The sequence below is a fragment of the Arachis ipaensis genome, chromosome B1, assembly GCF_059453495.1.
Source record: "Arachis ipaensis isolate K30076 ecotype BB chromosome B1, ASM5945349v1, whole genome shotgun sequence".
In the NCBI taxonomy this organism is placed as follows: domain Eukaryota; kingdom Viridiplantae; phylum Streptophyta; class Magnoliopsida; order Fabales; family Fabaceae; genus Arachis; species Arachis ipaensis.
This window is the reverse complement of record NC_142436.1, coordinates 149183922-149253585: the sequence shown is the minus strand read 5'-3', so window position 1 is coordinate 149253585 and position 69664 is coordinate 149183922. Positions and strand designations below refer to the sequence as shown.

General features: G+C 34.6%; 9 protein-coding genes and 1 pseudogene across 15 annotated transcripts; 4 read left to right on the top strand and 6 right to left on the bottom strand.

Moving 5' to 3' along the window:
• Positions 1–7143: 7143 nt before the first annotated feature.
• TIP1 (Ankyrin repeat family protein with DHHC zinc finger domain-containing protein) lies at positions 7144–13062 on the bottom strand. The gene is made up of 13 exons (XM_088502198.1): positions 12374–13062; positions 11900–12040; positions 11020–11132; positions 10339–10418; positions 10078–10241; positions 9671–9809; positions 9471–9570; positions 9154–9211; positions 8869–8946; positions 8648–8746; positions 8071–8149; positions 7827–7975; positions 7144–7704 (listed from the first exon to the last, which is right to left on the bottom strand). The coding sequence occupies exons 1-13, from the start codon at positions 12632–12634 to the stop codon at positions 7249–7251; spliced, it is 1917 nt and encodes a 638-aa protein (XP_088358324.1). The 5' UTR covers positions 12635–13062; the 3' UTR covers positions 7144–7248.
• A 4652-nt stretch (positions 13063–17714) lies between these two features.
• On the top strand, positions 17715–23653 carry LOC107640628 (uncharacterized). 3 transcript variants are annotated; one of them, XM_016344141.3, is made up of 3 exons: positions 17715–18093; positions 19146–19195; positions 19279–19870. In XM_016344141.3, the coding sequence occupies exons 1-3, from the start codon at positions 17965–17967 to the stop codon at positions 19631–19633; spliced, it is 534 nt and encodes a 177-aa protein (XP_016199627.1). In that variant the 5' UTR covers positions 17715–17964; the 3' UTR covers positions 19634–19870. The 3 variants fall into 3 exon arrangements, with proteins under 3 accessions (XP_016199627.1, XP_088358323.1, XP_016199617.1); XM_088502197.1 differs by lacking the exons at positions 19146–19195; positions 19279–19870 and adding exons at positions 22988–23040; positions 23135–23617 and having other exon boundaries at positions 17817–18093; XM_016344131.2 differs by lacking the exons at positions 17715–18093; positions 19146–19195; positions 19279–19870 and adding exons at positions 22193–22557; positions 22988–23040; positions 23135–23653.
• Positions 20762–21880, bottom strand: LOC107640608 (adenylate cyclase). 3 transcript variants are annotated; one of them, XR_015902611.1, is made up of 3 exons: positions 21276–21880; positions 20915–21081; positions 20762–20856 (listed from the first exon to the last, which is right to left on the bottom strand). XR_015902611.1 is itself a non-coding variant. In XM_016344120.3 (2 exons), coding segments are annotated over exons 1-2 (606 nt in total). In that variant the 3' UTR covers positions 20762–21080. The 3 variants fall into 3 exon arrangements, 2 of the variants coding, with proteins under 2 accessions (XP_016199606.1, XP_016199607.1); XM_016344120.3 differs by having other exon boundaries at positions 20762–21081; XM_016344121.3 differs by lacking the exons at positions 20762–20856; positions 20915–21081 and having other exon boundaries at positions 21275–21880.
• Positions 23654–28344: 4691 nt separating the features above from the next.
• LOC107640604 (heparanase-like protein 3) lies at positions 28345–32021 on the top strand. The gene is made up of 10 exons (XM_016344117.3): positions 28345–28495; positions 28621–28961; positions 29272–29308; positions 29434–29617; positions 29729–29874; positions 30086–30316; positions 30415–30604; positions 30717–30842; positions 31309–31408; positions 31500–32021. Exons 2-10 carry the CDS (start codon positions 28707–28709, stop codon positions 31800–31802), a joined length of 1572 nt encoding a protein of 523 aa, XP_016199603.1. The 5' UTR covers positions 28345–28495; positions 28621–28706; the 3' UTR covers positions 31803–32021.
• A 201-nt stretch (positions 32022–32222) lies between these two features.
• PHT4;5 (phosphate transporter 4;5) lies at positions 32223–38194 on the bottom strand. Its single transcript, XM_016344103.3, has 15 exons — positions 37635–38194; positions 37289–37434; positions 36883–36982; positions 36482–36534; positions 35979–36053; positions 35818–35898; positions 35639–35700; positions 35453–35523; positions 34928–35043; positions 34459–34495; positions 33873–33968; positions 33285–33426; positions 33124–33176; positions 32694–32780; positions 32223–32602 (listed from the first exon to the last, which is right to left on the bottom strand). The coding sequence occupies exons 1-15, from the start codon at positions 38001–38003 to the stop codon at positions 32501–32503; spliced, it is 1590 nt and encodes a 529-aa protein (XP_016199589.1). The 5' UTR covers positions 38004–38194; the 3' UTR covers positions 32223–32500.
• Positions 38195–46007: 7813 nt separating this feature from the next.
• On the top strand, positions 46008–56110 carry LOC148578861 (uncharacterized). Of its 3 annotated transcripts, none has more exons than XM_088502195.1 (4): positions 46008–46305; positions 47438–47524; positions 48847–49023; positions 56057–56110. In XM_088502195.1, exons 1-3 carry the CDS (start codon positions 46143–46145, stop codon positions 48897–48899), a joined length of 303 nt encoding a protein of 100 aa, XP_088358321.1. In that variant the 5' UTR covers positions 46008–46142; the 3' UTR covers positions 48900–49023; positions 56057–56110. The 3 variants fall into 3 exon arrangements, 2 of the variants coding, with proteins under 2 accessions (XP_088358321.1, XP_088358320.1); XM_088502194.1 differs by lacking the exon at positions 56057–56110 and adding an exon at positions 49704–49839; XR_015902610.1 differs by lacking the exon at positions 56057–56110 and adding an exon at positions 47981–48094 and having other exon boundaries at positions 46171–46305; positions 47460–47524; positions 48847–48965.
• Positions 55764–57326, top strand: LOC107620282 (2-oxoglutarate (2OG) and Fe(II)-dependent oxygenase superfamily protein). The gene is given in 7 exon segments (XM_088502196.1): positions 55764–56109; positions 56226–56251; positions 56253–56465; positions 56547–56795; positions 56797–56866; positions 56938–56988; positions 56990–57326. Coding segments are annotated over 7 exon segments (1011 nt in total). The 5' UTR covers positions 55764–55896; the 3' UTR covers positions 57179–57326.
• A 1040-nt stretch (positions 57327–58366) lies between these two features.
• On the bottom strand, positions 58367–61407 carry LOC148578860 (arogenate dehydrogenase 1, chloroplastic-like). Its single transcript, XM_088502193.1, has 2 exons — positions 60340–61407; positions 58367–60133 (listed from the first exon to the last, which is right to left on the bottom strand). Exons 1-2 carry the CDS (start codon positions 60732–60734, stop codon positions 59260–59262), a joined length of 1269 nt encoding a protein of 422 aa, XP_088358319.1. The 5' UTR covers positions 60735–61407; the 3' UTR covers positions 58367–59259.
• LOC148578859 (arogenate dehydrogenase 2, chloroplastic pseudogene) lies at positions 60807–61457 on the bottom strand (annotated as a pseudogene).
• A 2640-nt stretch (positions 61458–64097) lies between these two features.
• Positions 64098–68536, bottom strand: LOC107640576 (pyrophosphate-energized vacuolar membrane proton pump). The gene is made up of 8 exons (XM_016344091.3): positions 68066–68536; positions 66482–67056; positions 66009–66388; positions 65837–65923; positions 65418–65748; positions 64917–65327; positions 64693–64752; positions 64098–64593 (listed from the first exon to the last, which is right to left on the bottom strand). Exons 1-8 carry the CDS (start codon positions 68313–68315, stop codon positions 64390–64392), a joined length of 2298 nt encoding a protein of 765 aa, XP_016199577.3. The 5' UTR covers positions 68316–68536; the 3' UTR covers positions 64098–64389.
• Between the last annotated feature and the right edge of the window lie 1128 nt (positions 68537–69664).

Below are 69664 nucleotides of genomic sequence, written 5' to 3'. Positions count from 1 at the left end.
GCGGGTAATACCCGTTTCTATCTGCTCCGCATATATATAATATATATAATTTTAATATATAATATATATAATATATGTAAAATAATTAGTAAATGATTAATAATATTGTATCATATTTAAATTTTTACTTTAATTTATGTTATGTATGTGACGATGGGTATATAAATTTTGAAATTTAATTTTATTTATTGAATTTTAATAATTATAGGAACAGGCAGGAGTGGGGCGGGTACCCGCAGGGAGGGATTAGGATTCAACGTTTTACTACCCGCGGATAGAAGCGGGACGATTCTATGCAAGTTGTAGTACAGCGAGGCGGAGTCGGGTAGAGTATAAATCCGCTCCTACCCGCCCCGTTGCCACCCTTAATTGAACATTTATGTAAATTTTTTTTGTTTCATTTAAAATGTGACCTATTTTTTAATTTATTTAAAATAAAATAATATATAAATGTAATTTTGATATATTAAGTTTAAAGAGTTTTATATATAATATGGTTTTTTTTTAAATGTAAATTTTTTTATGCTAAGCAATTAAGAATAGAAGTTTGATATAAATATCATTAACTTTGATTAGTAATTTGCTTCTTAGTATTTTTTTTTTTTGGTGACATTGATACACTATTAGATGATTTACTTTTAAAATTGAAGATGAAATAATGTATATGAAGATGAATAAAGATTGAAGTGCGTTATTGCTGAAAAATTTTAAAGTCATGCTAATTAAATTATTTAAACCAAGTCCTAATCAAATGAATGATTCCAAATCCACGCCCGACTTTGAATTTAGCTGACTGCGTAATCTACACTGCTAAGTGCAACAATGACTTCAACACTTAGAAATTTCAAACCCCTCGTTATGCTTTATTGCTTTTCTTTCTTTGGATGGTGAATGAGTTATGTTTACTCTTAAAAAAATATTTGTTATATTCGTGAATGGTTAGATTCCTTGTTTTTCTTGAATGTAATCATGTCGTTTTTTATATTCTCTTCAGCAAATCAATGGGTGGAAGACATTTTTTAAGTTGAAAAATAATCAAACATCATTAGGTCGCTTGTTGCACCACCAAATCTTTTATAACTTGTGGATCATTTTTTCTGAGTTGTATATCATTTGTTACTCACATAATTTCCTCTTTTCTGCCCTTTCTCTTTATCACAATTGTAGGAGAAATAAATAAAATAATTAATAAATATATCGTATTGTTGTAATTTGTAAACATTTGAAGCATTCTTTTAACTAAAACCAATTTTGATAAGAAAATATAAAATTTAATATCATAGAAGTGATAGCACATTATTTGTTTCGAAGGTTACCTGAAACGGGATCGTACATGAGGTGATTTCTGACTTAGCCACTCCGATGTCTAAATCAGGGGTGATGTTTAAATCAGCAAGGGTCTTAGTAGTCAGTAGATTTATAGAGTATTGAGACTTAAGTATACATGATGGTGTCAATGTATTTATAGGTGATGAGTCAATAACTACCGTTGGAGTTGTTCCACTTTTGATGGTGGATAACCGTCCCTTTACTTAAGGGTTGTTAAGATCTCTCTTCTAAAAGTGGATGAGGGATATTTGGGATTAGTTATAACTCCTCCAAAAAAAAGGATTAATCTCTATTTACAAGTGATTTTGCTATACAAGTCTTACAAGTCCTCTAATTGATATTACGCTCAAACGCGCTTGTTATGCACATATATTTCACGCGCCTCTAACAGATTTTTAATTTTTGAAAGGATTCCGTTTCCTTTTTTGAATTTCTTGCCTTCTCTTTCTCCTTCTTCATTTACGTGTTTTTCTCTCTTTTCGTAATTTTCGATTTCCATTGTTTTTTGACATCAAGCTCTGAAACTGTTTTTGAAGATAATGGATAATTCAACTTCAGATTATCAGATGAATCAGTGCGTAAACCTTGCCTGTGAAATTTGCTGTTAATTCTTCCTTGTTTGAATTGAATCTAATGTACTAATTCTGATTAGAATTAATATAATCTTGTCCATTTTTATCGGACGTTCGGGTGTAGATCAGGAATATTTGGGTATATTTTTATAAAAATTTGGGTGTATTTACAGTTTATGACTTTTTATCTGACTGAGGGTGAATTGTCTTATTCTTTTAGTTGAATTGTTATGGTGTATTTTGGGTGTATTTTGTAGCCCTTGCTGATTTTGGTGGCTGATTTTAGTGTACACATAACATAACTCATTTCTATATCTGCAGCAAATTTGAGTGTAAAAACGAGATATTTGGGTGTAATACGAAGTTATTTGGGTGTAAAACGAAGATATTTGGGTGTATTTTTATTCTGATGAGTTCTGTATAATTCAAAACTCTTCCTCTTCCTCCTTCTTATCTTCTCTTCTGCTGCTTCTTCTTCTTTATCTTCTTATTTCATATTCTCATAATTCTTTTTTGGAAGAAAAAATCAAACAAAGAAAAAAAAATACATAATATTACAAAATCAAAAGAAGAATGAGGAGAAACACGAAGATGAAGATGAAACACGCGAAGACAAAAGAAGAGAAACACAAAGAATGAGGAGAAGAAGAAGGAAGAAGAGGAGGAGGAAGAGAAACAAATTTGTTTTTCATCGAAGAAGAAGAAGAGTCGTTCATAATGGTGAGTAGCGCACTTTGAAAACAGGAAGTGGTTGACAGTAACGTATATTTACTCTTGAATATGAGAGTGTAATGCATGTATATTTTGTTGAGCTTGTGCCAACTTATAAAATTTGTAAACTAAAAAAATTTGTATGTGTAATATACCTGCAAAAAAAAAATTATCACCCTATAGTATTTTATCCGACCTCTTTAAGATTTTTATCACCTTCCAAAGATATTTATGTGATAAATGTCCTTTTAACTTTTATCTACTTTTAGATTTGACTTATCTTTTTGGATCAGATATGAACATATATAAATAAACATTTTGTCTTCCTGATATATAATTAGTCGTTTTTTAGTAAATACTTCATACAAGTTTATTAAATAAATTTTATTTATTATATCTATCTATTAATAAATATTGCTATCAAAATAAAGGTATAGCTACTATAAATAAAACACATGTCAATGCATCATTTAGCTTGAAACAATTTATTGGACCATAGTATGCAAATAACCCATCACAAACCTACACAAGCCCAAATAGGTTCAGCAGATTGATCTTCATCACTATCATTTATTCATGTATTTTTTCTTTTCAACAGTCTTCTAAAAGCCATGAGCCACCCTCACTTTTTTGCATTCGCATTGTTTTACATTCTGTTATTTTAGAATCTGTTAGAATTTAGAAATCTTCACAAAGATTTGATGAGCTGTCCATAATATTACTTGTATATAAGTGTCAATTATTTTAAATACCAAATAACACACAATTATTTTATTCTCTGTTCCATACCTTTTTATAATTTGCATCCAAACGAAAAAAAAAAAACAGACATTACTAAAATATAAAAGGATACATATTTCCCAAACTAATTCGCCCCTAATATTTATTTATTTTTTGTCGTCTGTAAATTGATAACAAAGAATAAATATGACTAAATAATTACATACAAATACTTAGTTAGATGTAAATATTAAGGTGAAAATTCAGGTGTAGTCGACTTCACATAAAGTGGATAATTAAGAGCCGTTAGATTATTTGACTGATTTAACTAATTTTTCATCTAACGACTCTCAACTATCAATTTCACGTGAAGTCGACTATACTTGAATTTTCACCATATATTAATTCATATAATATATCAAATATAAATCCTATAGGGACGTGCCAACTGCTAATAGCATCCAGCAAAAGCAAAACAGCGGCAATAATTTGAGGGAAAAAGACACAATCACACAACAAAACAAACACTCTCTTTATCGAACACTCAGACGTTTTGAGTTTATGTAAGTGTAGGTCCCAAATATTAAAAATATCTGTATTAGTTAATATAATTATAAAAATATCCTTGGTACATGTAATTGATTTTTTCTGCTACTTTGTCACTTTTTCTCTTGAATAATTAATAATAGAAATATAATTAGAAAAGAATGTATTAATGTATTAATTTTCCAATGGAAAGAAAAAACAATTTTCTTTTTAAATTAGACAATTATTTTTAATCGAAAATGGTCCATACCCCTATAAATAAGTAACTACTCATTATATCTCAAAAGAATCAGTCAAACGTTAAAATAATAGATTTGACTCTAACAAATGGATACTGTTCTGAGGTAAAGGTTAGCTTCAAATCAGCTCCAAAATAGTAGGTTGTGAAATGGGCTAGTCCAATCCATTTAGATTTGGTCCATTAAATTTGTGGGTTAAATAGGCTGGATCGTTTAAGTCTGTTTTATTCATGGACTATAATTTTTCAACTCGAACTATTTATGGTTAGCCCGTGAATTAAACGGGTTAGTCTGTTTATTCTTTTATTTTTTTAGTTGATGGGTCGGATCGAAAAAATATTGACTAAAAGTATTACTTTTTTTTTTAAAAATGTAAAACAAAAAAATAAACGGGCCACCCGTTTAGCCCGCGGGCTAGCCCGTTTAACCCGTCATTTTTTGCGGGTTAATCGAGCTCAGCCCGTTTAGTCCGAAATTTAAACGAGCTTAATTTTGGAGACAAAGCCCGTCCATTTAAATGAGTAAACAGGCTGGCCCAATAAATTTATCCCATTTTTACGGCCCTACAAAATAGTCGGTGAAAATACCTACAAAGAACTCCAATATTTAGCAAAAATAGTTAGCAAGAATTTAAATATGTTTTTAGTATAATAAAATTGAAAAATTCCTAAGATAAGATATTTATAAAAGTGGATGATGATTTAGTCATCACTTTTTTTATAGATAGAAGGTGGTTTCTTCCCTTATATAGTTATATTCTCACAAGAAACTATTGTTGAAGTAGTTAAGGAGTTGTGGATAACTAGGTAGCGTTTATTTTGAGGTACTGAGACAGAGATTGAGAAACTGAGACTCAGTATTATGTTTGTTGGTTCAGAGATTGATACTAAAATTTCTGTCTCTGTCCCTAAAATTTTAGTATTTCAGTACCTCCAAAAAGTAGGGATACAGGAACTAAAATTTTTGGAGATAAAAACTGAAACTTTAATAATATTTTATACTTAAAATATCCCCATTTCAATTAATTAATTCCAATTTTATCCTTTGTACAAATTAAATTAGAGTTTCATTCTTATTTCAATTTCTGTCTCCCACTTTGTACCAAACAAAATACTGAAATTTATTTCAATCTCTATCTCTTAATCTCTATCTCTCAGTTTCAATCTTTATATCTCTGTCTTTCTAACAAACGCTACCTAATAGTAGGATGACAAGTTACCCTTATAATCCTAGGACTGATTTCTTTGATCTGGACAGTTTTCACTGGATCCATTGAGAATGGATTGGCTCTTTTGAACCATGACTTTAATTATTTGGGCCATACTATGAATAGATACCTTTTCTCACGTCCACTAGTAAATTAGTAACCACAAATAAAAAATAACGAGTGAATACCTAACTCGACCTCTAACAATTATTTTGAAGGGATAATGAAGTCCTTAACAACAAAAAAAATATTTTTTTCGATTTCTGATCTTTATTTTTATAGGACTGATTAGTTCCTGTGCTAAAAAAAAACATTGATTTTTTTGACACAGGGGTTAATCAGTCCCATAAAAATAAAGATCAGGAGCCGAAAAGGATTTTTTTGTTAAGAGTTTCATTGTCTTTCAAGGTAATTGTCAATGGCCGTTTTAGAATTTTTTTTTCTAGTGATTAACTCACTAGTCTGCTTAAACAAGTGTCGGGGGTTCGAATCCCGCCTTATGCATGCAGTAACCTATTGACTAGCGACAAACCCTTAAATTGAACTCAGTATCGCGACGAATTAGTTTTTGGCCTGTCGAGTTGGAGAATACAGTGAAAAACAAAAAAAATGCAAAAGAGGACGAAAAGGAGCATCTATTACGTACATCATCTTTTACTCGTTTAGTAAGATTTGAATAAAAAACATTAATAATTTAAGGAGAATACTGACATAAAAATCATAATTGAAATTGTTAGATAATAATTTTATTAAATAAATTAAATTATTTGATAATTCTTAATAGGGGTGCACATGATCCGGCCTGGTCCGAAGGCCCGACTCAATTCCAAATACTTTAGGGGCTAACTTTGTGTAATTTCATCGGGTTTAGGGTTGAGTAAGGGTCTCAAAAATAGACCCGGTCATTATTTTGGGTTGGGTCCGGGCCATAGTTCGGGTCACCCGAAGTCGCCCGGTGGCCCGATCATCATACACAATTAATATTTTGTGTTATTAGTGATGGATCATGATTATTCATATGTGAAACTTAAGTATTGTAAACCTTAATATTTTGTGTTATTAGTCATTATAAGACTATAAGTTAATGTTTTATGTTTAGAATGCATAAGACTTTAGACCAATGCATAATATTGTGTTATTTGTATTGATTTAAATATTTGGTATTATTAGACTATTAGTATTAATTGTGGTTATGTTTTAGTATTGATTGTGGTTATGCTTTAATTTTGAAGAAGGGTTGGTTCTTGTTATATTTTTCTAAGTGAATTTTACCATGTTAAATAATGGTTGGAGTCTTGGAAATTTGGATATTTTTACATGCTAGCTTACAAGAAGGTATCAACGTAACGTAATGTTAACGGCCCGATTTTCACCCGGTATAATTATGGCCCAAAAGTGTATTGATTTCATTGGGTCTAGGGTCGGATTCGGGTCTAATAAATAGACCCGGTGTATATTTCGGGTCGAGTCTGAGTCACATCAAACCCGGCTTCACCCGACCCATATGCACCCCTAATTCTTAACTATTATCTTTGTATGAACAAACATCAGTATACCATTCATAAAACAACCGCGTTAACGAACGAGTAACATTAGCTAGGTTATCACTTATCAGTCATACGTAGTAGTAGCATCTTTTTATTTATTTATTTATTTTTCGGGTGAGCTACTAGCATCTTTTAACTTCGGTTTCAAGGCGAAACAAGTTCGTTATCGGCTATAAACGCAAATTGAATTACTTACAAAATGGAATATAAGAAAAATTAAAATGATGGGCAAGAGAAGAGAAGAGGGAAAACAGAGAATTGCACTCTGGTGATGGTAGAAAAGAGCCATAAAAAATTGAATATTAACGTAAAAACTAACATGGATGTGTGCCTATGATATACATCATTACAATTGGGTACAAGCGGACGTGTTAATATCATGAAGAGGGTGCAACTATGCTGTTCCGTCCAAGGCCAAGACCTAAGCCCAATGGGATGCTTTCATTTCTGGCTTTGCCATGGTTATTGTGACTACAATGTGCAGAATGAACATGGCCATTAACATGTCCATGACGGTGGCTGTGATTGGAACTACTGGAATTCACATTAATAACATGATGCCCATTTGTGCGTTCAGAATGAGAATGAGAACGAGAATGGGAGTCCCCGTTTGCGAAGTTCGAGCCCCTACCGATGTTCGTCATTCCAATACCCTCCTCTGAATCGCCTAATTCATCAATACTTATATCTTCATTGTACCCATTGATCAAGAAATCAGAACAGTTCTTCTTGCAACCATGATCATATGGGTTTCTGAATCTACCATTTGGACCTCTGAGGTAGCTATACCGCATTGCGTTTGCCATTTCATTTGTTGTAGTATTGCGCGAAATCTGGGTTACAGGAAAAAAGGAAAGGCATACTTTAGGTCAGATGAGAGAAAACATCTGCATCAGATCCAAATACATAGATGAAAGGAATTGAAAACAAAATGATGCTTCCAAGGCAATCATACCTGACTAGCCTGAACAAAAGTCAAAGCAAACACGCTAAAAAAGAGGAAAAAATCAGCAATTATAAATGATATTGCACCAACGTGTTCCTTGCCAACATACTGAAGCCATGTTCCAAATGAGGAAGGAGCCATTGGATCGGTTAACACCCCTGTATGTAGAAAATTAGTTTCCATCATCAGTCTGTATTTCAGAAAAAAGAGCATTGGTAACATTTAACTCATTATGTCTCAACAACAAACATACTTGAAAGAGTAACTCCACCGGTTATTATCATTGCTGAAACTTCAAGAACAAGAAAGACAAAGAAATCCCATTTGTTCTTCTGTAAACATAAATGAAACAAAATGAAGTCAATACATCTAAAAGAGACAAGAGGGGAAAAAAGAGAGGGGGGTGGGGTTTCAATTCAATGAGTTGGACAAAGCAAGTTGCATACTTAATCAAGGAAAGCATAATTATGTTAAAAGAATAAAAATGGCTCACTCTATTAACAAAGTGGGAAAGTAATGAAGGTCTATCCTAACTTATTCTACAAATGTATATGGCATATCTTAACAACAAAATAGAACAATCAATCATAAGAATGGTATAACACAAATTAAAAACTTGATAGTCACTAACATACCACAAAATCAACATAGACCTATTTAAATTGTCTGCACCATATAAATACCCAGAAGGAAACAGGAAAAAAATATCTGAGGCTTATTTTTCTACCTACACCCTTCTGTTCAATTGAATTCACTGACAAAATGAAAAAGCTTACTTTACTCGACTACCATTTAAATGACAGTCATGTACATTGATCAACCAGAAGTACCTTCCCAATGCAGTTGGAAACCCAAGGACAATGGTGGTCAAATTGTTCCACACAACGGTCGCAAGTAGAACAGTGTTTTGCACGAAGAGGCCTGACAATCTAAGGAAAAAAGTACTATGAAATTGTGTACAAAATCATTTAAAGCAAGGGTACACAAATTGAGCTAAGTAAAGAATGCATCCCAACAATAAGTCAGGTGAACAAAAGAAAGCATTGTTCACCTTGCATGTTGCACAGAGCTGGGACCAATTTCCAGCTAGCAAAGCAGGATTATTTATCTCAATCTTCAATAGAGGCTCCTGCAATACATCATTAAACCTTTCGATGTTAATGCCATATACACTTATATGTATTGAACATATCGAGGAGAATTGATGGGCTCACGAGATATTACAAAAAAGAAATCATCCAAGGTAGAAATGGAGTTTATACAATCTTGGGGATGAGAGGGTGTGGGCGAGAATCAAAGTATAGACAAGGATCACAAAGAACAGAACAAAACTCACATCATCTTTCATATTCTGTGTGTCACTCTTATTTAATCTGATGAAACCTGGATCCTTGCTGTAAAAAGGTTAAAAATAGAAAGATTAACAAAATAAGATAACAAAACAAATGACAACTATCTCAAGTAATATCTCAGGTATTTGAAAACAAGAACCATCCAAATATGGATAGAACAGCAACTCATAATATGCATCTATTTATGTGTCAGTTCACATGCCACATTGAAGCTATGTTTCTTTTACATATAGTAGCCTATAGCGTATTCATGAATCATGAGAAGCTATAAAGTCTAAACTCTAAAGTCCATATCACTTACCTGCTACACCTGTAAAACATAGCCAATCCAACAGTTGCAAGTAAAACTCCAAGCCATGCAAGAAGGCCAGTTGCAGCTGTCAGCTTTGGCAGATTTGTTGCTGCAGACGGGACAGAAACGTAGTAAGGAAACCATCAAATAGACATGTAACTGTTCACATGCACACAGCTTATTTCATGTGTAGAAGTCAAGATAGATACCCAATATGACGGAATGAATATATGTGACCAAGAGCAGAAAAATTATACACCAAAGTATGGGAGCAAGTCCTAATTTGGAAATCTTCCCAAGACGACTGTTCCCATCACAGCGTTTGTCAAGCAGCCTCCGGGCATTTCCCTACATAACAGATTCATCAAATTTAAAATAAAACAAAAAAGGCTTTGTATTTGCAACTGGTCAATACATGAACCAAATATAACAAAAATGCTAAGCAGATTTGGAATTATTCATCAAGATAAGTTGGCAAAATTTGCAAGGCATATATTTGGAATTAACAACCCATAGAAATGTGATTCTAGTTTGGATGCAAATATATTTTGAAAGGAGGGAGAGCAGATGACATTGTTCTAAACAACTGACAATATTTTGGTTATAAAACACGTACAAGGAAAAAAGCAACTTGTCTGTGATTCTTATCAGAAGCTAGTTGTGCTGGTGTAAGGCCTGTATTATCAGTCACAATCAGGTCTTCCTTCTTGCCAGCCTGTACCAAGACAGTACAAGCCTCCAAGTTACCCCTAATAGCAGCCCAATGAAGAGGAGTGCAACCTGAATAAACAAACAGAAATAGGAAAGGCTATAATGCTTTGAAAATTTGAGATCAAATCATCGCTAACAAAGTTGAGGTTAGAGCTATCTAGCATACCCTCTTTGTCTTGTCGTCCTCTATGTGCATCAAGAAATAATAGAAGACGTATACAATCAGCAAAACCTTTGTAAGCAGCCCTGAAATTCCAACCAGTAGAGAAGAAACAATTCAAGCATTTCATAGTGAAGAATTACACATTTTATTCAATGAAGTATGACCTTTTCAAACATCTTTCTAAATAGAAAATGGACACATGAAACCAAAAAGAATGGCACACAAAGTAAATGAAGACTGTAGTGTACCAAGAGAACTTACACGGCATATATTCCAAGCATCTCCATATTAGAATAATCGAATGTAATTGGAAAATGGAAACTTAATATTGTCAAAGGAAGATTAGGACTGGACCATATGATTTTAAAACCATTTCAAAATTTTCATTCTCAGCTTGGACAAATTTTGGATCTACTTCCCACATTATGATTCCACTTATATTCTTCCAATGAACTTCTAGGGTCAATTTCTGTTTTCGATAACCAAACCAACTACAGCAAAAGTTTGATTGGGGAGGATAACACGATGTCGTAACCAAGCAAATACATATCAGAGAGACTCATACTAAAAATGAACTTGTCACTTGTACGTGTATCAAGCTATCAGCTCCAATGAAGGGCCATGCTTGACTGCAGAGCAGTGAATCAAATAGAAAAAGAAGTCTGAATGCAAATTCTTGATTACCAATGCAAGGGGCTTCTTCCATCATTATCAAGAACATCGGGGTCAGCATTCCATTTTGAAACAATGTGGTAAATGAAAGCTGTCTGACCGTATTGAGAAGCAACATGAGTTGTCTGCATCATAATAAATAAAGTCAACAATTATACCTACACAGAGCCTTCAAGCAAAAGAAGAATTCATAACTACCAACTTAGTCCAAGTACCCACAGATACAGATGAACAATTGCAAGGGACAGATAACAAACATTGACAGCTAGAACAAATAATCTGTTTCTTTTAGATTTCTCTTGATTCAATTCATAATTACAGACAAATATAGAAGGGCTTCATTTTTTACTTTTATTCCATATTGAAATTGACAATAGCAGGACAAATTTGGATAGCTATAAATATGGTTGGTTTCTAGGGAAAGAGTACATAATAGCTCACTAATCGAGCGCACTTATGCCAAAGATGAACAAGGCTAAGCAATCTGCCAAAGCTATGGCATGTTAAAATGAATTGGTTGGGGAGCGCTAACTATGGATATGATAGCAGAAATAGACTGATTTTATATCAGTCTTCAATTCGAATTAGCAAAAGCAATGTCTCCTTGCATAATATGGATTCCAAACATTCATGATCTGGACTGGAGTGAATGTTAACTTTCATTAACAAATTTAATCAAGATATGCAATGATGACAACATTTTCATGGGTGTGAACATCCAATATTTATGAACCTCCAATAGAGTTGGCCAAAAGGACTAGCAGGCAACAACAGGAGGCTGGAGGCACATGGCATGTCACTCTAAAAGCTCACATTTCTAAATTCATGATTTTGATCCTTACCCCAGTGATATCCATATTCCTGAAAAAAGAAACAACCAAATCAATCTAACCTGATATCCCTTCATATCAGCAGCGTTCAGTCGGGCACCCTCTTGGAGTAAAAGCTCCGCAACCTGAATAGCACCTCGAACTGCACTCCAATGTAATGCTGTCTGGCCAGTATGATCCGTGGCATTCACATCTCCCCCATGCTGCCAATCAAAACAACAACAAATGATTAGTCATACTCAATTTCCATTTCCATCAACCACGCATGATCAACTACCTGTCTAGCTGAGCCAAGCTACCATACAAATTCTAAAACTAGAACCATCATCATCATCGATTTCTCTTATACAGCTCCAACAACAAAAAAGCATAAGCTCCTACAATGCAAGGGTAAACACTGACACAATCAACGCTTTCAGGGAATGCAGGACACAGCAGCGAATCGGGGAAAAAAGAGCTTCAAGAGCTCGAGCTAGAGCTTAGAAAAACGCAAAAATAAAAAATAAAAAATCAACAACAAACCAATGAAAAAGAACCTCAATGATGTACTGAGCTGCCGCAGTGTGGTTGTTGAGAGCCGCCCACTGGAGTGCATAGTAGCCCAGCCCATCAGGCTCCGACACGCTGCATCCCTCACGCTCCACCAGCCTCTGCAGCTTCTCTAGATCCCCGTACGCCGCGGCGGCGTACACGTCGTTGCGGAGACTCTCTTCCGGGACGTCGCTGGAAGCTGAGGGCGGCGATTGATTATGATTGGTGGATTGGACCTCCTCGACGACCTCGATCTCGGACGACATAGCTCCGCGGCTCGAAGAGTTGAGTGAAAGAGAAGAGGGGCGTGGAGATCGATAATTTGAAATTGGATTGGGATGGTTGACTTTGGAATTGCAGAATTTAGGGAAGAAAATGAGGAAATTTCTTATTATTAAATTTTAGGGTTTTTCTGGGAATATTAGAGAGAAATGAAGAGAGAGAAAGTGAGAGAGAGGGTTCGGGTCTTGGCCGACGGTGTTGACCGGAGCCCTCTGATGAGCAATGGAATCAAAAGAGGCCAACACACGCGAAGACACTCAGAAAGGGATAGAATACCGAAGATATAATTTCGACAACTCGGTGGTGCCACTTCCTATTTTTATATTCTTTTCATTTTTCTTTGCATTGTTGGGGAAAATTTTATATTCCGTATTTTGCTTTCAAAATATCGTCATAACAAAAAATAAATTTATATTTTAAGTTCAACTATTTATTGAATATATAGTTTATCATTTTATTTTTTAGATAAATATTAAATTTACACTTATATACACGCATGAATTGATTTACGATTATACATTTTATTACCTATTCCATCCTCATCATGAACGAGTTTTTTATAAAGGTATCTTATCCTAGCATAGACGAAATAAGTAAAGAAGGATTAGATGATTAGTAGTGTATTTAGGTCCAGTTTGGGTAAATAATTTAAATAAGTTCTTTTGGAAAAAAAACTTAAAGTATAAGGACTTTTATTAATTTCAGTTTATAAATAAGTTATTTTGTGTTTGGATTTTTAGTTATAAAAGTACTTATTTTAAAGTTGTAGTATTTAGAAAAATAACTCAAAAATTAATTTTTTTTACAGAAAAAAATGAATATTAAAATAATGATGATAACAAATACTTTCCAATATTAAATGTTAATTTTACATAATCTAATCACTAATATTGTGTATGATATGGTAGGTGAAAATAAAAAATAAATATAAAATGTGTGTCAATGTATATTTTGTTGCTGTTTTTTATTTTTTTTTTTACTCCTATTAAAACTCCCTTCTCCTTTATTGAAGTCAAGAACTTGCTATAATTAACTATGAAAATAATAGCAAGTTATAAAATCACATGTGAAAAAAATAAAATTAAAACTGAAATTTCATACCACAGTTAAATACAAATTTAATAATAAAAAATAGAGTGATAAAATGATAAAAAAAAAAACTTAGAATGAATATATGCAGTAGGTTGTTCAGATGCAATATTGTCTGAAAATGAAAATGGTGGTGGAGGAGCAATACTTCTATCACATGAATCATTACGTGAAAATGGTGAGGTTTGGAACATTGAGTGAGAATGATGGTGGAATGATGGTGGAAGGCCAGTGCTTCTAGCAGACCTTGCATGAAAATGGTGGTGAAGGGTCAGTATTTTTCACAGAGTCAATAAGAAAAGTAATTTTTTTTGTTTCGAAATTAATTTTTTTTAAGGAAGTGGTAAAATGACTTATCGAAAAGTAGAGAAGTCATATATTTTTACTTCTTAAAAAAAGCTGTCAATTAACTTTTCGGGAAGTTAAAAGCTTTTTCTAAAATTGTGCCAAACATGCAGATTCCGACTTTTCATAATCCAAAAGTCAAAAAAAGTAGCTTCTACTACTTTCCAAACGGACTCTTAGTCTATAAACTCATCCATATGAACGTATTTCGTGTATATTTAGGAACGAGATACATTCATAAAAAACTCATCTATATTAAAGACAAGTTCATTTTTCATATTTTACAAAATCTCTCCACTTCATTTTCTTTAAATAATTTTTGTTTAGTATGCTCTTCTTGGTGGGTATTAATTCGTTGGTGATGATGTAAACACATGCCCTGGATATCAACCGGTTAAATGTGACTACATATATTGCTGCAATGCTCGACTGAGAGGTTGGTAACCGAATTAGTCGATTATTTCAATATTACTATTATTAGACTGATTTTGTTAGTTTAGGTTAGATAATATTAATTGTTGTTTAGTTTATATATTCATGTTATTATTAAGCTGATTTTGTTAGTTTAGGTTAGATAAGAATGATTTTAAAAAATATGACTATGATAATATCTTACTTAATAATTTTATTCTAATTACTTTGAATTAGTTAAACTTTTTGTTGCATAATAAAATACCGGTAGACACAATTATTTAATTTATGTTGATTATTTTGAAAATATCGAAATGGTTAGTAGGACATTTTGTAGTATTTTTTGTATTTTTTAATTTTTTAAAGAAACTAAACTTGTTAGTTAGGGTTTTTTTTATAATATTTTATTTCATATTTATATTATTTATTCCAAAAAATCACAGTTAGTTCATTAGTGGTGTTAGTATTGGTTTTTATTAGTTATTAGTTATTTCATATGTTTGCAGTCGATGGTGCTTCATTCTAGGCGGATGTTCCCACATCATGCCTTCTCTATATATTATGTTGTCGAACATCAGGGAGGCAGGATTTGAGTATGCAGCGAGGCTAAGGAATTTTTGTTTCCACAAGTTCCACCTACTGTAGGGTGAGTATACCATCACCTCTAGGATGTGACATATTATCTTGGGTTGCATACGGATGAAGGTCTAGTTGGTGATTCTCAACGAGATTTCTAGATGCACCATCAAAGATTGACATGGAATTGGGTGGCAGAGCTATTGAGAGCCATGCCACTGCAGTAGCTGGAGGGCAAGAAGGAGAGTTTTTCGATTAAGATGATGTGGCTGAGACAAAGGATGCAGCAGATTCCTACTAATGCTAATCGTGACACGTTGCGACAGTACACCCGATGCTATATCATGATGATGATTAGCAGGTACTTGATGACGGACAAGTCCAACAATTAGGTCCATATCTAGTGACTTTCCCTCCTTATAGACTTTCAAACATGCAGAAGATTATCTTGGGGATCAACGATCCTTGTTTGGACGTATAGATCCTTTAGTATTGTAGTTGATCGGACTACTCCAAACATAGCTGAATGCCTGTCTTCTGATCGTGAGCTGGATATACCATAGGTAGAGTGAAGAGGGGTTAGGTTCCTATCCTGTGCTTTAATTTTGTGCACGTCCATCAAATAGACAGTGAAAAGAAAGGTGGGCTCGGTCCAGCCAGTGTCAGATGCTCCTATTAATGTTGATAAGTTCTTGAAGAACACTGGCAAGGGCGATAATGTGTGCAGACTTAGTATGACTGGTGGAGAGGTCGAGTTAGGGAGGAAGTGATGGTCAGAGCAGATCCTAAGGCAAACACGAGACTCAGCCATGAGTAGTTAGATTGGTGAATGTGTGAGTGCAGGTTTTGATTCTTATCATAGGACAGCGTGCTTGCCGACCCTACAATTGTGCCGCTCCCTAATGATCTTCAATTAACAGCGATACAACCTCATGATCACATATAGCTCACAGCGGATGCACCCGCTCCAAGGCGAAGAGGTCAGGCCAGGTAGAGGGAGGTGAGGCGGGAGCATACGGGAGATAGTCGAGGGGTGCAGGTCACAGAGAGGCTAGCAGATAAGGTGCTAAAGTGCGAAGGATAGTCAGACAAAGTCGTATGACCAGAGAGTAAAGATAGTGGGTGGACGTGGAGTCGGGAGAAGAGGCGGAGTTCCATAAGTATGAAGAGTTCAGGGATGACTTGTTCTATGACATCTTTGGCGACTTACCGCCGCCAGGTTAACAATTTGTCCAGTATGTTATTCCTGGCACGCCATATGTCGTTGAGGAGGAGAGGGAGGTGGAGAGCTATATCACATTTGAGACATTACTCGCACAGATAGTGCTATAGTTCAAAGATTGGCAGACTGATATATCTCCAGTATCGTAATGTTGTAACCGACACCTCATCAGCGGCACCATCACCACCACCTCCTTCACTTCCCCTACCACTTGGGGTCACTTAGCTGTAGGTACCAACGTATGTGTCTCCTCCTGCAGTGGCTACCATTATTGGGAATCATCACAGCCTGGACACAGTATGCTATTCCACCTTCAGTGGACTATGGTTGAATGATGGATCCATAGTACTCACAGTAGTCGCCTGGGTATCTATAGTACTATCAATATCCACTACAACCATAATTGTATCCACTACTTCTACTGTATCCACGGAATCTTTCACCACAGTCTTATGTGGCACCTTTACCATTACAACCTCAGAGGCCTACCTGCTAAATTCAACCGCTGACATGCGACACAGCTGGTCGTTTACATCATCTATCTCCCCTTCTCCTCCATAGTCATTATTATGTATTAAAAATGTATATTATGAAAGCAATTATATATAAAATGGTAAATTACCTACAAATTATATATTTTGGTAAATAAAATAATTAAACTATTTATTAAAAAATAATTAATTTTTTTATGGGGTTAATAATCAAATTAGTTCCTAAAAGATGACTGATTTTTAAAATTTGTCCTTGAAATATTTTATCAATCAAATTGGTTATGCAAAGATTATAAATTAATTATTTTGTTCTTCAGTCACTCAATTAACAGTTTTTGTGAATGATTGATGATATAGAACATTAACTCACATCATACGTAATATCTAGTATATCTAATTAGATGTTGAACAAATATATTTATGAAAATTTATCAATTTAGTATCGTTAGGTTATATTAGGACTAGGGTTTATATAATTGAAAAAAATATAATAAATTGATAGATTTTCATAAACATATTTATTTAGTATTTAATTAGATATGTTAGGTGTCATGTATATTATAAGTTAATGTTTTATATCATCAATCATTGACAGAAACTATTAATTAAATAATGAAAGTACAAAAATGATTAATTTGTAATTTTTAAAAGACTAATTTAATTGGTAAAATTTTTTAAAGAGAAATTTAAAAAATAACTTATTTTTTATAGACTAATTTGACCATTAATTTTTTTTTGATGGTTTAACACACATTTTAAATATAAAGTATTCGAAATACAATTAATTTACCAAACAAATGATATCTCGAATATATTTGAGATCAATTTATTGAAATTTTTTTATATTCTGAATGCAGATATATTTATATTTATTTTGTATATACTACATCACAATTTTATATATTATAAAAAATCTGCAAATTTTTACTTGATTTTTAATGTGAAACAAACACAATTTATTATCTTAAAAAAAATTAAGAAAAAAAAAAAAAAACTAATGGAACCAAATCCAAGGGGGTTCACCATAACCGGCCGAACCTCTTCCTTCTTTTCAGGCTTCTACTCTCTTTAGTCCCTTGTTTCTCTTGTTCTCTTATTCTCTTCTTCTGCTGCTCTCATTGGAATTGTTTCTCTCTTTCCCGGTTCTCATTTTTAGGGTTTCAATCACTGCTTTTGTGCAATGGAGGACCTATCACCTTCTTATCCCAGCTCGGTCCACATAACTCTTCTGCTACCCTCTGCCGTTCAAGCCATGGCGCTGCATACTGTTCTTGCAGCGGCAAAATCTCTCCTTTGTCTTCTCATTTTGGTATCTTCACAAAAACCCTCTTTCAATTTTTGTTTTTGAGAATATTGTTAGTTCTAAAGTGTTCTTCAATTATCGTTAATAGTTTAGGTAATTGGTGTTCCTAAATTTTTTTTTTTAATTTTAATTCTTGTGCTCTATATGCTCATATTGTTTCAGGCTATATAATTTTGTACAGGATTGGTTTTCAATTCTAACTTTTGTTCGTTTAATCATTGTTATTCAGCAGAATTTAGGGTTTTTGATTTCCTAAAGCGTTGCCGGCAAGTCTTTTGGGTCAAAAGCTAATAGGCAGCTCATAATGTTAAATTTTATGGTGAACAACATTTCTTTTGTGTGTGTGTGACAGTGCGTAAAGGATTCAACTTGGTTCTAGGTTGGTACTTAGAAGATTGCAGTGAAACTCTTCTCTGTCATTGTTCTTGTTTGGAGTGTACTTTATTTGTCACCAGGGATGTTGCCTTGTTTGGTTATAGTGCAAAATTTGTCTCTAGTTGAGTTCTAAAGAATAGTGGTTTGTTCTTCATTTTTTCTATATTATGTCATTATTTTTGCCAGTCAAGAGTGTTTTCAGACATCATTTACTTTTTCACTGAAGTGCTGTGCAAATTCACAAGCCTTGATCTTTGAAGTTTTAACCGGTGATTCAAGGGAAGCCTAGGATAGTGTGCTAATGTGGGTTCTCTTGCAGATTGTGTCGGCATATGTTGCATGCTTGGTTTTGAAGTTTCTTTTTTAAATTGTGTTGTATATTCTGATCTTAGATACGAAATTTATAATTTCTTTGATTCTTTCCCTCTTCACTGCTCTGATCGTTTTTAAATAATAAGGTCTGTATTCCTGTTGGAAACAGTATTGTGGAGCTTAGTTTGTTTCATTGATGCTTGCTTTAGAAGCTAAGTGCAATTTGTTGTATTGCAATCATAATTCCATATCATATAATTTGATCCCATGCTATGATTTTTGTGTATGTCATAAGCTAAGTAAACTAGGACCATCAATATAGTAGCACAATCTTTCACATTCTTATGTCTTTATTTTTGTTTGAAATCCAGACTGGATCTCTGGTGGCTGACATCAATAATTCAGTGACAATGGATCAAAGGTGAGAATAAATTTACACTCCTTCTGATCTGATTTATGAAATGGTAAGTTTTACACCGCTGACTTGTGTTTGTTGTTTTTTAGATTACCTATTGATGAACTCTGTAAGGGAAAGGATACTTATCTTAAAAGTAAGGATGGTGATTCGGATGATGACGAGGAAGAGGAAGATGATGATGATGATGCAAATGAACAGGATGACGAGGGAGGAGACGAGGACTACTCAGGCGAAGAAGGTGATGAAGAAGCTGATCCTGAGGATGATCCGGAGGCTAATGGTGCAGGAGGAAGTGAGGGCGAGGAAGACGATGATGATGGTAATGAGGATGATGATGACGACGATGGGGAAGATGGTGATGAGGAAGAGGATGAAGAGGAGGATGAGGAAGAAGAGGAAGATGACGAGGTTCCACAGCCTCCTACTAAGAAAAGGAAGTGAAAGTATAGTAATGGGTAACGGGTACAGTGTTCTCGTTCACTCCTTTGTAATGCCCTAGTGAGTCTTAGTCCTTAGGACAGAAGGTTTCCTTTCAAGTGGATCTATAGTATAAATATGCTATTATTGTTACTGGTGTTAGTTTTTGGTAATGTGATTATTGCTATTTAGTATGTGTCATAGTTAAACTGTAGTAATTTCTTTTAAGAAAAATAATTATAGGCATGGGCTTTGTTTTCAGGGCGTGATTTTAGCATAGAGACCACGAAAATGTTTGGAAAACAAGAATTTTCAGCCTAAAATTATCAAAAACTTTAATTTTAACTTTGTTGTCATGGGAGAAAAGCAAAAGACAGCATGTTGGTGAGAGTGAAGGAGAAGGGAACGGTTGAGGGAAGGAGGATAGATTTAGGGAATTCACAAAATATTAAAGGTAAAAATAAATAAAAAATTTATGTCCAACAAAATCTGTGTCTCAACTTCCTGAAGAGACACAATACACATCTATTGTGTGGAGTCATGTATCACTGTGTCACCGTGTTTATGTATTAGATGGACATACTCACTAATCAAACACGGTCTAAATCTACATCAAAATGAAAAGTTGAAGCTTTTTTTCTTGTTTGTTTGTTTTGTTTTAATTTTAAGATTTTTTAGTAACACTCTTGGAAATGCTATTGAGCTAAATGAAAAATTTCCTCATGTGCTGAGGAGGCGTGACACTAGAGGAAATGTGACATAATAATAATAACAATAATTCAATCAAACTTGGAATTTAATTTTAATGCAAATTTAGATGTGGCGTTACATAATTGAATACACATATAAAATTACTTTACACCAACAACAGTGTATCATAATTAAATTCATCAAACTTGTCAAATCATTTAACATTCTTAAATATCAATTCACATTAAAATAACTATGCCTACACGCGAGTCTTTACCAATTTATATGTAGTTCTTCGTTCTCTTCATGCAAAAACTTATTCATCACAGAATTATCCACAATAAATACTGCGGAAGCATGGCCACGTCTTCTTGTGCGTTGCATAGCTTAATCTAATAATCTCATGTCAAATTAGCTTGTCGCCCAAGTCGGATAGACTATAGAGTATTTAGTCACCGGTACTTAAAACACTTGCAGCACTAGACTGGCAATTCGTTACACGAAGCAACGTTAATTTGATACATACTCAGTTTGACCAAGGCAAGAATAGCAATGATCTAAGGCATGAATACTTGAATAGTGTTATCCAAAATCCACTCAGCAAGCTGTCCTCGCAGACTTTAATTAGATAATTACAAATAGTTTTCTTATTAGAATGACAAATGCAAATGGCGCTTATTCATCAGCCAAATAAACAGTAAAAAATCGAAAATATAAATAGTCCTCTTGAGGACAAAGCGAGTGCAGTCACCAATCTAGATCGTCATTCAATCATCAGTAACCTACAAAACAGAACATTATCATAACAATGTCAGAAATCTAAGCAACAAAATTGAAGATTCTTTAGGGGAAAATGGCAGTTATTCCAACCACAATTGAATTGGGGAATTGTCTAAAGCATACCACATTCCACCACGACATTCAAACCAACAAATGTTCTAATGCATTCAATTAAAAAGATAGAAACTTCACTCACTATGGCAGTTTCCCAGAACGAAAAATTGCAAATTTGGACATCAAGGAGTAGGAGTAATCAATCCCATTCTCCTTCAAGAACTCCTCCAGAACCCGCTTAGCCTCATCAGGATCAGCACTCTCGCATTCAATCTCGTAAAGAGTCCCAAAATCAAAGCATGTCTCATCCACCTCCAATTTCAAACCTTTCCACTCATAAACGCTTCTAATGTTTCGGAAACCCCCCAAACCCACGAATCCTTTCTCCCCCTTCACCCCAAACTCATTCCTCACCCTTTCCAAAACCCTAGATTCCACCGCCCCAAGCTTCCCAGGCTCCGCGACACAATCAAGACCAACCCTAGGGTTAAGATCTTCCTCGTCTTCCTCCACACGGCTCACGCCATCGACCAAAACAGCCTTCGCCTTGAGCGAAACGACGCAACGCTCGTTGTCGTTGTAGAACCGGAGGCGGAGCACTGCACGCTTTGACGAGAGCTCCGAATCGGCGCCGTCGAAGAAGAGATTGCGCTGGCGGTGAGTTGCGGCATGGAAGGGTGCGAGCAAGGCGGTGACTCTTCGGTGCGAGTCAGCGTTGGGGAGGCGAAGCTTCACTTCGACTTCCATTGGAGAATGGAGCTGTGAGAGAGAGCGAATGGTGAGGGAGGAGGGGAATTTAAGGAGAAAGCCCGATGCGGTGCGATTTGGAAGAGGGATCTTGGGCGCGATCGAACTGACGAAGGAGAGCGGCGGTAGCGGTGGCGCCAGTTGTGGTGGCGGTGGTGGATGTGGCAGTGGCGATGCGGCGGCGAGCTTCCTCGAGTTCTTCCTTGTCTTCGATTTTGACTTCGATATTAGTTGGCTTTCTTCTCAGCATTTTTGTTGAGAGAGTGAGACTCAGATTGAGAATCAGAGAGAGAATGTCGCATTTGCACGAATTTGGAATCCGCTTAACCCTACGATCCATCATCCGCCACTTTCGGTTCGGGTCTGACCCGATTTCTTAAAAAAATCCACCATTTGGATTACGTGGAAGCATGCCATTCGCTGTGACGGTATCAATTTGAATTGCAAAACCCTAACGGGAGGGTCTAGGGTTTACGTTTCACACCCAAACTCAAATTTCTTGACCACTCCCCAAGCCAGTGTAGTTGTAGAGTAGAATGGAGGTGGCTGTGGTTCGGAGTCTCGCCTTCAATGACGAGAAGACCTTTTCGGTGCCGTCTTTTGTGGAGGCCATGGTGGTCGACTCTCTCCTTGCTGTTGCTGCTGCTGCCAAATCTCTCGCTTACCTTCTCATTGCGGTATTCCCTTAGCAATTGTTGTTTTTGTTAGTGTGATTCTTACTTGCTGTGTGTTTTGAGCTATTAATGGTGTGTTTTTGTTCTTGCTGGATCTGTTATGCTGTTTTTATTCATCAGTGTTGGTACCATTGCATACCTTAGCTTCAAGAGGATATTTTTCCTCTTTTGTCTGGGATTGAAACCTGTGCTTCTCTGTTTATGTGGCTATAATGGTTTATTCTCTGCAAACTCTTTCTTGAGTTTCAACTTTCAACATTGCAGCTTTGCTTGGTGATATGCATATATCATCAAACTGCAATTATATAAGCTTAGAGTATAATTGTGCCTGCATATGTTTCTACATGATTTGTGTATGTTATGGGGTTTGTTAACAAATTATTGTTCATTATTGAATTGAGTAAAGTTTCTTTTTTCCTTTTTGGCCTCCCAGTCTGGATCTCTTCTCAAAGATGTCAATAATCCTGTGTCACCAATGGATGGAAGGTAACAATGAAGTTAACTTTATTACTTGGTGTTCTAGTTGTTTTGAGTTCAAAGATCAAATTATCCTGATTTTACTTGATAAATTCTTGGTTAGGTTTCCTCTAGATCAGTTGTTGTACAGGGCAAACCATGCTTCTGAAGAAAACAAGGACACCAGTGAAACAGAGGACGATGAGGATGATGAAGACGGCGAGGACGGAAACGATGATGATGATGATGCAGACGACGAGGACTTCTCTGGCGAAGAAGGTGAGGAAGATGGAGATCCTGATGATGATCATGAGGCCAATGGTGCAGGGGGTAGTGATGACAATGATGAGGATGACGAGGATGACGATGATGGCGAAGATGATGGAGAAGACGGGGAAGATGAAGAGGACGAGGACGATGAAGATGATGAGGAGACCCCGCAGCCACCTTCAAAGAAGAGGAAGTGAGACATTGTACTGTTGCCTTGTATCTTTCCTTTCTGCCATTGTAACCGATTTCTAGTTTCTAGTCAAGCTTAGTTCTTAGAGATTTACCACCCTGCCCATGTCACTCCATCATTCCCATGTCTAAGATCGTGTTTTATAAACATCATGATTAATATATGTCATTGTTTTTAGTATTATTGCTGCTTCTTGCGTCCTGTCATCGTCTTTAATGTACCTGTTTATCCAAGTTTGAAGGTAATCAGAGTCATCTTTATCGTTAAAGTTTTCTGCTTCTCAATGGCTCGTCTTAAAATTTGTTTTCTTTCTAAACAAATTTATCACTTGCCATTAAACTAAGGGAATTTATCAATGTTTTAATTCACAGATTTTATATGAAAAGACTAATCTTTTACTATTTTCTGAACAGTGATAAGTGAAATTGTCATCATCAAATTCTAATAGCCGGTTGTCTTTAGCTAAAAAAAAGATTAAGGGTTTATCCTAAAATGAAGAATTTGGAGTTTTGCATATTTCATGATGGTATATCTCTTCATTTTGATTGGACTTTTTCATAGTCAAATTGACAGCAGATGATAACATCAGAATTGAATAATTTCATTCCATCATTTTCAATCTCATTGGTATAAGCATGTGCATGTGTGTAGTTCATTACTGGTTGTTTTGCCATTAAAGAACTATAGAGTTGGGACTCACATGTTACAATGAAAAGCACATTCCAGATTCCACTGTAATATGCATATTAAAAAAGCGAACAATCCACTGAATTGCCAGCATATTAACCGGCCTTCGATGGTTTCCTTCTGTCACCACATTGTAATGCAACAAATTCACCAAAAAATAAAAATAAAAAGACTACTCATCATAGTTTGGAACGCCGTTAAATCCTTGAAAATGTTTAGACTTTAGAGTCTCTCTGCTCTCTGTCTTAGTAATTTGAACAAGCATAAAGAACATGCATGTGTCAGGCAAGGATAGTAAATGTTATTGCAGCATTTTGCCTTCATGTTAATGGACAAGATCCTAATAATTCGGATCATAAAAGTGCATAACAACATGTAAGGTAATAACTATAAATTTTTAGTTTTTTACTCTCAAGCTGCCTCCTTGTAATGTTTCTCTTTTTTAACTATGAGTTTTTATTATTATTTTTTTGTTGATTAGTGACCATTTTTGTTGGACCTATTGAGAGACAAATCAAAAATATATATCAAAGCCCACATTGTCCTCCAAATCCAATTAAGCTTCAATTTATCATAATATGTTTAACAGTTTAACCAAATTATGGATGCTATACATCCATCAATAATTGAGTTTATAACTACAACCAATCTCTGTTTGTTCTTTTGTTACATTTGGATTATGATATAAAAACTTTAGATAACAACTAACAAGCATCAACATATGTTATAGGAAGGTTGAATATGACTATATGATTCATTCCCTTTTTCTTATGGTATACTTTAGCTTCTACATTAACTTGTAAACTCCTATTTTATTCTTTGGTACATTGGTTCGTTTGTAAGTTAATAAATACAAATTTAAGCCACTGCGGTTGCATAAATGATACTACATTCAACATTGAATTCTAGAAAATGATGAACCTATATTACCAATGAGGGCAATGACATTTGTTTTGAACTCACAAGTCACAAGTTTTTCCTTCTAAGTCAAGATTTTGATACAAAAAATAAAAGGCCAAGTTATAAGAAAATTTAAAGTTGCTAACTCCTCGGTTTCCCCAAGGTATCCTAGTTTGGTCAAAAGGTTGAAAAAAAAAGAAGAAGCTAATTCTAGGGAAAATAAAACCATGGGTCTCTCTAAAAAGGGTATTATGGATTAATATATGTTCCATATACCATACTATATATTAATTTTATTTTATTGACATATATGAATATTTTTGTAGTAGGTGACATGCCAGCTTAAGAAGGAAATTATAATGGAATCAAAATTTTCAGTAGTAGCTTTCAATGTTAGCTTTGAGTAAACCAAAACAACACCTAACAATGAGACCTCCTTATCTAACCTATGAAAAAAAATAAATAAAAATAAAACATTATTGTTTCATTTGATTATTGATTGTTTAGGTCTTGTTCCCATTCACCCCTAATCCAAAAGTGCCAAGATCCGAGGATGAGGGATCGCTTTAAAAATTGAAAACAATGCAGTTGGCAACACCCAATATGGACCCAACTAAGTCCCTCCATCAATAATCCTATCTATCTATATAGATTTTATTTTTTGGTACATAAGATAAGGATTGGATGATTAATATGGAGATAGATAGGGATTGTCCTTAGGTCCACAATAAGGATTCTTTTTTGCCTTTGTAGTAGCTCAACAAATTAAAGTTATTAAGAGATATCAAATTTATGGTAATGGAGTAGATATAACAGCAAATTTGGCATGTATAATTTAGAGAGAATTAAGTTACTTCTTATTGAATAAAGTAGAACACTTATTGGATTATATAATTCTACCTAATTAAATGTATCTATGAACTTATTCGGCAAAACAACAATTAGGTAATACATTATTGGGGATGCTCCCATAAAGATGCATAAAAGGTCTTTTTGTAAAGATATTTATGTGTCGTATTATTATTGGACATATTAATGAACCGGTTATTTTTGAATTTCTTAACAAATTAGAATAAAACTGATTTTTTTTTATAAAATAATAATAAACCCAATTTTTTTTAGAAATTTAATTGTATTTTTTAATTTTTAGGGATTTAAATATCCAAAAACAAACAATCAGGGATATAATTATCTTTTTATCAAAAATACTAAAGATATTTGGTTTAGATGACATGATTCGATCGAATCAAATCAGGTCTAATAATTATAATGCAGACAATTAGGTTTATTATTGTTGCTATAATAGATCGATTTTGTTCTGGTTTATAATAAAAAATAAATTATTAACCGATTTAATAAGAATGTCCAATAATAACATAACATGTTTGAACGTCTTTAAAAAAAGACATTTTTAATGTCTTTATTAAAGTGGTCTCCTACATTTATTTTATCTTTTTTCCATGCATAATTGCTTATATTATAATAATAGAAGTTGATCTTTGTTACTCTTATATGTTAGGGTTGAAAAGGAGTTGTTAGACACGTTTGAGGAGTTCAATTTTATTTATTTACTTATTTATTTTGTGTTCCTCTCTCCCTCTAGAAGTCTATTTCACAATCATAGACAATAATGTCACTATGTCAACAGGCTAACTAAAACAAAATAATTTACTAATATATATTCATATATACAATTTATTTTTTCAGGAATATAATTTCTAAATGTGGTCAAATTAGTCATTTGACATATTTTAAGTTTGCATTGAAAATGAACATGCAACCACCAAACATTATTACATTACATTCGGAACAAATCTAAAACAATAAATATATCAAATCCTTAATACCAACACTAACAATAAAAAGAAAAATTAGTACCATCATGCATGCCCACCAAGTTAAGCCTTCCTGGCTTAAATCATGTCCAGTCCAAATCATATTATTTATTACCAGCGAATAACAACAAAGCATGAATCCAAATTAGTTATGATTTATTTATATTTTGAATGATCAAAAAATGTATCTACTTATTATATTTAGCATGTATGACTTTTTATTCTCTCTGAAACAATTTACTTTATTTGGAACGTATTCGTATTTGGTATGTATTTTTGTTATTAATTATTTTTATGTGGAAACTCAGATGCAGTCCAATTAACTCCATATAAAATTGATAGCTAAAAATCATTAAATAATTTGATATATTTGACTAAATTATCATCTAACAGTTCTCAAGTAAACTTTATTTTACCTTCTTTTTAAATTCATGCTAAAAGCCTATTTCAATAGTGACATATGCTTTTCATTCTCCCCTTGTAATAGATTGTGTATATGATTATTTTCTTAAACATGAAAAACGTATAAAGTAAGTATTAAAAAATTGTAATGTAGAGATGATTAGAGTTGGAAAACGGTGTTTGAAGACTGTGATAAGATGCAAGTGGTCAAGTTGTTTTCCTTTTGTTGAAAAAGGGTGAAACCATATTTGTCCACTTTACCCATTTTTGTACTTTCCCCACAGAAATTCAGACCATGCTCCCTTACCCCACCACCAACAAACGCGATCAACAATGTTATATATTTTTTTTGTGTATAATTTTTTTGTATATAATTATTTTAATTAAAAGTGATTGATAAAAAAATAACAGAAAATAAAAGATTTACTATTAAAAAAAAATACATAAGAAGATGTAATAAACAAGAGTTTAATTTTGATATACTAAGTTACTAACAGTATAAAATATTTTAAATAATCCTACAATTACATCTATTATTTTAGATAATCATTTACACTATTCATAAAAATAGTAGTTATTTTTGATGATGTGATATTACGTGATTATATGCTAGTGTAAAGTTACAAACTTAATAAAAAATAGTATAAACATCATTTCTCAATATTAACATATGCAAATACAAAATGGAAAACAAAATTAAAATGTTAACTATACAAACAAATTTTTTCCCTTCCAAATATAGTAGTATGTTCTTAAATAAGTAAATCTTATCTTATGTGTATATCTATATATGTTTCCTTACAATAAGGAGTGATTCAATTTTCATGACCTCATTTCAATATGCATTTATTTCACAGTAGAAATAACTATTTTTTCATAAATTTTGTTTATGTGAAACACTGTCCTCAATACTATTGTTTTTGAAAAATACGTAGAAACAAATCAATCAATTTTAATTGGTTCTTACAAAAATAAAAAGAATAGACTAAAACATTTTTCAATAATAATATTAGTAATAAGTACTAAATAACTGTTCTTTTCCAATGATTTAATTGTAATAATGAGTAAGAAGAAAGAACAAGCCCTTCAAAACCGAACCCTGCAGAATGGCAGATAAAGCGGCATCTTAACTCTTACGTTTATAAGTACCAAACCTCTGTGTCTTGTTCTTTGAATCTTTGCAATGCACACAACCAATAAGGTGCCTTTCAACTTGCCATTTCTTCACAAAAGGAAAAGTTTTTTTCTATGTTGTCATTCAACTATAACATAACAACTCTCTTACAACCACTGTTGTCTCTGTTGTTTTTGTCTTTCTCTTTGTAGCCTGCAAAACACTGCATCTACTCTTCACCCTCTATGGCCTCTTGAAAGAACCAGAGAGATCTTTTGAGTTTGGATTGTTCAGGAAAATGGGTTCCTTGATTATAAGGCTTGTGGGTCTGTTCTACTTGGTGGTGAGTTTGTTTAGCTTCATTGGAGTGAATGCTATGCATGGAAGGGAAAGTAGTGGATATGAAGCAGTGAAAGGGATCATTTTGATACATGGGAAATCTCACATTGGAAGGATTGATGATGATTTTGTCTGTGCAACTCTTGATTGGTGGCCTCCTCAGAAATGTGACTATGGAACATGTAGCTGGGGTCATGCTTCTCTTCTCAACCTGGTATTCTTTCTTTCTTTCTTTCTTTGTACTTGTGTTATTTGAATCTGTCTAATTATTATTCTTTTTTCCGCTTAAATTTTTCACTGCTGCAAATTATTCCAACATAATGATAACTAAAGATTGTTTCTGCTGCTGTGTTATACTTTTTTTCTTGAGCTCTGAATATCATTCTGTGATGATATTCTTTTTTCCCATTTATAGAATGATGCTGTAGTGACCTCTCAGACTAACATTCATACATTTAGAATCTGTATGTAGTAGCATAAAAGTGAGAGAGGAATTTACACCTTTTAATTTTCATTTCTTGCAGGACCTCAACAACAAAATATTGTTAAATGCAGTAAAAGGTAAGAAAGAATAGACATCTCTATAATATTCACAAGAAGTTACCTTTTCTTTCTTTTATTCTTATGGGGACCACCTTTTTCCTGGGAGCTTATTAAGGAAATCATTACTTCTGAATATTCTGCAGCATTTTCACCATTGAAGATTAGGTTAGGTGGCACCTTGCAAGATAAGGTCATATATGGGACTGAAGATAGTCCAAAACCATGTACTCCTTTTGTTAACAGCTCCTCTGAGATATTTGGATTCACTGAAGGATGCTTACCAATGCATAGATGGGATGAGCTAAACAGCTTTTTCCAAAAAGCAGGGTAAAAATTAGTTTTCCCTTTTAAGTTGTTTCCTTCTCTCTATCTTTTTAGCACTAAACAAGAATTCTCTTGTTAGTAACAAGTTTAACATTAATGATAGGTATATTTCAGGGCTAAGGTTATCTTTGGATTGAATGCTCTTGCTGGAAGAACAATACAATCTAGTTCTGCAGTTGGACCATGGAACTCTTCCAATGCCGAGTCTTTTATCCGTTACACTGTAAGAAAGAATTACAGCATTGCTGGTTGGGAATTTGGTAAGTGTATGCTCCCTCATTACATATATGCCAAAGTAGCAAGCATCAGTGTAATTGATTCAATAGGACTAAAATTAAAAATGGTGATGATTTCACATTTAGTTTCTAACACAAACATTGCAAGTCTTTCAAGTTCTTTTTGCGAAACAAAAATAACATGTCTCCCTCGGTAGAATTAATTGTTTAAATGAATTCCTTCTTGCTTGTGCAGGCAATGAATTGTGCGGGAGTGGAGTTGGAGCAAATGTTTCTGCAGATCAATATGCTTCTGATATTGCTGCATTAAGAAACATAATTCATGATGTATATAGAGGGATCAGGCATAAGCCACTGGTCATTGCTCCCGGTGGCTTCTATGATGCAAACTGGTTCCAGGAATTTGTAAACAAATCTGGTAAATCTGTTGATGTGGTATCTCACCACATATATAACCTTGGAGCAGGTATCATCCACCAAAAAAGAAATATTAATGTTATAATATTTGACCAATGTTTATGAATTTTGGTTATAACAAAAGCTACTACTTTATCTTACATACAGGAGTTGATGAGCACCTAATTGAAAGAATTCTTGATCCATCATATCTTGATGGAGTGGCTAGCACATTCAGTGGCCTCAAAAATATACTTCAAAAATCAGCAACCAAAGCAAAAGCATGGGTTGGTGAGGCAGGAGGGGCTTACAACAGTGGCCACCATCTTGTGTCTGATGCATTTGTCTACAGCTTCTGGTTAGTTTAACTAACTCACCTTGATTTTTTTTTTATCTTAATTTTTTATTTATTTTTTTGTCATTGGAGATTCTACAAGCATTTACTCTAATGTTAATACATCAAAACACAGGTATTTGGATCAGCTTGGAATGTCAGCTGTTTATGACACCAGAACATACTGCAGACAGAGTTTGGTTGGAGGAAACTATGGTTTACTAAACACTTCTACTTTTGTGCCAAATCCAGATTATTATAGGTACCAAATATTAAATTTCATAGTTGAAGGATGAGCAGCATATTATTGTGGACTCTCTCATTTTAGCTTTCAAGTGTCATTATCTTCAGAAAAATATTGTGTGCTCATTTATACAAACTCGCACATACCTTTCTACCATTGGTTGAGGGTGTAGACTTATCATATGCAGATCACACATTCTATCCAATGGTGAAAAGATGTGTTTTTTTTTTTCGATATATAAAATAAAAAATGATTACAAATTATACATCCCTTTTCTTTGTGAGCTGATGTATCCAACTTGTGTTCTGACATATATAGATGTTTACTTCATTAATTGCTTGCCACTTCATTAAGGAAACCCATTCATGAGAGCTTTTAATAAGGGGTCCCATATGACATAGCTTAACAGTGTTATTTTCTAGGTAAAGACAAGATTATTTGACGGTGATGTGGTTATAATTATATGTCTCTTTCTTCTATGCAGTGCTCTTCTTTGGCACAGACTTATGGGAGTACGTGTCCTTGCAACTTCCTTCTATGGGACAAAGAAGATAAGAGCTTATGCACACTGTGCAAAGCAATCTGTGAGTAAAATTCTCTATCAGTATGATTATATGATAAACTTAGAAGATTATAGTAATGATAGAAACTGATTGATACCATTGTAACAAACAGAAAGGAATCACAATACTATTGCTTAACCTGGACAACAGCACCAGTGTTCATGCAAAAGTGGACTTCACATACTCAAGGACAGGTGCAACTGCCAGAGAAGAATACCATTTAACTGCACAGGAAAGGGACTTACATAGCCAAACCACATTACTAAATGGAAAAGTTCTAACTGTGAACTCAGCTACAGGGGATATTCCTCCTTTGAATCCTCTATATGTAAATCCATCAATGCCAATCATAGTTGGTCCTCTCTCTATAGTATTTGCACATATACCAGATGTTGATATCCCAGCATGTTCCTAGATCATTGGCTCTATGTGAAACCAAGAATTGGTTTTACATGGTGAGTGGAAAAAATAAAATACATGGAAATATAGAATTAAGTATTCAATTTCTTGATTATATACTACTTGGCCATTCTTTTTTGGGGTCAAACACTTGGATTTTTTATGGCTTTGTTTGTATCCCAATGCTTTATTGTGACAGTATCTAAAGTTTATAAATTGAATGCGGATTTGTACATCTCTCATGACCAGCTAGCATCACAACTAATAATGATACATAAGTGGTCCAAAACGAAATAAAGAAAAGTAAGAAACTATTGCATTGTAAGTTTGGTGAGATGTCAGTGACTTAAAATGTTGAAACTATCCAAATGGTCACAAGAATGACCAGTTTTATGGTTGAAACTTGAAATCAAAGGAACAAAACACCACAAGCAGGTAGGACAATTATAACAGACACTTGACCTTGCAATATTACAACAAAGTCAATAATTTCATTTTGGCAGCATATCTGTAAAAAAAGATACAACTGCTATAGCAAGTCAGCGAAAAGAATTTACATACTGCAATACCTATGTTAATGTTTCCTTTCTATTTGACTAAAATGATCTTTTTATAGAAAGATCGGATATACAATCTCTGTCAAAATCTGCCTAGCTTTGAAGTTTACCTAAATTTCTAGGCTGTGTTCAAAATAATCAATGATTGGAACATGTATCAGTTCTCCTCGGAAAAACTCTGAGGCTTACTGCTGGCGAACGCCAACCATATGAAGGTGCCAGTCAAATAGAAGAAGATTGATGGCGCAAATAGTGATATCTACATGGTTTAGATATGGAATATAAATTAAAATACAAAATGATATACACATCATACAATGAAAAAGCAACCAATATTAATAGCAACTTACACTCCATGAATGAGTTGAATCGAGAAGATAACCCGTGAGCGCTACGCCTACAATTCCAGGTATTGCCCCAACAGTATTAGTTATACCCTGAGGATACATAAAGGATTATGATTTAGTATAGGAATAAATGTCATTTTCAACCTAGTACTAGATAACTTAAAGAAATAGTAGTTTTCTTTGGGAAAATTGGTTACTCAGGAAAATTAGGATTGGAGTTTCAATGATACAGAGATACTTTGTGTTCCTCTTCTTATTTGATGGGAAAATTTGTGCTTCCTTCTTTGAGATTTTTTTTTGAAAACGCTATTTATATTTCAATGACTCAAAAATACTGACATATAAGCAGAAGCTACAGAATGAAATTACAGTATTGTAATGGCATTAACCTTATATTGAGTCATATAAGAGTTTTAAGTGTAAGCCAACCTACCAAAAGTATACTTGCATATTCGGGTGACATATCTTGATGGGTACAATAAAGTCCTGGGGAAGCACATAAATAGGAACATAGTAAGGTAAAGAAAAGTACTTGACTGAATTATATATTTTGTACAAAATCAGATAAAGTTTAATTTCAGGACCATCTAATACCTGACAGGGCAAAACTTGAGAGGGCTAAACCACCCGTGAGAATGCTCACAATCTCCCAAGGAGGTAACCCTAGATCCAGCGAGGAAAGAGTCATGCAGATTGCAGGGGACAAAAATGCAATTGATTGGCAGATCTTTCGAACCTATTTTTTTTTTTTTTTTAAGAAATCCAGACAGCAAAGGAATCAAGAATTTGAGGTCAAGGTAGTTATGCTGCTAAAACAGGGGCGGAGCTAGATGAAATATAAGAGGGGGGCAAAAAATATTTACATGATAAAATAAGATTAAAATAAAATTTTAAGGAGAGCTAAACTAAAATTTACATATAATTTACATGTAAAAAATTAAAATTAAAGGGGGCAACCTTTGCCACTATTTGCCCCCCTTTGCCACTATGTGGCTCCGCCCCTGTGCTAAAATAATTTGTAAGTCGTCATCAAAAGGTCCATAATTTAACGTTATGTTGCCAACTCATGCACTGTATGAACATATCCCACAAGGTGAAGTTGTGTCATTACGTGTGTTGTGCCTATCCAATTTTGATCTAAAACTAAAAAGTGAATTAATGGTGTTCCAATGACTCTCATACCGTAGTGGTTTCAACTCCTCTTGCAATCAAGTTGTCGGCTAATTGTGCAGCAATATTAGTCATAAATACTGAAGCCAATGGTGGAAGAATAGACACCTGAAATGATTAAGAACTCACAATCATTAGTATGTAAGTGATTTGAGCCTCTTTCCTCCCAAAAGAATACTGGAAAAGTGTTTAAACATGAGTGCAATTCAAAAGCAATTAAAGACAATGAAAAGAAAAAACCAGAAAAAGTTGCTTTCATTTCATATTTCAAGTTTACAACTACATAAAGTTTTCATGCTCATGACAAACCTAAACTCCTACAGTAATGTGCCAATTTCATATTTACAGAGTGCAAAATGCTTCTCAATAATATTGTTAGCAAATTAAAATTAAACTGTTCTAAATACCATGCAAAAATAGCAATTTGTCATGCACAAAGGTTAATACATTTTGAAGTTTATATTCTCTTTGAAAAAAGGCTGTTTCACATGCTATCTGTCGAAGTCGGAGGTGAAGAATGAAGTGTGTTTTTCTTCATCGAGGCATGAAGAACTGGGTTAGCTAAAGTGAAAAGACGAAATAGAAAAGCCAGTCTTACCCATGCTGCTTCTGTCAGATTTAAGTTCAGCTCCTCACTGCATAGCAAATAGATGGAAGAATTAGATTCTCCATTGGGTCAAACCTGTAAATAATTCTGAAACTAAAAAAGATGGCCAAATGGCTGTCAGTGATTATCGATCTCTGGTCAGCAATAAACAATGCATAAAAACACAGTATATGAAAGAAAAAAAATTGTTAAAGTGTTAACCAATTCCCTCGTCACCTGGATTGCAATGAAAAAAAGCAAAAAGTAGCAACAAGTGGATAATTAAATGGATTTAGATCCTCTAAATTTTAGATTTCACTTGGGAGGGTAAAGTGTGATCTCTCACCATTTATTTCATAAGTGGGACCAAGAGAAAATATGAGAGAAAAAACATTCAAGGATAAGAGATCACACTTTACCCTCTAAAGTGAAAATCCAAAATTTAGAGAATCCAAATTCTAATTAAATTATCAAAGGGTACCTAAAATATGTTGGGAGCCATGATAGACAGGTGTAGTGACCCCAGCTACCACAGAAGTGAGCATATATCATTGCCCATACAGCAGGGCTTCGGAAAAAGGACTTCCAAGGCACATCCTGCATTTGAGAAACAAGACATGAAACAGAGGTCCATTCCAAACTACATTACAACGCAGACACATCACAACTCGTCTGTCACATTCTCTCTCACACACACATCCTCAGCAGTTACAATTAGGGCCTGTTATACTTGGTGCAAACTCCTATGATATTCCACTCAAGAATAAGGATCTAACCCAATGCTGCAGTGTCTGAAGTTAGAAAATTAGATATTTTAAGAGGAGGAAATAAAAGAAGACGCTAGAAGGGTAACATGATGCAAAACAACATGAGATCCAGCAATTAGTTCTTAAAAAAATTAAATATTAGAATGTCATAATCCCAGCCAAAGAGAACTGACAAGTCACTCCTCCCTTCAAGAAGATAAAGTAGAAGCTCTGAAATTGTCATCAAGTATTGAACATACCTTGAAAGAGCTGTTCAATTCCTTTAGAGAACTTTTCTGTGATTGTATCGTGGTACGTTGGACGCCTGGTACTGAATAACCCATTAAACCATAAGGCTCAAAATAATAAATCAAAAGAAAAAGGGGGTAAAAAGTAATGAAGGTATCACATGAAGAAAACAAAAACAAAAAACCACGATTACTCACATGAAAGAGATCCAGCATGTAACTGCGCCTCACCTCCTTCAAGAACTTGAAACCCCAAAAACCTTCAAATTTCAAGTCAACAAAACAAGCCATGATTTTAATTAAATTTGCAGCTCAAGAAACTTATTGGAAGAACTTCACTACTTTGAAACAAGCCATGATTCAGTTATTCTACTTACCATGCAACCCCCAAAAAACCAAATAAATAGAACACTGATTCCCAGCCAAGACTTTGGATAACAGGTGGAGCCAAAAGAAGCCTGACAGATAGTACAATGTCAAAATTGAAGGTAGAGAATGAAATAAAACAGAAAACATAAGAATCCTGAGATATGCATACCCCATAACACTTCCAACACTCAAGCCACCAAACACAAACGCCACTGCGCGTGAGCGCTCTTCCAATGGTATTAACCTGCACATGGCTTCCATTCAAAAGGGTAAGCCTTAGAATCAAATGCAGATACAAAGCATAAGTTTAACCAAATAAATAGTTGGCTAAGGCAGTAACCATCTATTTCACTTAGAACTTGGATTTTGACAGCTGCTCCAAACAATTGTTCTTAATGTTCTGCATCTTTATTTAAGTTTGAATTATTATCTTCAACAAGAGAATTCACAATTTCAACCAGAAATTCCTTGTAGGTGAGAGACTGAATATATTAAATAACTTCAGACCCCTCCCCAACAAAAAAAAGGGGTGAAAATCAACGTGATCACTGTAGAAGTCATCAGGAGATCAATAATAAATAAATAAAAATCAAAATATAAAAGAAAAATACATATAAACAGAAAACATCTATTTGAACCAAATTTGTATATAATATCTGGATATTTACATGCCTGGCAATAAGATCAGTAGCAGCAGATGGTGAAACACCTTCACCAATCCCAACCTGGATATACAATGGAAAGGAACTGCTTAAGACAGTTGGTAAGAGTGCTGAATACAAACCAAGATGTAATTAAAATAGACGTTACTACACATGCACACTAAATACACTTCAGGTACGGCAGATAGAAAATCCAGTGTAAAGATAAATACAATAAAGCCATGAAACTATGTGAGACAAATCAAGGATTTATGTACATAATTGACATTAAGTAAGAAATTAGATGCATTGTGGCAAGCCAGCAACAACAACTAAGCCTTGTCCCACTAAGTGAAGTCAGCTACATGGATCGCATCTCCATAAAGTATGTGTTAGGAAGTAAAGGTACAGGAAAAAGTAAAAATTACTGACCAAAACCCTTGACAATAGTAAGCCAGGCATATATCCAGCAACAAGAGGAACAAAAGCTGTAGCCACTGACCATACCAGTACTCCAACCTCAAGAACTTTTCTGAAAATATAACAAGGAAACTTCATAAGCCCAAAATCCAAACTAAAATCTTTAGTGTCAACTGTAAATGAGATAATTGTCTGATCATTATCCATCTCTATAAATCTTCAACATTTGATTTACTGAGTCGATTCTCATAAAAAACTAGTTACAGATGGAGCTAATTGCCAACAATGGATCAAAGAATTATATGAAAATGATTTAATTAAGAATATAGTAGGATACAAAGAACATTTTAGATATCTCGGTTTGATCATGCCTCTAATAAAAGTATCCTTAAAATTGATGTTGCCTCAGGTAACTAACCTGCCACCAAAAGTCTTGGCTAGCCAACCTCCCGGCAATTGACTCAAAGCATAACCCCAGAAGAATGAGGACTGAACCAACCCAGCCATGGATGAGTTCCACCCAAATTGATGCGACATTGGAATTATGGCAACGCTCAAGTTCACCTGGCCGCGCCAAAAACAAATGCTTATCATGGATGCAACTCTTAGAAAGGATTCTTTTGATTAAAGATTATTAACTATGGCATGTTCATGGAAGCAATTACAAAATTCAGCAACTTGATAAGAAAATAAAGGAAAAGAACTACACCTATAAATATGAACTATGATCAAGTAGCTAACTTTGGTAAAAGTAGAGTAAGAACCTTATCCATGTTACAGATAACAAAGGCGAGGGAAGTGGTGCCGATGAGCTTGTATCTCTGAGGAATATTCTTCCAAGGTGGCCAAATTCCAACGATTTTGGAGACATCCTCGGAAGCCGAAACAGGAGGAGCTTGCTGTTCCTGTTGTCGTCGTTCAACGTTGTCAACTCGAAGGCCATTGAGAACCTTGGACTTGGAGCTGGATGATGATGCTACTGCTACTCTGGGCCTGGGCCTGGGCCTGAGCCTGAGAGTGGGGCTTGAAGGTGAGGGGTAGAATTGGAAGCGCAGAAGATGATGAGAGGTTCTGGTGATTGGAAGTGGAAGGAAGCAGGTTGAGCTATGTGGTCTGAGGGTGAAATTCTCCATTTTTGGTTTCGTGGGAGTGAGAGTAGCGAGTAGCGTAACACAGAAACCATGTATTGTGACTTGTGAGTTGGAGAAGGAGAACTGAACATCAGCTTGCCACCAAGGACCTTGCTTGTGGCTCACATCCAAGGATCACACCAACTATTCAAGTAACCAATTTCTTGGAACATGTTCATTTAATCATATTTTTTTTTCTTAATTTAGGGGTAAGTAAGGGTTGATTTGGTTAGGAGTTATGGTAAAATTAGAATCGAACCGATCAAGATGTAATTAGTTCGATTTGGTTTGAATTTGCATTTTTTGTATATGTATCCGAACCAAACCAAACCGATTAAGAATGAATTGGTTCAGTTCGGGTAATTGGGTACCCGATAGGGGTGGCAAACGGGCCTAAACCCGCCGGGCCGGCCCGTGTAACCCGCCAAAAAAGGCGGGCCGGGCTGGAAAATTGGGACCGCCAAATAGTAAAAGCCCGCTTAACCCGCACCGCTTAAACCGCTGGTTTTGGCGGGCTTTGGCGGGGCGGGGCGGGCTTCCCCGCCGGGCTTAGTATTTTTTTAGCAAGGGGTATTTTTATAATTTTTTTTACCAAATTCCAACTTCCCCAACCCAACTTACAAGAGAATGAAGATAAAAATTGGGTGTTTTAGATTATGTTTGTTTTGTTTTAGAGACAATATTGTTAATTATGTTTTGGATTATGTTTATTTTACTTTGGAAACAATATTTATAATTACAAAGACTTTAATGTTTGTGAATACAAAAATTATAATTTGTTTATACTTTTAGAAATTATAATAGTTAAAAGTAAAAAATAAAAGAGATTTTTTTATATATTTATATATATTATTTAATAGTTAAAAGTAAAAAAAAAAAAAAAAAAGAGGATATTTGGCGGGCTCAGCCCGTCGTTAGGCGGGGCGGGCTAGGATTCTGGGACCGCCTCACTAGGCGGGGTGGGGCGGGCCAGCCCGCCAAATGGCGGGCTTCTGGCGGGGCGGGGCGGGGCGGGGCGGGGCGGGCTTCCCCGCTTGCCACCCCTAGTACCCGATTACTTTAAAATTCATAAAAAAAAAATAAATTATTATCTTAAAAATTCAACAAGTACAATAAATATGTAACATCAATAGAAATAATCTAAACATGTTAAACATCAAATACATTAAAAATTAAACTCATTAAAATCCAAACATATTAATAATAAATAATTATTGTCTAATAAAAAAGTCATATATATTTTTTATTTTTTTATTTAATTAATATATGATCGGGTTCGCGGGTTAGTTCGGGTTCCACATTCCCAAAATCGATACCCGAACTAATTACTAACAAAAACATCGGTTTGGTTCGGATTGGATCCGATTATCCATTAATTTTAGAACTAATTTAATTGGTTCGGTTCGGATTCGGACAGATAATCGAGTACCCGCTACCCTTGCTCACCCCTAAAATTAGTCTCACTTTTAAAATGAGCTCTTTAATTACTGAATTATATTAAAAATTAATTATCAAAATTCGACTTAACAAATTCAAAGCGTCCTGTATATAAACCATATTATTATAACTTATTAATGTAAATCATTTTTAGTATGTTGTTAGGGTTTAGTTTTAATATAATAATAGCATAAATAATTTTATATAATTATTTAATCAGATTTATATATTTAAATAATATATTTAAAAAATTAATTATTTTAATTAATATAATAATATTAATACATACTTAATTATTTATACAAGTATACAAAAGTTAATTTTTTATTATTATTTAATAAAAATATTTTGATTATTATCGTATTCTAGCTAACTGCTAACCTCGATTAATAGGCTGGTATGTTATGGAACTCTGGATTTTCATACGTTGCTGTAGCCCAATTCCGTAATTGGGCCTGAATTTTGTTGGGCTCATTAAATCCTCCGTTTTGTAGCTCATATTACCACTTTTTGAACTTTGAAAAATTGACCAAAAAAAAAAAGAACTTTGAAAACAAAAACACCCCTCCCCTATTCTGTCTGTATTTGGGATGGGTTCTCCTGACCCTTACCATTAAAAAAAAAGGGAAAAAAAAAAATACAAACTGCAAACCATATAGCATTCTGCATGATTGACCAAAAATAGAAAAGGAAAAAAAACACTACAACGAGTTAACATCACATAGCAAGAGCATACTATTGAAAAAAATATTATACTTAGTTGTGATAAGATCAAATTGGATGCCCATTAATATGGGTGGTTGATTTTTATTTCTAATGCTGAATAGAGTTGAAAAGCAAACTTTATACGCCTATAAATAGAGAAACAATCTGAAAAATATTACACAAACAACAATAAAACAAATCAATTTTCTCTCTTTCTTTACGTTTCAACTTTACGTTTCAATTCTCTTTCTTTACTGAATACTTTACTGAATACTTCTCTCTCTTTATATATATATATATATATATTACAACATATAATATTAGTAAATACATATATAAATTATTGTTATTAAGCTAATTATATTAATACTAGAGTCTTCTATTTATACATCTTTATTTTATCTTTAGTATATCTTTATTTATTTCACAATACGTTATCAGTACGAGACTCTGATCAAATTTTTAGAAAGACTTAGGTAATAAATTTTCATTATGTCAAAACTCTCTCATCTTGAATTCAATGCTCTTGATATATCTGGAAACAATTATTTATCATGGATATTAGATGCTGAAATCCATCTTGATTCATTGGATTTTGGAGATACCATTAAGGCTGAAAATAATGCATCACAGAAGGATAAAGCCAAACTCATGATTTTTCTTCGTCGTCATCTTGACGAAGGATTGAAAAAATGAATATCTCACATTAAAAGATCCTGCAGATCTTTAGAAAGACCTTGAAGAAAGGTACAATCATCAAAAAACGGTGGTACTTTCTCAAGTCCGATATGAATGGACGCACTTGCGTCTGCAGGATTTTAAATCAATAAATGAATATAATTCTGCAATGTTTTGAATCACCTCACGAATGAAATTATGTCGAGAAAAGATAACTGATCATGATATGTTGGAGAAAACTTTCTCAACCTTACATGCCTCGAATGTGCTCCTACAGCAGCAGTATCGAGAAAAAGGGTTTAAAAAATATTCTGAGTTAATTTCTTACCTTCTTGTTGTTAAACACAACAATGAGTTGCTCTTAAAGAATCACGAAACGCGCCCAGTTGGCGCCGCCCCATTTCCTGAAGTAAATGCGGCAAATTACCCCAGAAGAGGTAAATGGCAAGGTTTTAACAACAAGAAAAATTATGGAAAGAAAAGAAATTATGTTCAAAAGAGAGGATCTCACCAGAAGTGGGATAAAGAAAGAAATATTGGGCAAAATAAATCAATAGAAGATAAGTACTTCCGTTGTGGTGGAAAGGGTCATTGGTCACGTACCTATCGTACCCCAAGGCACCTAGTCGATCTTTATCAAACATCTTTGAAAAAAGACGACAAAAGAAAGGAAACAAATTTCGTTTCAAATGATGCTAAAAATTTCACCATTCATTATGATGTATCTGATTTCTTTGAAGATCCTGAAGAAAATATTGGTCATTTGATCAATGATGTAATGGTTTAATATGTGAGATTGTTAAGTATTCATGTAAATAAATCATGTATGAAACTTATTGTTAAGTTTTATTTTCTATTTATTTGAGTTTCAAATATGATGTATATAAATAATGAAATATTAATATTCATGAATTTTGAAATAATTAAATGTGTTAAGTTTTAAAATAAAATTTCAGTATATGACATTATGTACAGTGTTTCTTAAAAAAATAATTCTAATCAAGAATTCAATTTAATTGTGCATGTATTACTACTCATTTTATTATTATTTGTCTTTGAAGATAATGGTAAGGACATATAGTGAAGATATTTGCCTTACGGATAGTACAAGTTCGCACACCATTCTCAAAAATGATATATATTTTACCCATCTTGTGCCAAAAGAAGAATGTGTTAATACTATTATTGGCTCAGGCGATGTGATAGAAGGCTCCGGAAGAGTTCTAATTTTATTTCCTGGAGGAACAAAATTTATAATAAAAAATGTACTATTATCTACCAAGTCTCTGAGGAACTTGTTGAGTTTCAAAGATATTCGCCGAAATAGATATCATATTGAAACAATGAATGAGAGAAATCATGAGTATTTATGTATCACAACTCATAATTTAAATAAAAAAATTATATTAGAAAAGTTATCCTCACTTTCATCTGAGTTGTATTGTACCAAGATTAGTGCAATTGAATCACATATCATTGTAAATCAGAAGTTTACTAACCCAAATGAATTCATAACTTGGCATGATAGATTAGGTGATCCGGGAACAACCATGATGAGGAGAATTATTGAAAAATTCCATGGACATTCACTAAAGAACCAGAAGATTCTTAAATCTAGTGAATTTTGTTGTGCTACATGTTCTCAGGGAAAGTTAATTTTAAATCCATCACCAGTAAAGATTGGATTTGAATCCCCTGAATTTCTAGAAAGGATTCAAGGTGATATATGTGGACCTATTCATCCACCATGTAGATCTTTTAGATATTTTATAATCCTAATAGACGCATCTTCAAGATGGTCACATGTGTGCTTATTATCTTCTCGCAACCTGGCGTTTGCGAGATTACTGGCTCAAATTACTCGATTACAAACACAATTTTCAGAAAATCCAATCAAAGCAATTCTTCTTGATAATGCTGGTGAATTTACTTCCCAAGCATTTGACGCTTATTGTATGGCTAATGGAATAAGTGTTGAACATCCAGTAGCTTATGTTCACACACAAAATGGGTTAGCAGAATCACTTATTAAACGCCTCCAATTAATTGCTAGACCCTTACTTATGAGAACAAATCTCCCAACCTCGGTTTGGGGGCATGCTATTTTACATGCCGCAACACTTATTCGTTTGAGGCCAATGAGTTACCATCAGTTCTCTCCTATGCAATTATCATTTGGCCAGCAGCCAAATGTTTCCCATTTAAGAATATTCGGGTGTGCGATATATGTTCTCATTGCACCACCTAATCGCACTAAAATGGGACCCCAAAAGAAATTTGGGATATATGTTGGATATGATTCTCCCTCTATAGTGATGTATCTTGAGATACAAACTGGAGATGTATTTAAAACCCGGTTTGCGGATTGTCATTTTGATGAATCAAAATTTCCACCATTAGGGGGGAGAGAATAAGTTTCCTGAAAAGGAACTTAATTGGAATGCATCATCCTTGATGCATTTAGATCCTCGATCAGGACAATGTGAACTAGAAGTTCAAAAGATTATACATTTGTAAAGAATAGCAAATGAATTGCTTGATGCATTTTTCGATACAAAGAGGATAACCAAGTCGTATATACCAGCGAAAAATGCCCCAATTCGAATTGATGTCCCAGTTGGACAAATTGCCACCGAAGCAAATACATGCCAGAAGCGTGGCAGGCCTGTCGGTTCCAAAGACAAAAATTCTCGAAAGAGAAAAGAGGTAAATACTATTCCTATCGAAAAAGATATAGTAGAGACACCTACAGTTGTCCAAAATTCTGATATAATTTTAAGGCCAGAAGACGTTCAGGTACCTGAAAATTGTGAAAATGATGAGATCTCGATAAATTATGTCTTTACAGGAGAGAAATGAGACTGAAATAAGACAATTGTCAATAAAATATTTGCATATAACGTGTCATTAAATATCATGTATGAAAGTAAGGATCTTGAGCCAAGATCAGTTGAAGAATGCCAACAAAGGAATGATTGGCCAAAATGGAAAGAAGCCATGAAGGCTGACTTAGACTCACTTGCAAAACATGAAGTCTTTGGACCTGTAGTCCATACACCAGAAGATGTAAAACCTGTTGGATACCGATGGGTATTTGTGAGAAAACGAAATGAGAAAAATGAAATTGTGTGCTACAAAGCCCGACTTATGGCACAGGGTTTTTCACAAAGGCCTGGTATAGATTATGAAGAAACGTATTCCCCTGTAGTGGATGCGATAACATTGCGTTATTTGGTCAATTTATCTGCATATCATAAACTGCATATGCATTTAATGGATGTGGTAACAGCCTATTTATACGGCTCATTAGATCGGGATATCTATATGAAAGTCCCTGAAAGACTAAAGATATCTAAACCATCCAATGAATATTTTCAAGGGTTATACTCAGTTAAATTGCAAAGATCTTTATATGGTCTAAAGCAATCTGGATGAATGTGGTATAATCGTCTTACTGAGTATCTGGCCAAAAACGGATTCAAGAATGATGATATCTGTCCATGTGTTTTCATAAAGAAATCTGCATCTGGGTTCATTATAATTGCTGTGTACGTTGATGATTTAAATATCATTGAGACTCCTGAAGAGATTCCAACAATTATAAAAACTCTAAAAGAAGAGTTTAAAATGAAAGATCTTGGAAGGACTAAATTTTGTCTCGACCTGCATATCGAGCATATAAAAAATGGGATCTTTATTCATCAAACAACATACATCAAAAATATATTGAAAAGATTTTATATGGATAAGTCACATCCCTTGAGTACCCCAATGATCATAAGATCTTTGGATGTGGAGAATGATCAATTCCGTCCTAAAGAAGAAAATGAAGATATCCTTGGTCCAGAAGTACTATATCTTAGTTTTTTTGGAGCGCTAATATATCTTTCTAATAATACACGACCCGATATATCATTTGCTGTGAACTTACTAGCAAGATATAGTTTCTCTCCAACCAGAAGACATTGGAGCGGAATCAAGCAAATCTTTCGATATCTTCATGGAACGGTTGATATGGGATTGTTTTATCCCTATGGATCAAAGTCACAACTAGTTGGCTATGCAGATACTGACTACTTGTTTGATCCACATAAAGGGATATCTCAAACAGGATACCTATTCACATATGGTGGTACAGTTATATCATGGAGGTCCACGAAACAGACAATTGCAGCAACATTCTCTAATCATGCTGAAATACTAGCGATTCATGAAGCAAGCCGCGAGTGTTTTTAGCTCAGGAGTTTGATCCAATATATTCTGTCATCATATGGACTAATTGATTATAAGATAGCTCCAACTGTCCTGTTTGAAAATAATACAACATGCATTGCTCAACTTAAAGGCAGATATATCAAAGGTGATAGAACAAAACATATTTCTCCCAAATTCTTCTTCACTCATGATCTTCAAAATCAAGGGATAATTGATATCCAACAGATCCGCTCAAGTGATAATCTCGCAGATTTATTTTCAAAGTCACTCCCAAAATCCTCCTTTGAAAGATTGGTACATAAGATTGAGATGCGTCGATTTCAAGACATTAAATGATGTTGACAAGAGGGGGAGATTGTACTCTTTTTTCCTTGTTCAGTTTTTTTTTTCCATTGGATTTTTCTTGACAAGGTTTTTAATGAGGCAGTCCTCATCAAAAGATATTGTACTCTTTTTCCTTCACTAAAATTTTTTTCCATTGGATTTTTTCTTTAGTAAGGTTTTAATGAGGCATAATGCAAAATGGGCATCCAAGGGAAGTGTTGTGATAAGATCAAATTGGATGCCCATTAATATGGGCGGTTAATTTTTATTTCCAATACTGAATGAAATTGAAAAGCAAACTTCATACGCCTATAAATAGAGAAACAATCTGAGGAACATTACACATACAGCAATAAAACAAATCAATTTTCTCTCTTGTACATATATGAATTATTGTTATTTAACTAATTATAGTAATACTAGAGTCTTCTATTTATAAATCTTTATTTTATATTTAGTATATTTTTATTTATTTCACAACAATACTTTGATTAAATATGATATAATATATGAAAAATTTAAATTTCACGTGTCAAAATTTAAACTACTGTTCGACAGTGACGACTTGACGCAAGAAATGGTGATGCAAAGCGCGACGGCAAGGCACGCGGAAAATGTAGCAGCAACGACCCAAGTCCCCCACTGCACTGAATCGGACATCTTTGCCCAGAACGACAAAGTCGTGCGTTGTCTCCCTCCGCCCCAAAATGTTTTCAAGCGATCTCACAGAGAGGCGACGGTGGAGCAGGTGCAGTGGTTAGAGACGAAGAAGGCCACATTCTCATGGCAGCCACTTGGAGACTCGAAGCACCTGTTTCAGTGAAGGAGGCGGAGGCCAGGGCTCTGATGTTGGGCTCGGAGCTGGCTTCACAAACTTCACAAACTCCTTCCTCCTTCTATCATTGTCAAAGATTGAAGATGCAGCATGGGTTCACCCAGAATCCAGGTAAGGAGGAAAGATCCACTTTCAAATTCTGTTGTTTAATTGAATTAGGTTGGAACCTTAGCCGTTGAAATACTTTGATTTTGTGTGTGAGATGTTAGATGACCTTATGATAATTTGCTCGAAATTTCTGTGTGGATTCCATGTTGTGGTGTGCAGGTTAAAGTGGATCACTTATGATAATTTGGTCTTTGAAATTTTGTTTTAATTATTATTAAAAAAATGAAATGATACGGTGTGGTATCTTTTTGTTTTCTTCTTTCACTGAATTAAATTATGAATTCATTGTGTATTAAAGAAGTTTTCTTTGAGTGACAAATTGGGATTCTGTGACTGATATAGCTGTTTGCTTGATATTATATTTGCAATAAAATTTAAAAAGGTTGGTAGGACAAAGGAACTTCCAAAACCAGAAGAGGTAATTTAATAGGTGGAACGAAGAATAGTTGTTGCATCTCCATTTGAATATTTTTTGAACTTTGAACTAAATTTAACAGCATGATATTTCTGCTTTGCATATTATGTCTTTGATGATTGGACTTAACACCTCTTTAGTTGAAATACCACTATCTTTTATTCGTTTGTCCTATATAGGGAGCTACCTAAATATTACATTGTTGTAGACTTTTCCTTATTTTTGTGGCAAAACAAAATTGATTTTCTACCCCTGAATATTTGTCACTATATTCTTTTTCTACATAGGGTTACATGTAGGTATATATCATGATAAAGGTATTTTGTTTATTGCAGGATTTATGAATTTACCTTGGCCTTTGTTTTCATTTATTTATTCATGTCGATTTTATACCGATGGTGTTTGCATTTGTTTCGATCACTGTGCATATATGTAAGCATGTAGTGTTTTACCTGTGACTTATAGCTGCTGTGTTTATTTATCATAAATGGACATGTGTTAATGTAGTCACATTTTTTGAGTTGTAAACGAAATAGAAGTCATTGACTGTTCTTCATTTTACTATTGTGATACCACCTGGGTGGAATGAATGCCTTTTTGTCAATGGAGTGTTCTCCTTCCATATTGGTACTTCATAATAAAGATGGCAGCAAGGGTTCCAAATTTGTTTTATTTTCTAATTTTTGTTTGTTGATTTTTTTTTAAATTTGTTTTAATCAGGTTCTCTTTGTGCTTCTCATAGATCAATAAGGAAAAGTGAGGCTCATAAAGTAGTATGCCCCATACTCTCGAAAGGAAAGATCCAAGGTATATATGGCCATGTGATTAAATACAAAGTTTCACATTTTTAATTCATTATTATCTATTATATATTTTATAGAAGAGCATCGGATTTTTTTTGTTAATTCAAATTATTTGATCTTGAGCTATATCATCATTTGGGCAAAAGGTTTTAAATTGGAGTAGGAGATTGCAATTGTGGTTGTTGTGATCAAAATTTGTTACTTAAAATTGATTTGATGAAATCCATTACAAGCTATTGCAAACCGCAATTGCAATACGATACAATTGTAGTAGAGACTCCTTAAAATATGGAATTAGTAGAGTGTAGAAAAAGGCTACATCTGTATTTTATACTGCTTTAAAACTACATCTTATTTTCCTGCTTACTCAAATGTTTGTATCATGAAAGTGGACAATCATGCATGGAGATTTGGAACATGACTATGATTTAATGTAGAGAGTATGCTTTTATTTTTCTAGAATTAACAAAGCACATGGCTGTGGGAGCTAATGAGGTATTGGCTAAACTATGAAAATTGACAGTGAAATGTTGTCATATATGCATATGGATCCTAGCCTTCACCATTTTAAAAGGTACAACACATCATTCAATGGAGGATGGTGGTAATTATATGAAAAGTTACTTCTTTTGATTTACAGATAATTCATCTTTTTAATTATCTCTCTTCTACAAGTAAAAATATTTAAAATTTTCTTTATTTAAAAATTAAGAGGATAAATTAAGATTTATAATGATTTTTTTTATAGTCTTGAGAGAAATCATACTAAACTTGAAACCCTAAATAAAAAAGATTTATACTGCTTTCAAGCTAAATTGTTTATACTCAAATGTTTGTATCATGGAAGTGGCAATCATGCATGGAGATTTGGAAGATGACTGTGATTTAATTCCTCAAACAAATCATTTGTTGCCTCAGGAGTGTGAAAATATGTTATATGGTGCAAGAAAATTATTAGTTTGTGTATTTCTATTAGGAGTTATGCATAGTGTTTGTTGGTGTTAATAAGTTAGTGAATGTTAAAGTTAACAAAACACTTAATTGAAGTTCAATTTGATCAGATAAATGTTGATAACTAACATAACCTTGGATTTATTCATTGATGGATTTATATGCCATAATTAAATTGAACAATGAACATAACCTAAATTGTTTTTGAAATTTCATTTTGTTCATAAGGTGATCCTTATACTTTTTAATGCTATAATTATTGTCGTATTTAGATGATAAGGTTGACAAAATAACCATTTTAGTTATTTTAAAAGTGAGCTAAAATTTATATTTAAGCATGTCTTTTTGATGAGAGAAACTAAAATGTTGATTCAGGTTGCATTTGTAAAAGAGACACTGAAAGATTCAGATTTGAGGATGGCTCATAGGGTGCATAAGATGTCATCATTGGTGGGTGGAATGCTCTTCGTAGCTGATGATTTACACATTCATGCTGCATGGCATCTTGCAACCGCAGTTGGTGTCAGTACCTGCAACATGCTCCTTGAATAGGTGTTCCTTCTCTTTATTCGAATCTTAATATTTATTTGATCTATATTGTTAGGATAAATAAATAAATATGCACTGCAGCTATTCTGTTTGTGCTTAGTAGAATTATCTCGCATGCTAGCTGATCTTCCTTTCAAGCATTTTCTATTTAAGGCTTCAATTCAATTTCCATCTTGTTTTGCTAATAGTGAAAATAAAGATAACTATGTGCAATTAAAATATTTGACACTTAGGATCACAGATAAAATATTGAGAAAAGGACAAATAGGTCCCTGATCTTTTACCCCGCGGACATTTTCGTCCCTAACCATTAAAAAATACTTTTAAGTCCCTGACGTCTTTAAGGTAGCGTTTGTTTTGAGGTACTGAGACAGAGACGGAGAGACTGAGACTTAGTATCGCGTTTGTTGGTTCAGAGACTGGTACTAAAATTTCTGTCTCTGTCTCTAAAATTTCAGTATTTCAGTACCTCCAAAAAGTAGGGACACAGGGGACTAAAATTTTTAGAGATGGAGACTGAAATTTTAATAACATTTTATACCTAAAATACTCTCATTTCAATTAATTAATTTCAATTTCACCCTTTGTGTAAATTAAATTAGAGTTTCATTCTTGTTTCAATTTCTGTCTCCTATTTTGCACCAAACAGAATACTGAGATTTATTTTAATCTCTGTCTCTTAGTCTATGAACACAATGCATTAAGGTAAATGCACAACATCATCCATCAAGAGGTTGCCTAATCGAGGGAAAAGGATCCAAATCACATGATGGCTAGCTACAACATGCAATTCAAAAGAGTTATAAGCTCGAAGACAATTCTCATCACTTGGTATTTTTCAAAAGGTAAGCATGAAGAACTCAAAACCAAGTAACAAAATATAACCTCAATCATAGAATCCAACAAAGATTATCTAAAAACATTCATGCTAAAATAGCATTTAGGCAACAAGGGGCAGCAATGTATGGTAAACAAAGTCAATAATCCAACACTTATGATGAAAAGAGAGAAAATAAAATGAAAACTAAACTAAAACTAACGAATTAACTAACCGACTAACTAATTAACTAACTAAAATAAATGGTTATCAATGGTGTTTGGAAGTGTTGGATGAGGGATAGGAGAAAGGAGAAGGAGAGAAATAAAAAGAGGAAAAGAAAAGAAATGTGGTGAAGGAAGGAAATCCGCGCATACGCGCGCATGCCGCGCGCGCGCGGATGCCGCGCGCGCGCGGATGGCTTATTTCGAAAGTGACGCGTACGCGTCATGTGCGCGAGCGCGCAAATAGGTTTGTGCCAAAGGCACAACGTTGGCGCGGCGCAGGCACAACTCTCTGGAAAAATGCATGGATGGTGGAACTTCTCAATCCACGCGTACGCATGCATGGCGCGCTCGCGTGGATGGTCCAAAACGCTTGATGCACGCGTACGCACGCAGTGCGCGTACGCGTGGATGGTGCTCTGTTTTTCAAAATATTTTTAATTTTTTTAGTATTTTATTTATTTATTTATTTATTATTATATTTTTTTATTATTAAAAATTTTTTTTTTTTTTATTAAAAGAGAAAAGAGAAAAAAAATCTTTCAAGAGAGGAAGAAGAAAAGAAAAAATGAGAAAGAAAGAAGAAGAGAAGAGGAAAGAAGGAGAAAGGAGGAAGGAGAAAAACAGGGTGCAAATCCGCGCGCGCGCGCACAGCGCGCTCACGCGTGGATGCAGCAGGGACGATCCGCGCGCGCGCGTACAGCGCGCTTACGCGTGGATGAGCTTGTGCTCCCAGCACAATGCTGGCACAACGCGCGCACAACTCTCTGGTTTTTTGTACCAGAAGTTGCGGAAGTGCAATGTGCGCGCGCGCGCACAGCGTGCTAGCGCGCCGATGGCCGTTTTTTTTTTTTTTTTTTGCACCAATCTCAGCATTCTAAACCTCCAAGCATCTACCAAAACACCCTAAAACCTTATTTAACATACTAAACTACCAATTAAACTCAACTATCTAAACAAAACATGAAATTAAACTAATTCTATCAATATGTACAAAAGAGAAAATGAAAGGATTTTACCATGGTGGGTTGTCTCCCACCTAGCACTTTTGTTTATTGTCCTTAAGTTGGACTTATGGGGAGCTCCTCATCAAGGTGGCTTGTGCTTGTATTCATCTTGGAACTCCCACCAATGCTTGGTTCTCCATTGTGCCCCAAGATTCTTCATGGATTGAGCCAAGTCTTGATGGAGTTCTTCATAAGCTTGGGGCTCCCAAAGTTGATCCTCTTCTTGTAATCCGGGATCCCACACTTTGTTTTCACACCCGTCTTGAGGTTGATCATCATTATTAGTCCAACCGGGTGGTGAGTAAGGTGAATTCTCTATATAGTGGCCAACAATCCTCCTAGACACATCTATTTGAGCACTACTCCAACCTTTATATCTCATGTTTGATGCATCAACCATAATGAGCCTTGATTTGCAACGCCAACCACGAAACATCTTTCGCTTACGCTTCATCCCACAAAGGATCCTAAGTTGACCATCCGTTTCAAGCAAGCCATACTCAAGTGGGACAATAAAGCTAATAGAAATGAATTTCACCCACTCAAATGAAGGAGTAGATGGCAACCTAGGCAAAGACAACTCCAAGGGTTTTGATAAAGTATATTCAATTCCCATCCTCCTTTTTCTAAGGATTTCCACCTCTTCACAAGACTTCTCAATTATAATCCTTTGTTCAACAATTTTATATAAACATTTTCTCCTACTCAAGTCATAAATGGGAGGATAAGAAAAATTTACCTCCACATTGCTTTCCATCTTGTTGGGAGAAGGTTCTTCATGCTCAAAGGATTCTTCACCACTAAGGTTTGATGCTTGATCTTCATCACCAAGGGAACTCACTTCTTGCTCTATCCCATCCAAGTCTTCATATGGAATATGTCTTGGAAGGTGTGCACTTTCCTTCCTAGCATCAATTTCAATCATCTTGGAGGGGTTTTCTTCAATTCTAGATTCCCATGGAGGCTCCGCATCTCCTAAGTCTTCAACCAATTCTTCCCTTTCTTCAATAATCATAGCTTCCTCCAATTGTTCCAATACAAAGCAACTTCCCTCATTCTCCACCAATCTCTCTTTCATGTTATGCTCTTCATTTGATTCCCCACATGTAGCCATGGGAGTTCCTTGAGTGTTCAAGCATTGGGATGCTAACCGGTTTATCACCTCATCCAAGGCGGCCGTGAATTGTTGCACATCCCTTTTCATTTCTTCTTGTCCTTGAACAAGAACATCAAGGATGTCATCCATTGGAGGTTGGGGTGGATGGAAGGGTTCATCAATTTGGGAGAAGGGTTCATAGTAGGAAGGTGGTTCTTCTTGGTAGAGTTGTGGTGGTTCAATAATTTCCACTCTTTTTACTTGTTGCACAACACGCTCCATGGTTGCTTGAAGTTGATCCAATGTTTCCTTGAGATGATCCCTTGACTCTTGTTCCTCTTGGATAATATGATTAGGATCATATGGCTCTTGGATTGAAGGACATGAGTATTCTTCCATGGAAGGTTGTGGTGGAAGGTAGTATTCATCTTGTGGTTGAAAATTTTCGTATATTGGAGGTGATTCATCTTGGTAATAACATGGAGGGGGTGGCTCTATATGTGGTTCATATGGCTCATACGGTTGTTGTAATGGTGGATATGGATGAGGGTCATATGAAGGTGGTTGGTGAAAAGTGGCTTTTGAGTATGGTTGAGGGTTATGTTGAGGGTATGGCTCATAGGCATATGGTGGTGGTTCTTGAAAGTCACAAGGGAGTTCACCATAGCCATTAGATTGATATGCATCAAAGAATGGCTCTTCTTCATAGTGTATTGGTGGAGGTTGTTGCCATGAAGATTGATCATGTGCATGTGGCTCTTCCCACCTTTGATTATCCCATTCTTGATATACATCTTCATTGTAGCCCCCATTACCTACAACATAGTTGTAATCAAACTCATAGCCAAGGTGAGAATTCATGATAGCAAGAAGAAAATGAAAACAAAATCAAATAAGAAGCAAGAAAATTAAATCCTAAAACTAGCAAGAGCTAACAAAAGCAAACATATTCACACTATTCACATATATACAATAACCAATAACATAACACCATTGCAATTCTCCGGCAACGGCGCCATTTTGACGATTAGATTTTTGACGGTTTAGAAATTCACTAATAAAATCTCGTTGTAAAGTATAGTTTCTAAACCAAGCAATAATCCTTTCATACAAAAAGTTGTTTGTCACTAGTACAAACCCCTAAAATTTATAAACCGAAGTATTGGACCTCGGGTCGTTCTCCCTAGGAATTACAATAAAGTGTCTCGTTATTGGTTGTGGGTTATTTTGGGGTTTTGGATAAGAGGCATGAAAAGCAAATGGTAATGAAAATAAACTAACAACTAACAAGGCTCTTGGCAAGATGTGAGAACTAGAAGTCCTATCCTAGTTATCCTTCTCAATTGTGATGAGAATTGTTCATTGTTCCCACTTAGTCAACCTCTAACCATGGAGGAAAGTCAAGTGGATGAATCAATTTGATTCCTCAAGTCCTAATCAACTCCTAAAGGAATGGCTAGCTTTAGAGGCATTCGAATCAATTAGCAACTTCTAATTATCAATCAATCAAAGGAATTAGATAACTCAAGAGTCACTAATTACTCTACCAAAGCCAAGAGGGACAAAACCTACACTAGAATCCAAACAAGCATTTTATCAAACACTTGGTAAGCATAAAAGAAAAACATAGTAAATCAACAACAAGAATGAAGTCTAACAACGATTATTGAAAGGAGTTAACAACAACAATCAAAGGAAACACATTTATTATGAATTACCTTTATTGAATTGAGAGAGAGTAAAAGGAACAATACTAGATCTATAACAAAATACAAGAACAACATAAAGGAAATTGCAATAAAAGAATGGAAGAAGAATCAATGTAATTACAAGGAATTGAGATGTAGAAGTAGAAGAACATGAATCTAAATCTAGATCTAAGAACTAAACCTAATCCTAATCCTAATTCTAGAGAGAAGTGAGAGCTTCTCTCTCTAAAACTCTAAACTAAAAGTGATTATTGGTTAAAAGTGATGATGATCCCCCTTCCCCTTAATCCTTCATCCTTTTATTTCTTTTCCTTAGCAATTTGGCGCAAAAAATGGGTTCAGAAAACCTCTCAAATCGCCAGGCACGTGTTGCATTAATGAGGTCATGTGCCATCATCGGCGCGTGCGCGCATGGTACGCGTGCGCGTCCTTGGCCTGTTTCGCAATGTGCGCGCGAGCGCCTTGTGCGCGTGCGCGTGCATGGCTCTGATTTTGCTTCTTTGACTTTTAATGCTTCTCTCCACTTGTATGCTTCCTTCCTTGCTTCCTTTGATCCATGCCTAGCCTATTTCATCCTGAGATTACTAACAAACACATCAAGGCATCTTATGGAATCAAAGAGGAAATAGAATTCATCAAAATAAGGCTTAAAAAGCATGTTTTTACACTTAATCACAAATACGGGAGAGATAACAAAATCATGCTAATTCCTAGGCTAAATGTGACAAAAGGTTATCAAGATGCTCTAAATTCAATACAAAACAAACCGTCAAATTGGGGTTTGTCAGGGAGCCACGTCAGACTTTTTCGTTGAGTCTGACGGTGGCTTTTGGACGGAGGGACTGATCCGTCCAATTTTTAAGGACGTTAGGGACTTAAAAGTATTTTTCAATGGTCAGGGACGAAAATGTCCGCGAGATAAAAGGTTAGGGACCTATTTGTCTTTTTCTCTAAAATATTTTATGGTTTTCTTAAATATTATTTCTCCATACAAGTAATTGTATCATTTCACCCTGTTTCCTTCAATTCATCCTGTTCTATTTCATTTTATTCCCTTACTTTATACCGATTCAAACATAATTTATATATGCTTGTATATTTAAATATACAATTCCTTTTAAGAATCTACAGTCACTTGGACACCATTCTCTCTATCTTTTGTATGTTCTACATAATTGGATTAAGCTATAAACATTTTTGCATTTTTCAAGAACTGTGGTGATAGAAAAGTTTGGTTATTGCTTTGGCTTACCAATTCGTTAATTTATCTTACTTTTTTTAAATTTTAGTTAAAATATACTTTAAAGGTTACCATTTAGAAATTTTTTAAAAAGATATAAATTTTTTGGATTAAACATTAATATAACAAAAGAGATTCATAATTAATCTTTTTGTATATTAAGTAAATTAATTCTTTCAATAAATATATATGAATCTTTTAGAAAACAAACTATACAAATACAATAAAGTTGATTAAGTACACAATCCTCACAGGTTATACTTGAAGGTTCTAATAATATATCTAAACGTCACTTAGTTAGTATTTATTGTGTGTGTGATTACAATATAAACTATTTTTATTAAAATTTTAATTTTTTTTTAATTGTATATCAATTAATAAAGTATAACATTTATTGAAACATACAAATATAATGGATTTTATATTTAAGTAGAATCCGCTAATATGGACTAAAAAAATATCAAGATTATTCGGCCTCTAGAAAGTAAGGATGGACCAGTCTTATATACTATACAAAGTTTTTATACACAAGGACTTTTTCAAATTAAAAGTAACAACTATTACTATCAATGAATAATACCAACAAATTTTATAATGAAACAACATTTGTCCTGCACGTAGCGCGTGTTTTACACTAGTATTTTGAATGCGCATGTTTAATTTGGTTTTACACATTAATATTAGGAAAAAGTTCATAGAATAAAAACAAAAGGGTGTAGGAGAGAATAAAAAGCTTCCTTCTAGTGCCAAATTCACACATAGCTCAAGAGGGTAGAGGCATAAATGGCAAAGAGCATCTATGGAATGTCAATGGATGGTGATGAACCACCACATAAAGGAGATAATAGTAATAATAATAGTATTGGGTTAAAAAATTCATTATCATCATCATCAGTTATGATTCCAATACCCATAATTGATGTGAGTCTGCTGTCATCATCAGAACCTGAGTCTGAGAAGCTTAGATCTGCTCTCACATCAGCTGGATGCTTTCAGGTGCGGATTTATTTAATTAAATCACAGATCTTGATCTTCTTTCATTAGGCTTATGTGCTATTCACTGATAAAAGTAACAAACAAGTGATACATAAATGTTTCTAATTTGACCACAGGCAATTGGTCATGGAATGTCAACTTCACAAAATACGCCAAGTTTCAAAGCAATTTTTCCAACTTCCAGTTTAGGAAAAACAAAAATATTCACGACCTGCTAATGACTCAAAAGGGTATGAAAATGACAGAATAGTTTCAAAGAAGCAAGTCCTTGACTGGTCCTATCGCTTAATTCTTCGAGTTTTTCCAGAAAAGAATAGAAGGCATTCTCTTTGGCCACAAAATCCTATTGATTTTAGGTATTTCCTTTGTACCCTTCATAGTCCATTAACATGTTACAGGAAAACAAAGTAAAGTTTGATTTTCTTGCTACTATGCAGTGATATATTAGAGGAATTTTCCATTAAAGTGAAGTCAAGGATGGATTATCTATTGAGATGCATGGGAAGGTCACTGAATCCGGAAGAGGGTAGTTTCTTGGATCAGTTTGGAGGACAATCATTATTTGCAGCAAGGTTCCGTTTCTATCCACGTTGTTCAAGACCCAATTTGGTACTCAAGCCTCATACAAATAGATCAGTAATCACAGTTCTATTGCAAGACAATGGAGTGGAAGGCCTTCAAGTTCTCAGATGAGAAATGGGTCAATATCCCCACAATACCTAATGCTCTTGTTGTCAATCTTGGTGATCATTCAAATGCAGGTATAAGCTTAATCCTTGTTTGCCAAATTCATGTCAGTAGAATGCTTAATAATAAATTGTTATGCAGATTATGAGTAATGGAATATTCAAGAGTCCAATGCACAGGGTTGTGACAAACAAAAGAAAAGATGAGGATGTCAGTGGCCATGTCCTATGAACCAGAAGCAGAGAATGAAATTGAACCTGTGGAAAGCTTAATAACTGACACACGTCCAAGGTTGTACAAGAATGTTAGAAACTATGGTGAAATCAACTACAGCTGTTATCAAGAGGGGAAGATATCACTTGAAATGGTCAAATATACATAACAATTCTCATCAGAATTAAGGCTACAGTTCCTACTTGAATTCCCTGTGACAATAGAAATCTGTTGGAACTTGGAACAAGCTAAATAATATTTCTATTTAGTAAGTCAAATTACTCAAAAAAATGTATACGATTATTCCCTTGTGATGCCACGACTCATTTTATACCCATAATTTCCCGGCAAAACTGTGCATACTATTAGTTTTCCCTTGCGTGCAAGTCATTCTTTGGTTTCTTTTAATTTATAATTTTTAATTTATAATTTTGATGCATGCTGTCAAATTTCTCTTGATTTATTTTACAATTAACATTTTTAGGCTTATCTAATTATTAATTATTTTAACATGTTTTTCAACCGAGAGAGAGAGAGAGAGAAGCATTTATTCCCAATTTAAGAGGACAAGCAAACATAATTTATACTATTAAAATTTGTTCTAGCCTTAATAATAGTAAAGTAATTACTAAGAGTGTAGTAGAATCACGAACTAAACAAGGTGAAATAATTAAAGGAAGGAATCAATGAATCATATACTATAATACTACTTTTAATGGAGACAATTATTTGATTTACACAAAACTTTCCCTTTATAAGTATGTGAAAGGTACTAGTGTTACAGGAAGCTTAGTAATGAAAACAAAACTGAGAGGGACTACTGAATCAACAGTTGTCTAAATTACAAACTTTGACAACTACAAACTTCTGAAAGAACATATGCGACTCAAGACATAATCAGCATTCAGATTCATTTCGAAGATGACAAGATTGAAACATGTACAAGTTGAAAGAGAGTCCCATCTTATTATTAATTTACTTATTATAAATTGAAAATCAATACTTAGTTTACGCCACCTACACATTGAAAAACTTGTTCCTAATCATTTCAACGGGGCATCTTTAGAGACACATGTAAGTCAAGATGACAGTGAAACCCATATTGGTCCGTTGCCTCTTTCACCTTCCATTTAAGTTAAGATATAGCCACCACGTCTCTGCTAATTTTTTTGAGTATAGACTAACTATACATACACCCGCTCTATCAATAGCTTGATAATGACAAGTTTAATTTTTCTTGGGACAAAATCTTTTAGGGGCATCAAGTGGTTAATCACATTCACATGTCAGGTAATGCAATCTGCACACGTTCATGCATTGAACAGCATTAATCAAGGTTATGAAGCAAAAAAAAAAAGTCAAGAAAACTACATAGGATTATATGGGATCAAATGAACACAACATAGATGTAAAACAACCACTGGTAAATTAAGTTCAACTGAAATAGGCTATACACAATAGACTAGGTTATGAAGGGAACTGTGTATCACTGTATCAACATTGTCCACGATCACACTTCATAGCAGTTTTCATGATCATTTCCTGCTTTCACATTATATCAAGTGAATATTTGCATTTTAAATTACTCAATTCCTACAGACATCCAACTTTTATCTAAAGCATCTACATTTTTCTTTTCAATGAATATCTCACTTCATATTTAAAAGAGGAGCTTTAGAACAACGGTTGAATTGTCTCCATGTGATCCCAAAGTCACAGGTGAAAACTGTAAAAACAATCACTGATGTAATTATTAGGTTAGGCTGCATACAACATATCTTTTGGGTGCGATTTTTTTCCGGACCTTGCGTTAACACGGGATGCTTCTCCACTAAATTGCGCTTTATCTCACTTAAGATTTAGAACTCTTAAGTCTACATTTAACGCCAATAACTGCATTGGCACCTAAATACATGATCATCCAGCTCCACTGGTATCAATGCAGCAAATTAGACATGGAATGAAAACTAAGAAATATAAGGGAGTTAAAATATATTGAGAATTACATTTTTCTTTGAATTTCAATCGGACAGAACGGCTAGACTCCGAGAATTATTGAATGTGAAATTTTAGAATTAACAGATTTATTTAAACCTACTATTAGAATAATTGGGGCCTGCAATGCTTACTAATGAAATGGAAATCTTTGGCATAAATTCATTTGGTGTCTACAGTTTTTGAAAGAGGTGATGACCTATCACTGTCTTTAGATTTTTCTGGCAACATAGATCTCTTTCGCAAAGCAAGGATCTATTGTTCATTTTCAAATAGCTGCTTTCGGTAGATACTATGCAATCGGTTGAAAAGCTGCTTCTTCAATGATTCAAAAGCCAAATCGAATCTTTCTAGTTGTTCCATGGCATTTAAATTATACAAGAATAAACTATAGTACAAATCAAAACTATCCCTCCCAGTATTTTTCACCAAACTCAACAAAGTTTCATAACCCTTTGTGTTGATTGGTGTTGTCTTTAACCTCAGTTTTTCTAAAAATCTTCCTGTTGTGTGTGTAACAAACTGGGATCCAGCTGCATGCCGATCATGTTCAGCACAAGACATTTCAACCATCCGGCATCCTTCACTAGCAAAAATGTCAAGAAACCGATAACATCGCAATATTCTTGATTCTTCGTTCCCAATTCTAACTTTGTCATAAACAAAAGGAAGGTTTTTCCAGCCATTCTTTCCACTCTCCGGCCCAAACATGGGATGAGTGCAGAGAACATCAAAATCATGAGGCAAGTGTTGAAGGAAGAGGTTTCTAGGAAACTCTTTGACGGATAATACATCAACAAATAATGTACTTCTCTTCAACCTTTGGAAAGGTAATGATTTAAGAACTTTAACCGTCGAAATGATGGAAGTGCAAAGTAAGATCACTCCTGGATGCTGCTCACAAAGATCATCTACGTCGCTGAAATACAAAACCCCCAACTTTCGAGCCACATCAGAGTAGTCTGATCTAGAATACGCCAAAACCTCATGACCTTGGCTAACTATAGTTTTTGCAAGGAATTGACCAAAGTTTCCAAAACCAACGATTGCAATCTTGAGCTTTGTGTTCTCATCAGACTGGCTAGAATTGTTTGAAGCAAAACTATTTAGCAGAGCAACATCATTAAAACTGCATTATTAGCATCATTACTCATTAATCATTATTATGTAATAGCCCTTTTCCCATCACAACAACATCATCTTTCGAATTCAAAATGATTAAGTTACTTGCTCTCAATCTCAACAAAACGAACACTCTCTAAAACAACAATCACAAATATTCACACAACGTAGCAAAAATCCTTGAGATTTTTTCAAGTTCCAAATATCAAATACCTGGAATGCAGCAATGCAGACTCATTAGGAGCTCGCCGATGCAGTGCATGGCTGTTACTTCCATCCAGCTGGTGCAACCTTTCACCATTCTCTATCAACTGATTCCTGACTACACGATGTAACCACGCAATGAGCTGCTTTCTGAGATCCTCAAACGCCAAATCAAGCTTCTCCAGCATCTCCAAAGAATTCTTATTAAACATGAACAAACCATAATACAAATCAAAGCTATCCATAGCAGTGTTCTCCACCAACCCCAACAAACTCTCGTACCCTTTCGTATTAATTGGCGTCGACTCCAGCATCGACTCTTTAAGAATCCTTCCAACGGTATGAGTAATGAACTGCGAACTGGCGGCATAACGGTCATGATCCTCACAACTCATCTCCACCATCCTGCAACCTTCTCTGGCAAACGCATTGAGGAACTTCTCACAGCGAGAAACACGGTGCTCCTCGTCAAGGATTCAAACCCTCTCGAAGACGAATGGAAGGCCGGTCCATCCATCACTTGCGGACTCAGGTCCGAACATCGGATGAGTGCATAGAACGTCGAAATCGGAGGGGAGGAGCTCAAGGAGGAGCTTCTTGAAAAATTCTTTGACAGAAAGGACGTCAACAAAGAGAGTGTTGCGTTTGAGGCGCTGAAGAGGGAGCGTGAGGAGCACACGCTCCATTGAGATTATGGAGGAGCAGAGGAGGATCACTTCGGGATGCTCCTCGCATAGGTCGTCAGGGTTTTGGAAGAACGATACGCCAAGCTTTTTGGCTGCGGCGAAGTGGTCGGAGCGGGAGTGGACGAGGACGGTGTGGCCCTGGCGGACTAATGTGGTGGCAAGGAACTGGCCGAAATTGCCGAAGCCGACAATTGCAATCTTAAGGCGTTGGGAGACAATAAACTCATTGGCAAGCTTTGACTCGTAATCGAAGAGTTGAGCAGCGTTGATGGTGCGCATATAGAGGTGTCTGTAGGTGGAGGAAGAGGAATAGGAATTCAATTTGGATGGTAGTGAGAATGTGGATGGGGGGAGAGACTGACAGTTGAGGATACGGCGGACAATGTAATCTAGGGAGTGGTTGAACGAGATCGAAGGGTAAAAAATTGCAATGGAGAGCATGATTCTTTCCGCGGCGGTTCTGAGTGGTTAGCTGGACTCTGAAGCCGTGGCTTTGGGAATGACAAGTACAATATATAAGTAGGCTATTTGCAAGACAAATTTTCTATCATTTTCTTTTTCTCTAAAGTATAATTTGAGGATTTGGATGTATGGACATTCTACATAATAATTTATAATTATATTTAATTTTTTAGATGTTTATTTTTTTAAAAATTAGATAAATGAAATTCTTTTTATAATTACCTAGTATAATAAATGATAGAATAATATTAATTAATCTCAATTTCTGTTTTACCTTTGTTCACCTAATTTAAAATTATATATTTGAATGTAATTTTTATATATTTTTAATGGGTTTAATTAATTTGTATCCTAAGAATATATTAAAATTATAAATTAAAAAAATATATTAAAAATTTAAAATTTTTAATGTATTTTTTATATTCATTAAAAAATATTTAAATTTTTTAATTATTAATAATCTTATCATATAATTTTAGTGCAGATATTAACTAAAATTTATTTTTAATTTTTCATGTTCGTTATCTTTAAATTTAATGACTTTATAAATCAAACACTAATCTAAATGTGCAATAATTGTTTCCTTAATAAATTTATCTTATTATTTATTTATGAATTTAATTAACATGATATACAGTAAAATTACCAATTAAAAAAATCTTCATAAATATAAATATACAAAATTTAAATTTTTAATGCATTTATTATGTATTTATTAAAGTAAAAAAAAATTTAAAAATATCTATTACTAGTAATCTTAATTTATGTCCAAACACATGTTAATTAAATTCTTTATTTATTACCAAAAAGGTGTTTATGCTGCCATTAATTTTAATCTATATTTTTTTACATTAAAAATCATATATAGCAATTTAATATATGTTTAATGTTTAACTACGGATTCCTTCTTAAACATTCTTTATGTATTATCCTTATTAATTAAATAAATTTTAATTATACATACTTTAATGTTCAATTATTTTTTTATATCAATAATTTAGTTATAACTTAAGATTTAAATTAAAATTTAAGATTTAACATGTTTTATTTTTTATTTCTTCTTTATTTTACCAAGTTAATGTCCAGAAAGTGCTATATACTTCCTTTGCATTGTGTAACATTTCATTACCTACTTTTGCGTATAAAAGTGCATTTAATTTAAAATTAATTTATTTATAATAACTGATATAAAAGTTTACTAATGAAACTCTAAATGAAATTCGTTACAATGTAAATAAAACTTTTTATTACTCAATCAATGTTATGTTAGACACCAAAAAAAAATGTTATAATGTCATGGTCTAGCATTCTTTAGAATGCATAATATATGGGAAACTTACCTGAGTATATAGAATGAGAAAGTTGCTTATCTATCGACGCTCAATATGAATAGCAAAAGCAAGTCTTTCTTGCCTTCACTCAAACCATCGTTGAGTGTCATGACAAATTGATTTTTTATCACAAAGATCCAAACATTACATTTTCCTTGAAACCACGGTTGAAGTCTATTGAAAATGGTTAATTTTGTAGTAGCATTAGCATGTGAAGCTTTAAATCCTGTGAATCAGTCAATAATGGGACAGGTGTGTAAATAATGCACATGCACGTCACTAATTATCAATTCCCGCTAAGTATATAGAAGTAGATTTTCGTGTGAATCCAAGTAAGAAATAGCAATAAGAATCTGACACGAAAGCTAGGTGGGGAAACTGAGATTGAAAGCATGAGATGTGGAAAGAACGAACAGAAGATGTCTTGCCCGGACTACCCTAACCCCTAATGATTTGCAGAACGCTATGCATTATTGTGGGGTCCTTGTTTGTCGTCCCAGAAACGAAACTTCTTCTCTACTATTGATAACACAAAGGGTAATAATATTTACATTTGGGAAAAAAAAAATCGGTGTTTATGTTTATGAATTACGAGTTATAACTACTAGCTCCGATGCAATGCGGCACCACGACCCATCACCCACAAACCCAACCCAAAAAATATTAAAATGACACCACCGTAACCAAAGAATTTTTATTTCATGCATTGCACCGAGTGTCCTTCATCTTATCCTAAATAGAGTACAATTGGTGTGCCTTTAAACATGTAATTTTAAGCCAAGTTTAATATACATGTAGAATTTTCTTAGGAACGTTAACAACAACGCTAGGTATTTCTAAATTTCACTCCATCCCATTTGAAAAGTAGTATTTTAACTCCGATAACGAATTTTCTCACCTTGGTTCTCTGTGACTGGCATCCAAATTTCACACAATAAAACCCTAAGGCCAATGATCCCCAGTTAATTTAGGAAACTAAACACCTAACTCTCCTCATTAAATAAAATTAAGAATTTCAACTTTTTAACTCCAAAATAGATAAAATAAAGAACAAACATAAAATATAAAACTAAACACAAATTGTACCAAGTCAAAAGCGTGCCTCTTGGTCCGCGTGGGTGTATTGCGGTATAGGTCCATACCATCCTAGTTTGAGCTGACGATCCTTGCGTATGAAAAACTATGAATCAAAATCATATATAATGTAACACTCAGAAAATGAAAATGGGTAGGTAAGTAGGCATATAGCCACTTTAATGACTCAAAACAACGAAGGAAGCCGGAACAATATCAAGAAGAGACTGTTGTAAAATATCATCATCATCAACACCATCACAGGCATCATCATCAACCTCCTCTTTACAAGGAAAATTTTTCTCTGCAGATTCAACCTAATTAAGTATCTCAAAACTACCGACGAAACTAAAATTATATTGTTTTTGATTGGGGAGGGAGGGGTAGGGGGAGAAGAAAAAATAGCAGAATGAGGACGGGTTTTCTTCCTTGTTATGGGGGGAATTGATGGACGATGCTCTCTGCACTTGTCTTGTCATTGTCTTGTGTGTGTATGAAAACAAAGTTTAGATCTTGAAGAGGAGACCACCATGGGTAGCAAAGAAGGGAGCAAAGACAAGGGACTCAACGGCCATAAGTTTGATGAGGATGTTGAGTGAGGGTCCAGATGTGTCCTTCAGTGGGTCCCCAATAGTGTCTCCAATCACAGCTGCCTTGTGACAATCTGACCCCTTTGGCCCAAGGCTTCTCGCATGCTCAGATGCACCAGCCTATGACAACCAAATCATTCATTTACACATTAGACCATACTCATCAAACCTTTCACATCAATTTATATATATAACCCAACTCCACAGTAAAATCCTTACCTCAATGTACTTCTTGGCATTGTCCCAAGCACCACCGGTGTTGGATGCGGAGATAGCAATCTGTAAACCACAGTACACAAATATGTGCCGGTCAGTGACTAGAGAAATGTCTCCAATAAAAAGGAAAACCCAGAAGATTGTTAATAGAGCCAAAGTAAAACCACCGGTTACTTGAATATTGAGCATGCAATAAAACAAGTGTGTATGCTAAACTAATACATTACCTGTACACCAGACACCAGAGATCCAGCAAGGACACCAGAAAGTGTTTCTACTCCAAAGAAGATACCGACAATGAGGGGTGTAAGCATGACAAGGGCACCGGGCGGGATCATTTCTTTAATGGAAGCATCAGTGGAGATCTTAACACATGTAGCATAGTCAGGCTTTGCAGTTCCCTCCATCAGGCCAGGAATGGTATTGAATTGCCTGCGCACTTCCTCAACCATCTTTAGTGCAGCACTTCCCACACTCTTCATGGTCATGGCGGAAAACCAGTATGGAAGCATTGCACCAACAAGCAAACCAATGAAAACCTTTGGAGTCAACACATCAACAGTTGTGATAGCAGCTCGGCTCACAAAGGCACCAAAGAGAGCCAGAGACACAAGCGCGGCAGAACCAATTGCAAATCCCTGAAAAAGAATAACAACTTGTCAGGCACCTATCAGGAAATGTGGGGTTTCCATAAAATCAAGATATCAGACTGTCGGAAAAATCCAAACCTTTCCAATAGCAGCAGTTGTGTTTCCGGCGGCATCAAGGGCATCTGTTCTCTCTCTAATTCTGTGGCTCATACCAGCCATCTCAGCAATACCTCCAGCATTGTCACTAATTGGACCATAAGCATCAATGGCCAATCCAGTGGCTATGGTACTCAGCATCCCAAGTGCTGCAACAGCAATACCGTACATGGCAGCAAAGCTGAAGCTAACAAAAATACTAACAGCAATAGCAAAAATTGGGATAATGACAGACTTGTATCCCAAGGCAAGCCCAAAGATAACATTAGTGGCAGCACCAGTCCTGCAGGAATCTGCAACATCTTGCACAGGGCTGCAAAAGCAGGTAGAGGAAAAAAATAAAGTAACATCTAAAAATGAGAACATGTAAAAGTGCAAAAATATGCCCTAAAACAGCTTACCTATATGCATTGCTGGTAAAGTACTCGGTTACAAATCCAATAATAAGACCTGCCCAAAGACCAACAGCAACACACAAAAATAGTTGCCTGCAAACAGAAAGCAATCTCATTAGTTCCAAAATAGGACAATGTACCATTCATTATTTTGCTAATGGAGAATTATAAAAGATACCAGTTCTTGACATCTTTCTGGACTCCAAAATTGAAGATAGTGAAGGAAGATGGTAGTGCAATCCAACTAACAATCGCAATCCCAACGGTCATTAAAGCAGTGGAAATAATGAGTTGTTTTTTCAATGCCGGCTCAATTTCCTTCACAGCCTTTATCTCAAAAAAGTCAGTTGCAAATAAGGTGGTAAGCAAACAAACTATGATACCCACAGAGCTGACAATGAGAGGGTACAACATAGCAGTCAACTCATGGTTCACCCCAAAAGAGGAGATGGAAGCAACAACAAGGGCAGCACAGGATGACTCGGCATATGAACCGAAGAGATCAGATCCCATACCAGCAATATCCCCAACATTATCACCCACATTATCGGCAATCACCTGGTTACAACATGAGTAACTCAAGAGTCAGATATACAAGCAAATTATTGAAAGTACTTCAAAAAAAATCTAGCTCAGGGAGATTTCTCTTACAGCAGGATTTCTTGGGTCATCCTCGGGAATGTTCCTTTCAACCTTGCCAACAAGATCAGCACCAACATCAGCAGCCTTAGTGTAGATACCTCCACCAACTCTGCCAAAGAGAGCCATAGAAGACCCACCAAGACCATAACCAGTTATGGCCTCAAAAAGACCTTCCCAGTCATCGCCATAGTAGAACTTGAAAACGTTGATGGCAATGTAAAGAACCAATAGACCATTTGCAGCAAGGAGAAATCCCATAACTGCACCAGATCTAAATGCAGTGATGAAAGCCTTTCCAACACCCTTCCTTGCCTCCAGAGTGGTTCTCGCATTTGCATAAGTAGCAATTTTCATTCCAAGGAAACCGGAGACTAGCGACGTGACGCCACCGAGCAAGAATGAAATGGTGCTAAAGAGGGCAGTAGCTAGAGCTGGTTTACACATCTTGGATTCATCATAGGTGCAAGGCTGGTGGCTTGTGCTGAATCCTTGCACAGAGCCAAGGAAGAGGAATATCAAGATGGCAAAAGCCACCATGAAGATTCCCACATACTTGTACTCAGTGAAAAGGAAAGAGGTTGCTCCTGTTGATGATCAACAAGAAATATACTAACATAAGAAGAAATACACAACAACAGTTAGGAAAATATCCCGTAAATGTGAATTGAAGTTTTTTTTTTTTTTTAAATGCAGACATGCATAAAACTCCAAGCAACAGCTGAAACTATGATCAGTTCTAGTAGTATTATACTAAAACAAACCTAAAGCTAAAAGGTTTTTGTGAAGATATAGCCAATGGAAATAAAATTACATCTGAACCATGTTCAAACGGCAATAAGGAATTAAGAATACGAAAATGTTAAAACCGTTTTACGGATGACGGGTAAAATATGTACTCTATGCTCATCAATAAACACATACTGCTCATATCGAGATCAAATCTAGTTTACATATATGGAATGTAAAAATGGACTATTTTGTGACAGTAACATTTTTTTCTTGAGCTATGGACCAACTCCGTTTGATTTCCCATACCTAGTTAATATTATTATTATCTAGGAAAAACAGTAAGGGCAAAAAAGTTAACGATATGAATTTTGTTTTAAAATTACCATAAGATTTGGACACATGGGTCCAAAATCCATAATCAACATCGATTTTTACTGTGCTTACAAAACAAATACTAGTAAACTCGATTATTTAAAATCTTGTTGCAGCTCAAAAATCTCCACACTAAAAAAAAATAGAAAAAGTTTTTAGAAAATCACAGTCGAAGCTGTCACGGTCACACACACGCTCATACGCACGACAGAAAAACACGGAGTACAAGAACAAGAAGGCCACAACAAACACCTCCGCAGCAGAGGAAATAAATTCAAATCAAGAGCTTTCACAATCAAAATCCAAACAAGTCAAGCATAATTACAGCGAGATCTACACACAAATATCTCCCTCTTCCCAAATCATTTCTGAAAATTGCTGAGAGGAACTGACAGAACACAGCTCATGAGTGGATCTGATTCGTAGCTAACAACAAATCTTGAAAGACTTTTAAAATAGAAAGTGTGTTTTGGAAAAGAAGAGAAGAAGGACCTTCGGAAATGGCGCTCTGGATTTCAGCGCATTTGATAACGACGTTGTGGTCGTTGATGCCTTCCTCCTCTTCGATGAGATAATCGTTGTAGCCATTCTTGGCGGCGGCGTTGGGAGAAGCGTCTCTGGCGGCGGAGAGCTTGACCTTAGAGACAAGAAGCCACTGGAAGAGGGCAAACCCTATCCCTATGACGGCACACACAGGGATGAGAATCTCAGTCCCGAGATCTGGGAGTAGCGCTGCACCCATAGCTGCGAGTGCACAAGAAGATAGAGTGTGTTGTGAGTGTTAGAGACGAAATCAAGAGAGAAATGGAATGAAGGAATGGGTATTGGGGTTGAGACTGAGAGGGATTTATATCTGATGCGGTTGGAGGAGAGAGAGAGAGAGAGAGAGAGGGAGAGAGGGATAGGGATGGAGGAATGATAGAGAGACAGACGAAGGTGTGTGGTTGTGAGAATATTAATTATAAATCAATGATAAATCATATAATATTATAAAATAATAGAAGGTTTTTAGGGTTTTTTCACTTTTTTTTTTTTTAACGTAACGAGAATGCAATGGATAGGATAGAAATATCATTTGTCCATTTCTAATTTCCCAGATCTGATTTTTAGCAGTCAAAATTTTAACTAACTTGTTAGGGTTTTTTTTTTGTGACTCTAACTTGTAAGGGTTTAATAGTTTTTTTTATTAGTCTGTGTAACTAAATATTTATAATTTAAATTTTATTTTTTGAATTTCGCTAATAGAGTATTTGTACAATATGTACAATAGATTATTTATTTGGTTCAATTTGAGTTAAAAAATGAACATTCAGAATAAAATACTACTAATTTCTCAAACACAATATACTCATACTATCTAGAATAACCATCCGAATATTAGAAATAATAAACATCTGATATCCTACTGAATCGAATATTCCTACACTCCATTGTACACATTATACAAATATTTCATTCACTCTCTATACTTCCTCTTATTTTATATATATAATAATTTATTGGATAATAATATATTTTTGAATGGAATTCACCATTTGTAATTTTTTATTTTTTGGATTTTACTAATAAATATTTTAAAATATTGGTTAAGCATTCGAAAATGAAAGGGTTTTTAAAAGAGTGATCATCATATAATATATGATAAATATATGGTAAATATTAATTGATTATGAATCTATGATTGTGTTTTGTGCTTGCGTAATTGCGTTAAATTAAATATTTCCAAAGGTAGATTCGTACTTTAAGAAAATAGTTAATATATGTGCTGAAGGTTATAAACTATTAATTTTTTAAAAAAAATAGAAAAATATATTGTAAATTTTAATTTATAAATCTTTTATAAAAAAATATTTGAAATTAATAATTTTAATATATATTTTTCAGATATATGTTAATTAAATTATTAAAAAAATTAATTAAATACAATGTCTATGATTAAGACTAAAAGCAAAAGTGGGGTGCCAAGCTCATTTGGTAGGATATGCATATTGTGTGTGTTGTGTTTTGTTATGGAGATTGGTGGTGTTAGACTTGAATATGGTGGCAGCTTTTTTTAAAGGTGAAAATTTAGGTGTAGTTAATTTCATATGA

What these genes read in the sequence shown, in the direction of transcription:
- TIP1 (XM_088502198.1), bottom strand. Translation starts at nt 12,634, where the DNA reads ATGTCGTCCGAGATCGAGGTCGTCGAGGAGGTCCAATCCACCAATCAT. An exon ending in GGAAGAAGCCCCTTGCATTG is followed by an intron (nt 10,419 to 11,019) that starts GTAATCAAGAAT and finishes TTGGAATTTCAG; the next exon opens with GGCTGCTTACAAAGGTTTTG. An exon ending in TTTCCAACTGCATTGGGAAG is followed by an intron (nt 8,150 to 8,647) that starts GTACTTCTGGTT and finishes TTATGTTTACAG; the next exon opens with AAGAACAAATGGGATTTCTT.
- LOC107640608 (XM_016344120.3), bottom strand. Translation starts at nt 21,880, where the DNA reads ATGGAAGTCGAAGTGAAGCTTCGCCTCCCCAACGCTGACTCGCACCGA.
- LOC107640628 (XM_016344131.2), top strand. Translation starts at nt 22,417, where the DNA reads ATGGAGGTGGCTGTGGTTCGGAGTCTCGCCTTCAATGACGAGAAGACC. An exon ending in TCGCTTACCTTCTCATTGCG is followed by an intron (nt 22,558 to 22,987) that starts GTATTCCCTTAG and finishes TTGGCCTCCCAG; the next exon opens with TCTGGATCTCTTCTCAAAGA. An exon ending in GTGTCACCAATGGATGGAAG is followed by an intron (nt 23,041 to 23,134) that starts GTAACAATGAAG and finishes ATTCTTGGTTAG; the next exon opens with GTTTCCTCTAGATCAGTTGT.
- LOC107640604 (XM_016344117.3), top strand. Translation starts at nt 28,707, where the DNA reads ATGGGTTCCTTGATTATAAGGCTTGTGGGTCTGTTCTACTTGGTGGTG. An exon ending in ATGCTTCTCTTCTCAACCTG is followed by an intron (nt 28,962 to 29,271) that starts GTATTCTTTCTT and finishes CATTTCTTGCAG; the next exon opens with GACCTCAACAACAAAATATT. An exon ending in GCATTTGTCTACAGCTTCTG is followed by an intron (nt 30,605 to 30,716) that starts GTTAGTTTAACT and finishes ATCAAAACACAG; the next exon opens with GTATTTGGATCAGCTTGGAA.
- LOC148578861 (XM_088502195.1), top strand. Translation starts at nt 46,143, where the DNA reads ATGGCAGCCACTTGGAGACTCGAAGCACCTGTTTCAGTGAAGGAGGCG. An exon ending in TGGGTTCACCCAGAATCCAG is followed by an intron (nt 46,306 to 47,437) that starts GTAAGGAGGAAA and finishes TGTTTTAATCAG; the next exon opens with GTTCTCTTTGTGCTTCTCAT. An exon ending in CTCGAAAGGAAAGATCCAAG is followed by an intron (nt 47,525 to 48,846) that starts GTATATATGGCC and finishes ATGTTGATTCAG; the next exon opens with GTTGCATTTGTAAAAGAGAC.
- LOC148578860 (XM_088502193.1), bottom strand. Translation starts at nt 60,734, where the DNA reads ATGGTGGAGATGAGTTGTGAGGATCATGACCGTTATGCCGCCAGTTCG. An exon ending in TCTGCATTGCTGCATTCCAG is followed by an intron (nt 60,134 to 60,339) that starts GTATTTGATATT and finishes CTAATAATGCAG; the next exon opens with TTTTAATGATGTTGCTCTGC.
- LOC107640576 (XM_016344091.3), bottom strand. Translation starts at nt 68,315, where the DNA reads ATGGGTGCAGCGCTACTCCCAGATCTCGGGACTGAGATTCTCATCCCT. An exon ending in CAGAAAGATGTCAAGAACTG is followed by an intron (nt 65,924 to 66,008) that starts GTATCTTTTATA and finishes TTCTGTTTGCAG; the next exon opens with GCAACTATTTTTGTGTGTTG. An exon ending in CAACTGCTGCTATTGGAAAG is followed by an intron (nt 65,328 to 65,417) that starts GTTTGGATTTTT and finishes ATTCTTTTTCAG; the next exon opens with GGATTTGCAATTGGTTCTGC.